A 72089-nucleotide genomic window follows, 5' to 3' on the forward strand; every position below is an offset into this window, starting at 1 on the left:
TGATTTACTTTCTTGTGTTGGCACCTCAGGCCTCACCTTAGTCACATACGAATAGATCACAGCAAGAGTGGAACAAAATCACAACAAGATTGAAGCAGCAAAAAAAGTCATTCTATACAATTGTTCGGGGAAAGAAACTGGAAAACAGAAGATACTTCCATCCATCCAATTTCTGTACAATCTTTTTCAGGGTCACAGCGATACAATGGGAGATGAAATCTGGGATTCCTTTGTACAACATGTGCATTTTGACAATCCCGTCTCTCTCTGCTAAACAGGCTTGAGAAATGTCAAAAACAGAACAGCTCAGTTTTAATTGATCGCTGCCGGTGAGGTTTTCCTTTAACATTTTGTTCATGTGTTTGTTATTTGGCCACATAGATGAGATTTTGCACAAAAAAAGAACCTATTTTAACAAACTTTGTCATAGGGTTGTCAATAGGGAAGATGTTTTATTGTCAGCTGCTGACTGAAGTCCCATTCTGTGAGTGTGAGAATGAAAAACGGAACGAGTCGATTTTTACATGCCAGACAACAACCAACAGTACAACAAACTGTTCATGCCTACAACAACCTATTTTTAAAACACCCTATCATCTTGTACGTGTCTGTGAAATTACCAACAACCAGTCTAATACGCCTATGGGAAGATTAACACGTCAACGGATTTGCAACAGTCACGAAAATAGAGGCCAATAAATTCAGTGTGTAATTACCTATCTGAGAGCATCCTGCTTCAAGCCTCGTCATGGCAAGTTACGGTTAATTGATCGTTTGGCGTCATCTTGGTCTCATGATGTCACAATGTGTACAGCGTGATGACCAGGACTGTTTGAATTTCAATTCTAATCCACCTGAGAAATGTACTGGTAAATTTATGGATCAAAAATGAAATTAATTCAGAGCATGTATTTTGCACGTATAGTATTACCACATATTTTATCCTTTTTTAAAATAGCATTTTTGTTATCTGGTTAGGAAGTATATGGTCCCATGTGGCCTGTGACCCCCCCCCCCCGCCAGTCGCTTTGATAAAAAAATGTGGCTAGATATTCGACAATGTTAGTGTGCTCTGCACTCATCCAAAGGATTGCCCTTGTGTTTCCAACATAAGAAAGCATTTAGCCTTTTGAAAAATAAACTTTAATACAGACATTTCCGATGAGTGTTTATAGTGTTAGGGCCCTTTAAAACAATCGTTCATTTCCTATTGGTGCACTGATTATGAATGCACCTCATGTATAATGTGGACGTGGGCCACTGCATCTTGAAGCACCCTGCTGAGAACAAAATATAGCGTGCTAACTGTCTTGTAAGTAGTTAGGTTTGCTTTATATGAAATAATCTCAAATCTGCATTTCCTCCTCCCCACAACCAACGCAATAATGTTGCTCTTATTTGTTTGTGTTTTGTTTTTTACCAATCATGGGGGAATTTATTGCACATATTTTTGATTTGTTTATTTATTTATTTTTTTTATGGACACCACACAAAGAACCAGATCACACATGCAGACATGCAGGGAGAGACGTCAGAGTGACAAGGGCGCACAAACAGTGCCGCACCTTTTGAGCTCAGTGAGATGCAGAGGTCCATCTCAACATTATGAAGAAACAAATTGGCATCTCTCCAACCACCAGTCACGCTTGTCTTTGCCCACTGTTTGTGAGCGGTATTCAGATCATAACTTTCCAATTCCAACGGCCTGAGTCCTCACAGATAAGCTTCTGCTGAAATGAAATTGTCATTCAAGCTATGAGAGGAACGGATTGCTTTAAGCAATTGATCATTTCACATTTAATACTCTTATTGAGTATGATTCCTATTCCAAAACTACCCTGTTAAAATAAATACTCATGTTATACATTTAGCTCGATTTTCCACAATATGCTGGTTTCCACCTCGTTTTTATTCCACACTTGCCAAAGACAGCTGAGTGTGGTTAGAAATAATTCATTTAAAAAACAGACACACCCACAGTAAGGTCATGCATGATGAGTTTTGACAGGCACAAGATAATTGGATGAAAAGGCGGCTCACTGGACAAAATATCTCCATCCTGCTGTCGAAAGAACTTTACAATCACCGTTAGCTATCCTCTTAAGACGATTGTAATTTATTTGTACATCATAGATGTGCAATTGATGACGATTCCAAGTTGAAGGTAATAACTGAACAGACACGTACAATCTCATTTGTCATATTATACGGGTGAAAATCATCCTCTAGAATTGTTAAGTCACAGTTGAGCTTCACGATGGTGTGTTCTAATAATCATGACAAACCAACGCAATGAATTTGTCACAGATGAACAAACACAAAGCTTGTCCTATAACTGACAGGTTGCAATTTCAAACACAAAGTCAGTACATAGCACACACCGTATGATTACTTTTAGAACACAGTGAACCATACACACCGATCGAGAAATATAAAACAGACATGCACCACAAAGGCAATAAAAACGACAACACTCAGTTACATTTACATCTGTGTATGTGTGTGTAGATGTGCGCCCGTGTGTGTCTTGCGATTGACCTGCGCTCATGTTGTTATTATTTCATCGCGTTTGGCCACGGCTATCACATAAACATCTTTTGTGTGAGATTAATGTAAACAATTGAAACATGCTACCATGGAGAGTTCATCATGAAATGACTATATGAGTACATAAATATTTACAGTATAGGGCCAATATGGAAAATAAAATTGGTACAACATCATTGACTGATAAGACACACAACAGCTCTAACAGCTAGTACACTTCTGGGAAAATGTTTTGTCCAATAATCTCGAAGAACATTTATGATGTCACTGGAAAAGAAGGCCTGGCTCTAATCTCTGTTCCCGCAATGCACAAAGGTGTTCGATTTTGACCACACCACTCTCATCCAAACAATATTTAGATCTTATTAGTCATGAGTTACTGATGCTTGCTGAATAAAGTAGGCTGAAGCAATACTTGGGTCTTTGGTAAGCAGTTTTCTGCTTGTTTAAAAGGAAGTTTCTGATTCCAATTAAGTAGCAGGCAAGCTTTTGTGTTGCCCTATTAACTCTGTTTGTGCAGTTATGGCAACTAAACTTGGTGTTAAATCGACTGTTATGAGCCAATAGCAGCTAACGTTAGCTAGCAAGGTAAGCCTTGGTCCAATGCGCAGTACAGTGTCGTCTTGTCATCACAGAGTCATTTGTTTTATTCAGAGGAAGTGGCAAACCCTGCAAAAGTTGGCATGCAGCTTATCTTGCTGACTTCTCTTGCAAAATTCAACCCTACTCCCTCACAAAATTGCTTATGGTTTTAGAATACATTAAAATTCGAGGGAAACTGATCTGACATCTTAGTAGTTAATTCATTGAAATGTGTGTCAAGCACTACTATTGGCCATATTGTGAAGCAAACTTTATTGTGTGGATTTTTGTGAACTTGTTGATCTAATTTTCACTGCATTGCGCATCTCAGCAGTCGAGGCAATTGGGACATCTCCCGTTGACCATCTGCGGTGCGGAGGAGAGTACTGCCCGTCACAAGTCAACACAGACCGAACAAAAACAAAAGTCTTCAAATCCAGATGGGGGTTTTGAACTTTTTGATGTGTTGATTTGACTGAAGAAACAGCATAGTAAAACAATGCTTCCTCCACAGGGTTTATCTCAGGGCAGGAAAAACAAAGGAAATACAGTAGATGAAAGGCTGAACTTTGGTATTTTAAAAGTACTGACTAGCCCTCAACTAAGAGATGTGGTGATTTTCCAGAAGTTTCTATACGCGTCGAGATACTGTATGAAAGTCTGTCAAGTTGATTAAAGTGCAAGTTGCATTTTGTGGAACACTACAAGTTGTGCAGGTGTGGTCAAGAGAACAACAAAGATAGCCACCAGCAGAAACAAACTCAAGGCAAGCAAGCTCATGTTTACAAGGTATCGAAGCTTTGAGCTTTTCTATCACGGGTTTTCTTTGCTACCAATATTTTGTGGAAGTTCACATCAAATTTTGAGCAATCTGTTTCAACGCACTTCAGCAGAAAGCTTCATTTGCTTTTGAAATTTTGTTTCCTCAGCGACTGCAGTGAAATATAAAAGGTTAGCCTTCGTATCTTGAACTCAACCTTGAAAACGACTACTGGTACAGTCCAAAGTTCCGGTATGGCAAAAGTTTATCATTTTTTTTTTTCCCAAGGAAATACTTGTTGGAGTCGATCTGTTGTTAGTCACTGCTACATGGGACACACTTTGTTCTCCGGGATAGGGAGTTGAGCAAAGGAGCCACAGTCAGTCGGAGAATCTTCAGACCTGGCCAATGATGCCCCACCAATGGGGATACGTGCCGCGATGGCAGCCATTTCTCCTGTTTGGCTGTCTGCAGTGGTTCCCGGTCGCTCTGACGTCTGGTTCATGTTGCTTTCTGGCATGGCCGCCATGCCGGTGAAGAGCTGGATGATGCACTTCCTGAACTGAATACAAATGAACAGTCATTCATGTGTTTGAGATTTGAACTAAACAACAATATCTTAAAATGATCCTATATTACACCGAATGTATCCTTAGGACTAGTTTAACATTCAGTGACTCTTGTGTGGAACTAAGACCTTGTCTTGTACACTATATTCTTTTTGAGGACTTCAACCGAACAGTCTGTTTGACAAAACCCTAAACGACCTCATTTGACTGTCCTTAATTTAATTTGACATAGCCTGTTTGCAATTGCTTCTAGATTCTATATATTTGAATGATATATGTTCAAGCGCTTGTTCTGTGGTGCGTGTTCTATGTTGGCACATTTCAAGTGGAAGCTGCTAATATAGTGAATTAAAAATGTAGCTTCATAGTTATTTCAATATCTACAAAATAGCCCAGTTTTTGTGTTACTGGTTCATGCACGCTATTGTTGTTTTGTTGTGTCTGTCGCGTTACAAGATTGACCATATTAAGGTAAATACACAGTGGATTTGCCTTTGTTGTTCTCGCGATTTATTAGTCAGCCAATGGCACCCAAAAAAAATACTATAAAATAAAAAATTTTAAAAAATGGCCGCCGGTCCGCAAATATGGGATTTGTATGAACCAGTCGGTGGTGGAAAAAAAAGTTGATGGTCACTGATCTTGTGGAAGAGCATTTGATTGTATTTTGGGTTGGCAAGAGAAATATCTAGAATCGAGATGTCCCTAATTTCTATACTTCTAATTTGGTTGCATTGTTGTACAATTTGAGTTCAGCTCAAAACAGAACCCCAAAAACAGTGAGTAAAATTATTTTAAAAAGTTAATTTCTTCTTTTAGACACATCTAAATGCATTTTTTAAATAAGGTTCAGAGTGAGGAATCAATCACTGATGCTGAGCGATTGTGAATAAGACATTGAACGTCAACTGAGTTCGCACTGTCATATCATTCCGAGCGGCCCTGTTTTAATCCAGTTATTTTATGATATGAAACACAAGAACGAAATAAATAACCCTGCACAACACTATAATATTGGACGTTAGTATCGTTAGATATAGTAGATGAGATAACATACCAATTTGAAATTTTTGCCAACAGCAAAAACTAAGGGCTGCGGTGAGGCTTCCATTTCACTAACACAACAACTTCAACACTGATTTGAACGCATTTAAGAAAGGCATTTTGACAATATTCAAAGGACGGATTAGGTGAAATGTGCATTATGCGGACTACAAAGTCTGTGCAATCAGATTTGGTTTATTAAATTTCACATCATTGAAAACAGAAATGGCGAGCTGAATGTTGGAGTTGGTCTTGTGATTTTTCCATAACCACTTGTCTTGCTTGCAGTTAAATAATCTCAAGACTTTTCTGTTTGAAACTAGAAAAATAATACTGAACAAGTCAACCAGCAAAAAGCAGAGAGCAGGACACACACCCAGAGTGTTAAGTTGAACACCCGAGTCCCACTTTGCGTTAAAGCCAATGAAGTATTTCTGGTGCCGACGTTGCGATGCATGCAGGGGCCTGAATACGCAAAGCCCCGACAACTGTCAACGTGCACTAAGCACACACACGCGCACACACAAGAAATGTTATTCATAAATATAGTCAGCTCTACTGTTAAGCCAGTGATTCACTAAGTTTTTGTAAAAGGCTCTCGCACCAATGTTAGATGAGCTCCATAAATATAATCTATTGAACAGCCAAGCTTGGTACCTTGCGATTTTTTTTCTCCCTGGGATTGTACCCATATCTGAGCGGACATCTTCCTTGGTTTCTGTTACGCAATAAACAAAGCTTTATAGCAGGGGTGTGCAAACTTTATTCTTTGAGAAAAACAGAATGAATCAGGGGCCATTTTGAAGGTTTTTTTTTTTCCATTTGAGCTTATGTAACACAGTAAAACCGTTCAATCAATCAAGCAATTACACTTCATTTTGGAAAATTACTACGTCAATGTTAAAATTTGTGGCGTGAGCCGTTCTTTATTGAAGTGCGCAACAATCAGCAACATACAGCAGCGCAAAAAAACGGAAGTAAACAAAGAGTCTTCTTCGCGATACACAAAGTCACAGCATTAAGCAACAGCACCACCCATTGACAAATTACCGTACTGCAACAGTCAAGGCTTCCTCTCAAAGGTGCTACGGCAAATAGTTTAGGATTTTTGAGAAGTTTTAGCCCTGCATCTCTTCAGAATAGATCCATACTTCCACTGAGCAGCACCAAACCAAGAGCAATCTGTCCTAAGATGACCATAGTAGAGGATCATCAATGTAATATGTTTATGAATCCTGCCTTGACATAAAACAGAAAGTGGCGGAAAACTAGAAAAAAAAATAGCCTGTTCACCTGTGAGATGTTCCAAATAGGTGTTTGATGAGCATTCATTTTTTGCCAGCTGTCCCAGCTTGTTCAGCCATAAAAGATAATGATTTGCTAATTAGAAGTTTATCAGATTGAACATTAAATATCTCATCCTTATAGAGCATTCAATTAAATGTCTTATAATGACTCTGAAAAAATATATATTTGTTTTCAGTGGGATATGTTGTTACAATAATGTTGCTTACACATTAACTCATTCACTACCAGTCGAGTAAAGAAATTGATTTTTGACGGATTTAGCCGTCAATGGCAGTCTATGAGTTAAATATGAATTGAACATGATTTGGAAGTTATTGCATTCTGTTTTGATTTACATTTTACACAACATCCCAACTCCATTAGAATTGGGGTTGTAAAATGTACTCTACAAAACTTACTGTGTGGCAGCACAGAATTATTTGTTATCCAGCCATGGTATCTGCGAGTGAAATATGGTCGCACTTTTCTAGCATTCTTTTTAGTTTGTGTTATTCGTTAGACTGTAAATACATTCTGCTAACCATGAGGACACTGTGCTCACATGATCCCTTTCCCGAGATAGGACCCATTCTCAGACCTGGACCAGGGCTTACGCCAAAGGTTCTTGCTTTATACGAGACTGTGTTTCTTCAAAGTAATTGCATTATTGTAAATCTTATTCCGAGCATGACGTAAAAGAAGTCAGTTGACTTCAAGTACTAGTTGCTTCGTTTAAGCGGTAGGAGTTCTGATTCAGTGTTCTTATTTACATCTACTTTTCATGTTGACAGAGGCTGACCCATTTAAAGAAGTAAGAAGTAGGACACTAGCATGGACATGCAGACGGCATGCAGTTCCCTGCAGGGGAGTCTGAGCTAATGGCTTTTTTTTCATGCAATTACACACTTAGTGGGCTGTGTGTTGCATATACATTTTCCATTTATAACATTTCGAGACATAATATTTGGAAAGCCTCCTGGTGTAACCAAAACTTCAACAGTTTCTGATCGAACGATTGAATGAGCAGTCATGTGCTTGCTGACTTCAAACAAACAAAATCTCGAGCCCAAAATGACAACAGCCAGCCGCGTGTTTCTTACGTCAGATTTCACATAATAAAATGACCTATAAATCATCCTTCACATGGTCATTACTCTGAATCGACATCTCGATCTAAAATGCTGTAAAAGGTCTACCAGCTTGTGACAGTAATATAAACAGCAATATAATAGAATAAAAAAACAATATAAAAACATAAAGATAAACAAAGAGAATTTTCCGTATTTTCCAGACTATTAGCCTCTACTTTTTTGCCACGTATTGAACGAGGCAGCTTTTCTGACGTGGGCTATTTATGAATTTTCACTGACGAGCTTCAAGCCGTCAATAGGCTCACTCAAAATCTCATCACCTCTAACCACTGCCCCGATTCCGCCCTGCTGCTGGTTATTCATCAACTATATGCAGTCGGAGTACGCATGAGTTCAATGACCATGGGGGACGAGTGCCATAAATACAGCAGTGCGACCCCGTGTCGAAATTAAAATTAAGTTGTATCTTGCTCAATTTTGAAATGATTTTCATGAGCTTTACTTTTTTGCCAATGCCAAAACATGTGCTATATAATAATATATGAAATACTAGATATTAGAAAAAAAAGGCAATTTTATTTTTTTTACCTGTGAAAGGTTATTCCCAAATTCATTGTCGCGATTTGTGTCAATCATATGCAGCGTAATGTGCCAGCATGCTTTTCTTTCATTTTTTTTTTTTTTTTGTTAAAACACATGTAACGTAATATATGACCCAAAAAATGGGAAACAGGTAATGGTAGGACATGCATCTTCAAGGCTGTCCAAACTTATTCCTCAGAAGGCCGCATAGAGAAAAATAGAAAACCACCAGGGCCACTTTGAAATTCTGCTATATAATGTAGTTATTTTGAAAAACTGCTATGTCAAGCTGTGTCCCACTGAGCGGCGAAGGTTTTGCGAGGGTAACCATTAAAGCAGTTGATGAACGTCTTTGCAAACGTCAATGAACCTTTGCTGCTCCGTGGGATATGGGATGCGTAAAAGGCAAATTAGAATCTTTTTTTCAGGTTTTGGGGTGGGCCGTTGTCCTGTATTCCACTCGAATAGATTTGCACCTCCACTGCAGAGCATCTGAATCCCATCTCCACATTAAGGAGCAAAACTACAGCAATCGGTAGTAAGTTGACAAAACTTGAAGACCGTTAATGTGATCTATTCACGAATCAGATGTTCACATGAAGTAGAAATTGGAGGAAAGCCATTTTTGTTTCTGAAACTGAATTGTCTTTGTTATCCACATTGTTGTGAAGAGAAATTCATTTATTAATTGAGCTGCAAATGGATTTGTCTTAGCATATCTCGAAAAGTTTAGTATTATTAGCAGTGGTAGTCCATTAGTCTGCCACTTTTTCAACACATTTCCTACATGTCTGACCCCGCCCACACCCACCATTTCTAAATGCCATTGCAGGCCCAGTCAAAATCTATTTCTGGTATGTGCCACAGGCCTCTAAAAAGTAGATGGCAGGCCATAGTTTGAATTAAGTGAACAGGGTACCCGGGAAGACGTTCTTAAATTATTATGATTTATTTATTTTACAAGAATATGTTCTATTCCCTCCCACTTGTCAAAACACAACGTTCTGGTTAATATTGCGTATGTGGATAGAAGTTAAGCCGAAAGATCCTGCATTTTTCTGCTCAACTCATATTACATAACCACAATATCAATCAGAATGCCATGTTTAGACGAGTGCAAAGGAGGTTGACTTCCCCTTTGAAGAAATGAGGCTTAATGGAATCATAAGGGGTAGCCGGCTGGTTTAATTTGGTGAACCGCATCCACTAAGGAGCGTTTAACACCGCTGAAAAAGTGACATGGACAGAGGGGTCAATTGTGGTGTCGGAAACGAGTGCCTAAGTTGTTGCAGCTATATCAACGATAAAGAGCAAGAATCTATCGCACATTTCAGGAGAAGTCGCAGTGCAAATAGGCTGAGGTGGGTCAAGAACAGTCAATATTTGCGAATAGAACACGTAGATTGTGATGGAAAGCCTGAAGAAGGGAAGAACATGTTTTGAGCAGTCTTAAAAATTGATAAGAAACCTACACCTTGCATTTCTTCCACCTACGTTCAGCTTTGCGGCACTCCCGTATAGCTGTGCAAGTTCTGTCATTAAATTCGGGCTTGTTTGACTTTTGACTGCTCACTTTTTTCATGAAGCCACCAAATGCAGAATATTACGGCAGCACGAACCAAGAGATGAGTTCCGCTGTATCGCATCGCATCGTATCGTATCGTATAGGCACCTCAGCAACGGCTTCATATATTAATCTCCCTGTCAGTTTGCGCCTTTACATAAACATTCCAGTGGTCAGTTATGTTGAGCCAAATACTGTCTCGATCTCACTAACAGCTCTAGGCAGTGCAGTGACTTGAATATTCTGAGGAGTAGCGATAGCCGACTTCACAAGCATTACATAGGTGGGTTATGCATTTTTCAACAGGGCCTCATATGGACAATTGTACCTAATGAATTGCACATTTTATTTATTGATATGACGTACATTATTTAGAAGCAACAATATCGACATCTTGGGATTGACTGCAATTGTTATCTGCTGTTCAACCGTAGCGATATAACTAAGCTTCAGTTATAAGAGGAAACGTTACCTGTCTGTTCATGAACACGTAGATGATTGGGTTATACACTGCAGCTGTCTTGGAGAAGAATGCCGGGATGGAAGCCAACCTTGCATCCAAATCAATGTTTGGATGAATTGTAACTAGTATAGCAAAGACAGCATATGGTGTCCATGCCACCATGAATGCTATAATCATGACTATGACCATCCGGGTCACCTGGCGCTCTGGCTTCTTGGCATTGGCCAGACGACCGTGGGACACCTAGAAGGGAAAACAGTTCTTGATTTTATTTGGATTTTAGCTGATATGGCTTCACACATCAAATTAAAATGTGCTTAAAATGAACTTTTTAAGTACACTTGTGCATGTATTGTGCTTGTATACTAAGGTCATCGTGTGACCTCGGGCAACATGCTTTTAAAGTTATCTAGAAGTCTCCGGCATACAAGTTCTAGTTAATTATAATGAAATAAAAGTATAATAATCAATATTATTATACTAGTCATCCATCCATTTTCTATGTCACTGACCCTGATGACGATTGTGGGTCAACAGGGGCCTATTGCAGCAGATTTTGGAACATGACATTCAAACGTGTCAATCTAAACCCAGTCTCCTTGTCTTTGCAAAAGAAAATATTTAAATATACAACAAGTTCATGTATTGGATCACAGGTGGACCTCGTGTGATTTAGGGTTCAGCATCATTTGTGTTTGGATGATTCTGGTTTAGATTCTAGTTCTTCGATCCGATTCGATTCTGGTTCCTAACGATTCTCGATCCCCATTCTTGGAAAAAAAAAAGGAACGAATGAACCAGAGAAATTTGGGAATACATTGAATGAAATTCACAGTTCTTTATTTCCCTGAAATTTTCACGGTCCGTGAGGTTTACATTGAGTCACTATAAGGGCTTTTTTTTTTCCTCATCCATCCATCGATTATCCATTCCGCTTATCTTCAATGGAGTCATGGTCATGCTGGCGCCTATGCAATCTGACTTTGGGTGGCAGGCGGGGCACCCTGAACTGGTTGCTAACCACTCACAGGGCACACATAGACAAACAAACCAGAAGAGGATCGACCAACTGGGACAGGCCCCAATTGAACTGTGCGTGTTAAGTGTGGTGATAGTTAAAAAACAAATGAAAAAAAAAAATCAAAGCTGTATGTGGTCTAAGTGGGCCATTCACTCCCCAGTCACATTCGAAGCCGCACTGACCTTCCGGAGCTTGCGCAGAAGCTTTCCATAGCAGAAGAAGATAAGTCCAAGAGGCAGAATGAAACAAGTTGAGAAGAAGGTAATGATGTAGCTGTGGTCAGTCATGTTGGATGAGTACCTGGTAGACACACAAGCTTTAAAACAGAATTCACTCCCAGGTATATTGAAAGAAAAGAAAGAAGATCAAAAAAGAACAAGACTGAGTCATGTGGCTCACCATTGTAGAATTTAAACATTCCAGGTATTGCATTATTTGGACACATTGTTTTTCCATTTTCTTGCTTTTCATACAACTAAATACCATTCCTCTTTTGACGTATTTGTTCTCTTTTTTTCATTCAATTAATTTCAAGTCAATGAAAACGCCCAAAACATCTTTATATATAGTGATCTATTTTTTACATCTTGAAATATCTAAGTCCTCCAATAACTAATTGTTTTTAATGCTTTATTGAGAACATAGAATTGTGTGGTTTCCTCTCTGACTCGAAGGGCTCTTTATTCCTAAATAACTTTGGTGCAATCGAGTGTAGAAAATGGCGCATGTTGATTTTCATTGAACTGCGCAATGCTGGGTGTTTTATTTTCTTTGACATGCCTGACAATTTGGTGGCTAAATGTCGACAAAACTTTACGCCTGCTAGAAGCAGACAAACGGTTTGTTAGGTGGTGTAAAGTGATTTTGGTGCGTTTGATCAGGTTGAAACGAAAACATGGAATTTACTTCCATTGCTATGCGGATGACATTCAGATCTATGTCCCACTAAGCAAAAAAGACACTTTCTCCTTGAGACCGCTTTTGTCTAGAGAAAATCAAAATCCGGATGTCTCTTAATTTCTTGAATTTGAACAAAAAGAAAACAGAAGTTAAGGTGTTCGGTAACAGTGGCCCTTCTACTTTCAACCATGTTGACCTTGGCCCCCTGGTATCTTATCTAAAGCCAACAATCTTGAATTTGGGTTTTAAATTGGACAGTGATTTTAAATTAGATCAGCAAATCAGTGCTGTTGTTCGATCCATCTTCTTTCATTTTCGGCCGCTGGCGAAAGTGAAGCCCTTTCTCTCCCAGCAGCACTTAGAAACAGTAATCCATGCCTTTGTTTCATCTCGGCTCGATTCCTCTAACGCACTTTACTTTGGAGCCAGCCAGTCGTCCCTCAAACGTCTTCAACTGGTGCAAAATGCTGCTGCCCGCCTTTTTACTCGAGCTCGGAATGCAGATCACATCACCCCAATCTTGGCCTTTCTTCACTGCCTGAGGTCTGTGGACCAAATGCTGGTATCTAATGTGTAAATGGGAAGCGCTTTGTTACAGCTCCAGCTGTTGTGAAATGTGCGATATAAATAAAGTTGTATTTTATTGTATATAGCCCTGAATCAAAGAAACAAGGATGAGTTTCAAGAAACCTTTGTGTTGGCTTTATTTTTCCAGATAACACGGCTGGCTTTAAAAAAAAATCATCATTTTCAATGACTTGATTTGTATGTATGTCTTCTAAGTAATGTGCAAGAATACTGGTGCCAATTTGAAAGCAAGCGGCTGAATACGGGCAGTTGTTTTGTTTCTTCTTGTTCTTACATCAATCTGCAAACCCCCTCTCATCTTTGAGGGCACATTTTTTTTATTTCGAAACACCAACACTCTATATTCAAATACACTTAGGGACATAAGGATGTGCCCTATGTCAGCTTTTTAAATGGATCCTCTTAATGTTGGCACATTCTTACATGTTTTCTCACAGCAACTCACATCCAGAGATGAATCGCGTTGGTACTCAGTGTCTGTGTACCCCAAAGACTTGAACTGAAATGTGATTTCCTCACAGTTTAAAACCCAATCCCGGATCTGCATGCCTCGATCCAAGCCTTACCCAGATGGCAGCCTTAAGGCCATGGTCAGTGCTCATTTCATCTTGACTTTTATCTTGAGACCCATTCATGCAGAGAGAGTTAATGACTCAAAGCTTTACGTCTTTTGGTTTTGTTTTGGCAAAACGGCATACCATAAACGGCATTATGCTAACTGTAATAGCTGTAAAATGCAGTGCATTCTTTTTAAATTCTGAAGTAGTCTGGAACCCGTAAATCCAATTTGACGGGTGGGATCCACTGAGAAAGAGATACCGTTTGTGTTTTAAACGGTGCCCGCTACTAGGATTGATTGCTGGCTCCAGAATTCAACTAAGTGCATAATAAATAGTTAATAGTTTAAATTTTAACCTTACAGACTAGGGCAAGTTGTCACCCACCATCAGATTTGTTGTCACTTCATTAGTATTCAACGTTTCCACGAGCTAAAATGGTAAATATTTCTTACAATGTCTTCTCCACCAAAGGAGCAAGAGACTCTCTTAAACCTACAATTAATGAAACACTCAAATATATTTATTTCCTGTTTTATTATGTCAAAATGACAACTGTGAAGAACTGTTATTGAAACAAAAAAAAATGCGACTTGTATAGTGTGCTGTGCATCTGTGCATTTTTATCCATCCAGTTCCTATGGCGCATGACCTCGTTAGGGTCGCCGGTGAGATGACGCCGATCTCATCTCCATACAGTATGCTCTAAATGAAACAAAGATGTTTCTCACCAGTCAGGCTCACAGGTTGTTCCAATCTTGCTGACAGTGTATCTGTTCCAGCCCAGCACCGGAGGGAAGGTCCATACGAAAGAAAAGATCCAGACGAAGAGCAGACCCATAACAGCATGTTTGGCTTGCAGTCGAATGTTGCCCAGAGGTCGGCAGATGACGAAGAATCGCTCAAAGGACAGAATGGCCAGAGACCACAGGGCAACAATTCCTGAGGCAAACAGCAGGTTAGTTACAGTGACATGAAAACAGAATCCAAAAGCTGGAAATGGTCATCCAGTTTGACTTTAGCGTTCAAACTCAAACGTTGAAACAACAGTCAAGATAAAGTATCAGAAGAAGAATCACAGACCCAGTCTCAAAAGTTTTGCTGTGCTCATGTCACCTCACATCGGGACGTCGAGGGAAGCTCTGTGTTGCTTACTTAGAAGCAGCTATCGAGCAACATCTTGGCCTGACTTCAAGAATGCCAAAACACACACAGTGGAATCACTCCAAAGTCAATAATCATCGTTTCTGCGGCAGCAAATAAGCGACATTTTTAAAAATTGTCGGTCTCTCTCTCTCTCTAAATATATATATAGATATATATATATGTGTGGGGGTGTGTGTGACTGGGCCTTGTCCTGGATGAACAGAACATCCCACAACCTCAAATCAAAGGTTTGCCAAAGGCCAAAAACATGACATCCATTAATCAGGTGACGCGTGTTTAGCAAATGACAGAACAATGTAGTCACTCTAAGAGTGCCCAAACTCTCCCTCATACAATATTGCGGAAGACCACACCATGCTCAGTTCATCAAAGTGCATCTTTAATATCTGTAATAATCGCCTCTCAGTGCTTCTCATTTGTTATCTAACACACTAATCCAATTCCAAACAAATTTTCCGTTATAATGTGTATTAAGTGTGTATGATTTTTGCATTTGCTAATATCTTTGAAATGACTTCCCTCTTCTAAGTGAAAATGTTATTATGTTAAATGATATTATGCTTAGGAGCATATGGAGCTGGGTTGGCCTGGTTCTAAGTTCCCCACAGTGCGACTATTTATTATTGTTTGACAACGGATCTCAATTTTGCAAAGCCAACGGCGTCTAAGTAAAGCTACTGATGCTAGAAATAGTTAAATGATCCAGGGTGGTTGAATTAGGCTGCTTCATGATGGACTAAAAAAAAAAGCTCTCTTTAATTATGGTAATAACTCACTTTCATCAAGCGAGTAATTACCTTTCTCTGCACAACCACAGACCCTGAGTGTCTGAGCTTAGTGTGGAGGACAAAAGAAAGTGGTGGAAACCAGGATGTTCAATTATGTTTCACACATTAAAACATGAACTAATACAAAGATCCACTAATGACACTTTTTGTGTCCTTTTTTTCTCGCCCACAATAAGTAGCGAAAATTGTGCTTTGATACAGAAAGTCTCACACACACACACACACGAACATCTATGTATTTTGTTACCACCACCTGTTAATCTTTCCGCAACTCACGTCAGGAGCAAAATTAAATGAGAAGACGTGTATCACGTTCATTTAATCAATTTATAATTTATCAACACATGCCAAACAGGTGGCCACAGTGTTCCACCTGCCGGACGCTAAAAGAAGACGAGACCAGACTTGTTTCTCCCTCCAGTCCAGTGCGATTAATTCCAAACACTCTGAGTTTATGTACTGTATTAGGGCTGTAACGATAATTTGATATCGATATGTATCGCGATAGTTGGGTGAGTGATATCAATAGGAAATGGTATCGATAAACTACCGATCAAAAGAAAAACAGAAACCAAAAAACAACAACGGAGCAGATTCGACTTATCACTGCCCAACTCGTTACAAACACCCTCCCATTGAGGAAATACAACCTGAGCACAAAATAAAATTGGAAGTGATGGACGTGTTACTCCAAGGCAAACGAGCACCGAGTTCCAGAGAGGTAAAGCCAGTAATGCACAAGACTTTCTTTTTTATAACTTCTGCTGAGTGCTCATTCAGACCAACATTTTGTTTGAAAACTTAAGACAGCACACCCAAGACAAATGCTCTGGAAAAGGGCAGCATACGAGATTTGTCGTGTTGCTTTTTGTTTATGACATTTTAAAAAATTCACACGAGCGGAAAAGATCCATTCTCCCCGTCACCTCTCATTTTGCCCCCTCGTCATAATTATACACAGCAGTGCCATTTGCAAAGGGGCCGGCCCTCGCCAATGTGGTGCCCGAGGCGCGATTTTATGTGGCGCCCATCCCTTCATTTTTGTCTTTACTTCGATTTACATTACAAGAAGGCCCATTTTTTCGGGATTGCCTTTAATTTTATGACTGTTTGTTTCTGTCAAACAAATCATGCGAGTGAATTGCTGCTGTGACATCAATTTTTATTGGATGAAACAAAATCATTTTAAATGTGAATGTCCATATTTTTGAAGTCCAACAGACCCTTTTTTCCATTGCATTATCATTTGTAGTGGCGCTGCCTGGGCAGCAACGCTGATTTCAAATATAGTCGCCCCGCTCCTGCTCACTCATTTAATTGTTTATATTGATTTCAATTGACTTCTCTTATTTTTTTACTTGAAATGAAGAGTTATTAATAATAATCCGTTCAAATTTAATTAGAAGCGGTGTCAGTACTGCGTCACTCAGTTGCTCAATCGGACACCTGCTGCATGTGACATCATTGCATTGCCGGCAATCTATATACATAATTCTTTAGTTTCATTTGTATTGCGTCTTATTTGTATTACCCTATTTTTTTTATCTAAGTTTAAAATATCTTTGAAATACAGTCAATAGATGTGAATGTAGCGATGTAATATGGTGCATGCCAGCGTTGCCATGTGCGCTGAGAGGGAGAGAGAGGCGCACAGGTGCTCAAGCGCACAGCTTAGAGAAAACATTGAAGATGAATTTTTGGCGCCCACTTGAGTTCATGGTGCCCCTAACACCTGCCCATCTCGTCTAATATGCGAGCCTGACTTTTAGAGATTGAAGATTCAAAATCAGACCTCAGAGTTCCTCTAAATTCACCAATTTGCATACAGTGACTCTTTCCAAAATGTGGAAAATGAACTGCGAGGACATGTCGTACATTTGGCATTTCGCCTGTGAGTGGATCAGCTTTCAAATCGCTTTTGCCTGAGCAATCACGTTTACGCCTCTTTTTGAATGCACAAATCTTTACTGAGTCACGCCAATTGTGTTTTCTGCCACCATTAAAGCTCGTCTTAGTGCATTTCTTTCAACATATCTTAATAATGCACTTGCTTAGTTGTCATATTTGTAAATCATCAAAAAAAAAACTATTTACATATATTCATATATACAAAGATCTTTTTTTTTTTATTCCCTAATGCGCAAAGATTAATTTGTACTTTTGGGCATATCATAACATTTATATGCTCAATACTTCAACCTTTCTGTAAATGGAAGTGAGCACAGAACAGTAAGCTACAATTTGATTTGGAGAGATTTAGCTAATAATACAGGAAATTTACTTTTCCGCAGTACACTTAAGAAATTGCATCACATTTTTAGTATCCTCTGCAGAGTAAACTTTTTTGTTGACCCTAACATTTCCAAGTTCTGCAACCGTCCTTTGACTACTTCGTTTCTAACTGCCAACCATTCATGTAACCCAGGCAAGATTTTTAACTTGATTATCAAATCAATGCCAGAATCAACTCTGACTTTATTCTGACCCCAGCAGACGGTCAGCACAGATCTTCAACCAATTCACTGACTGAGCTGAACTTAATCTGCGGTCTGTGTGCTGGTAACTCACTTATGATAAGGCGTGCACCGTGATAGATGACTAACATCTGCTGAGTGCAGGAAATTGGCCTTTTTGGGCACACAGACTTTGTTCCCGGTCAAGTGGTCAGTTTTAGGCATATCACATGAGAGGAGGGTAATTCGTTTAAAACTGCATGGGTCTGCTTTAACAACAAAACTTGAGTAATAGTACAGAAGTGAACTACGTAGTGACACAAATCATTTTTACACTGGCATCTAAATCATTCAAATAATATCATATTGATGTTGAATTGACATCAGATGCCCACTCATAAAATTTTATTCAGAAGATAATATGGGTTTTGGGAAATTCCTATCTTTAATTTCAGATGCTTTTTACTCAACAAGGCACACACTTACTTAGTAGCTACACCAAGTATCCTACGCTTGCACCATTTTAGCTCGTATTGAAAGCTGGCTGTGTTGTACAAGTCCCGGTGCGTAGTGCTCGCAGACTGCAATGATTATTTTATTTTCCATTTTTACTTGCTGTGTATGCTATACTGATTTGGCCCTAACTACGCCATCTGGATTGACTTTATATGTAATTGCATCATGAGAATAGCTCAACGCGCGTTAAGTACGTCCGCAGTATATCTCGTATTCTCCTTCAGCAAAAAATTAATGAGGCCCAGGTCAACAACGGAGATATTTTCTGTGTGGGTACAAACAAACAACACGTCGGTCTGCTGGTTGTATCCGTGATTGACTAAATGTGCAAGGCAGGACTTCAGCTGAGTGATGACTTTTTTTTTTTTTTAATTGATGAGATGTTAAAATTTAATACATAACATGCATACTGTAGCTATTTCTTTTTTATTACATAGATAAATGTTTTTCAGACTTTTTACCAGCCCCCCCCCACACACACACACACAAAAAAAATACAGGAACACTATTGCTTAGTGATTGGATAGTCGAGGTCGCGTAGGTATGCATATGACTGACTGCTGCATTAGATAACATGCAGATAAGTAAGATCTAATATAGTTTAACAAAAGTAAAACTACTTAATTTTGATGGACACTAGAGGTATGAATTCACCTCCATATAAACTATTATGGCAGTTGTATGTGGTGTATCTTAATTTGATTTTTCTTACGGGGTTAATTAAATATCTTAGTATAATCTATCCTTAGAGTTGTTGATATATGAGAGGGTCAGAATATTACAGTAACTCTCAATTTAAAAAAGTATTTTTGTAATCAAAACAAAACAAGAGCTGGATGTTATTAGATTGTTCAGCCAAGTGCATATTCATAAGTGAGTCTATTTTAATATTCTTCAGTGACTACTCTGAGTAAAAACTGTTATTGAGTCTAGTCCTTGATGAATATTTGGAATGTATGAACATTTACCAAATTTCCACACAAAATTCCTCTCTGTTGATCTTTTATGGCACAGAGGGTTGAAACAAATGTTGGAATCAGTCATGATGAAGACATGCAACTTTTGTGCCAGGCGGATAATTGACACTCCAAAAAAATTGTTAATCATCTGGGTGTTTGAAGTAGAAGAAATGTTCTAACACTGAGACATTCAGCTCTAAGGTGACGCAGAAACCGAGAAAGATCTAGTCACTAATGAGAAAATTTTAAATAAGTCTCAAGTCTTCAAGGAATTATCCTGCTGTGATGGCCCATTTTTCACTAACAAGCTCTGTTTAGATATTTTGTGATCAGGAACCTGAAATTAGTCATCATTTTCTTTTGGATCGATTCATTTTGGAGAAATTAAGAAATGCAAAGTGATGATTTGAAAAACTCCTACTTTTTATGAGGAATATGGCAACGCCGACAGCACGGTAGTCGACTGGTTAGTACGATGGCCTCACAGTTCAGAGGTCTTGGGTTCGATTGCGGCTCCGGCCTTCCTGTGTGGAGTTTGCATGTTCTCCCCGTGCCTCTGTGGGTTTTCTCCGAGTAGGCCGGCATCCTCCCACATTCCAAAGACATGCATGGTAGGTTGATTGAACACTCGAAATTGTCCCTAGGTATGAGAGTGAGTGCGGTTGGTTGGTTGTCTTTGTGTGCCCTGCTGGCAACCAATTCAGGGTGTACTCTGCCCGAAGGTAGCTGGGTTTGGCTCCAGCACCCCCCGAAGGGAGGGGAAAACGGCTTCGATAATGGATGGATGGATGGATATAGCCACGCCCCCCTCTTCTCACTTCATGTCTCGCTGGGAGTCACCAACGGGACCAATTACAAACTCTCCATTGGAAATCATTATACTTTCATTGTTTATAACGTCCAAACACGATGATCAATTGGCACCAAATTCATGTGGACTTCCCTACCTATGACTACTTCAACATATCAAAGGGATTAAGCTCTCCACGGCGGATTTATATGAGAATGAGGAAATGTGGAAGTTATCAGATTCATATATGTCGGCTGGGAGGACGCACACGCTGCTTCTTTGCTGATCACATTGAGGTCATGCGGGACAGAAAGTACCAGTTGGGATATTTTCAGAGACTAAAGTCGGAATGACGTGCACATTTATTTGGATGACGATTGACCCCAGTTTTTTCGACTGTTTGCAATGTATATATCTACAACACAGCGTCTACTTAGGATGGTAACTACTCTGACACTGCTCTAAATTGGAGATTTTATATTCTGAATCTTCTGATGACGAAGGAGGTCGGGGGTAGTCTTATATTACAATTTCAGCCATAAGTGTCAGCTTGACTTACTTTTTTCACCAGATTACGTATACACCACTCATCCGAAAATTATCCGTTCCAACGCGGTCACACTATGCTGTCAGCCTCCTCGCTGGAACTTTTGTGCTCTGAATTTTTCAAAGTCTGTCCATCCATTCATCCATTTCTGCACGATATATCCTCACTATGTTCATGCGCGTACAACTTTACAGTAAAGCACGACAAACTGTGTGGTTGTGAAGCTCGTGATCTAACATTGATGCTCCCGAAGCGCACCGCTCAAGAAGACCACCCTGGTGTTCGATGAGGTCTTTATCCGCAATCGACACCCACTCACTCTCACGTTGAAGCTGTCGGCTGCAAGCGGTGTCAGACATGAATGTACGCGATGAGAGGCAACTCCACGACATGAAGACGCAGGCTGGACAGTAAGGCGCTAATTGAGCTAACACCTTTAGCTTTAACGGCTTGAAGCTAATTGCTGTTATTTGCTGTGCCGTTCTGCTACTGTTATCAGCCTGTGTAAGTGGAGAATCGACCAGCACGGCCTTTTGAATTTTGTGGAGGTGATCACATGAGCTCACATTATCAATGAATCCAAACTATTCTGCAGAAAGTCTTTATCCTTTCACAGGTTGAAGTGGACAAGAGTAGTAATGTGCATTTGCATTTTGGTAGCAATCGGTCGTCGTTTTAGACAACAGAACTGACAGTTCAGCCACTATTACAATGCTTGTCTCTCTGGTGTGATGTAGACGCTGAAACCGGAAAAAATAAGACGAGCTCCAAAAGGGGGCATGCCAATTTGTGTATAAAAAATTGTGGAAAAAAAGCCCTTGAATCAGTACAGAGACTTTTAGGGGGGAGCATTTTAGTACTGATGTCATTTTTACATGGGAACCTTTAATATAAGTGCCAATGTTAACGTTACTCAAGCGTCCCTTAAAACCTTCGAGCGTGAACCAAGTCCAGTATGTCATTCAGTCTTGGACAGGTCAAGACACAAGTTATATCTCAAGTCAAGTCAAGCCACCTTAATAATGCAGTCTGACCTGGAGTTTCTGACTTTAATAAAGTCCAAAAGGAGCAAATGGTAATATTACTCTCCAATTCATCTCACCTGTATGAGCTGTACAGACTGTATGTAATTAATGCACTCCATTTCATAACCATTTCTTAAGACAACTTCAATCATCAATATATAGTTTTATATCTGAACGTCAGTCAAAACTAACTTTCTACTACAAACTTAAATGAAAAAATTGTCGTACATTGCAAACAGCCACAGAATGTTCTTTTTGCAAAATGTCCAAGGCAATTATGTCGCACAACCATGCAACTGATAAAGTAATTAAGACATCCACCTACCGAAAAATGTGACTGCAAAGCCCTCCACCACGCAAGCCCAACGGCCCAGGAAGAAATAACCTCTGGCATTTGTCAGGAAACTTATGAGTCCTCCCGTGAGGGAGACAAGAAAGTCAGCTATGGCCAAGTTGACTATGATGTAGTTCAGTGGCTGTCTGAGTTGTTTGAACTTGTATGTGGCAAACATGACGAGGAAGTTTTCGCTCAGAGAAAGAGAGGTGACCACAAACATGAGCAGCGCCAAAATGGTGAAGTTCCATGGCGCGATGTTCTGGATGGGTCCGGTGAACGGGTCATCGATCGGGCTCAGCTCAGCCACCACAGTGTAGGACACCGCGTTCACGGACAGACTGAGAGTCTCCATAGTCCATGACCACAGTGCAGACTACTTGCTCGATGTCTGTAACGCAGGGAAAATCCGCATTTGGGTCATATTGTCAACTTTATGCCAACGCGCTCGCTGCGGACATGTTGCGATATGCGCTCCGCAACTCTCTTCTTATGAAGTTTACGTCTTGACATCCATGCTGTCCAAAATGCATGACAGAGGTACGGAGAACGTGAAAACGACAAGAGAAGTGGAAGATGTTTCGGAAGTGCAAAAAAAACAAAAAAAAACGTGAGCGCTGAGCAGAAGCGAACGACGTGCGCGCTGGACTCCGCGCCTCACAAACTGCTTGCAGGGAGCAAGCGCAGTAGTGAGCTGCTGGTAGCGTGTTGGGCTCTCTTTTAAAGGCTGCTGCTGCTGCTGTTGCTGAAGATGATGATTATGATGATGATGATGCTCGTCTGCCCTCCCGCGCGGTGAGCGCACACAAACGGGGGTGGGGTGGAGGGGGTGCTGGAGTCCACCACAGCTGACTCAGTCCTTCCATCCATTTTCTGGATTGCATATCCTCAGTAGAGTCGTTCACTTTTTCAAAGTCCAACTTTGTGATTTCAGCAAGAAACGACAACCAGGTTGTCCTGAAGATGCTCCCGAAGCGGCCCGTAGCGCAGCGCTGCACTGCTACGTGGAAGGTTAAAAAAATACTTAAAAAAAAACTCTTTCAGGGCTTGTCGATGAGGTCTGTGTTCATCCGAAATTGACGCCCACTAACACAGCTACACTGTCGGCTGCTAGTAGTGGCGGACGTGAAGAGAACAGAGCCGCATGTCTGGCTGGGACGAACGTGAGAAACTGATTTTGTTCTACTAAGCTGCTTATTTAGCAGCCAAATGCGAATTGGCACCTTGAGCAGTGCTGCGTCTTTTAACACCACCACAGTGGCTACTAATAGCCATGGGGGGGAACATGCCGAGCTGCATCCTGAGACTTAAGAAAACTTTAGCGTTGCAAAATGTCTGATTACGACAACCAGTGGTGACCTGGAGTGTGCCAATTTGTCGTAAATTTCATCCCCAAAAGCCCTTAAATCACTACAGAATTTTTTAGGCGGGCTGAGTTTTATAAGTTTTACATGCATACCTGTTATATAAGTGCCAGTGTTCAGCCGGATCAGGTGCCCCTTTAATTCCTTCAGTGAGCAAATTCTTCACGGAATTTCCCCATGAAATGAATTGAAATGCCATTAATCCATTTCAGTTGCCAAAATGTTTTTGTTACAGTATATGTTTTTAAACGGTGTTGCAAAAATCTTCACAAGAACATAAAGGATATTGTAAGGAATTAAACTAGTCAGCGTGTTAGCCTATATATTTTATTTTTTATTTTACTACTTCTGTTTGTGTTTCTCAATAGCTTTATCTTTGCGAATAACTGTTTTTATTGAAAGCACTTGTGTTTAAGAAGTTTTAAACAAAGACAGTTAGTGTCAGCAGCTCTTCGATGCTCCTTGCGAATGTTTTCATTTGTGTTTGTGTATTTGACTGCCCCATTCAATAAAGGACTGACTGACTGTGTGAATCTTTTTTTAACTTCCCTCAAGTGTACTTAAAAACATACATTTTTTATTACCCATTTAAAGAAGCAAAATGTGTGCTTAGCTAACTGATTGTAATTCCCCAGTCCATAGTTTGTCATTTAAACAGACCAGCATTGCTATCGCAACCCATTTTGTTTTGTTCTAATGGGTAAATTATGATTGAACCGAAAGTGGCTTGAGAAAGTATTCATAGTTTCATACCACTTAAATTTCTCCTATAATTTCCAAGGAGTTAAGGGTTTTCAAGGATTTTTATTGTCAATTCTCTATGTGACGTACCTATAGATGAATCCACATGCCATTTCACTCACTCTAGTAACAAGTAATACTATCTAAGAATTAAAAATTAAAATCCGAATGAAATAGACAATATCCATGTTGGACAACTGTTTATCACATACAGATGCAATAAATGTTGTTCAATTGTTCAACTTTAATTAATAGCTGAGGTAGAATGCAACATGTACAACAACGCGGTCACAGGTAGCCGGAAATGGAGGTCGTGGACAGAGCTCAACATTCTTGCAACCAGATATTCACGATGTATTGCGGAATCCTCTGGCAGCAGGAAATGAAGCTTTCATAACATACAAACAGCAATGCAACCAATGCCGATGCTCTCGATGATGCCCTGTTAGAAGGAGCACATGATGCGGTATGGGACTCGTGCAGTTCTCAGTTTGCGGAGGAAGTAGAGGCTAATGTGAGCCTTCTTGGACAGCGATGTGGAGTTCTCTTTCCAGGCGAGGTCCCACGAGATGTGAACTCTGTCAGCCACTTGGTACTGCTCACCCTCTCCTCTGCAACAACATGAGGGGTCGCAGTTAATGTCCATGACATCTTGGGAAATCTACAAACTCATATAGAGGAAGAGATTGTTGTTTTTATACCACTGGACCAGTTGACTCACCTGCTTGTAGTTGGCCTCATCAGAAACTGCAATGAAGCCAACCACCAGCCAATTTGGTAAAAGAAAGTGGACTAGACCTTAGACCTGGTGAAACCAGGTCCAAGTTGTGGTGCAGGTAGTGTAACACGATTTGGTGAATTTGATCCAGACGCAGGCAGACACTTTCTGCACTTCACTGAGATGTGTGCTAGAGGTTATCATATTTCATTCATAAATATGACATGAATGTGCATTGAACATTCCTGAATCATTGAATCTCTTCCTAATTGGCTATTGTGTTCACATCACAATCACAGAGTCCATCACCTGACCCGACTCTGTGTGGACCACACATAAGGATTTGCAAGTTTAAATAGTGAACAGGTTTAACATTTAGGATTGACAGTCTGCACAGCTCAGAGTGCAATAATCACTCTTCAACATCCCACCCCAGGTGATAATCACGCAGTTTAATCTTTTAACAATGTTTGCCGACTTTGATTGCAGGGAGAAAAATGCTCCAATTTGGAGTGATTGATTCAGGTGGAATGAATAGTGTTGCATGACACACTTACCTTAAAAATACACAGTACTTGAAAAGCATTTATTTCCCTTCCTCTTCACAATTATCTGCCACTTTATGTTAGTCTATCACTATTTTACCTGTGTGCGTCGGCCACCCTCTGAAAAGGGATGACTGATGAATCACATGAAATCCTCCCAAAAAAATGACAAAATGAGCAAAAGTTCAAGTGCTATGCACACTTTTTGCAAAACATGACATTGCGAACTCTAACAAGCACACAAACAAAAAACAAACCCGCACAATTGTGCTAATCTATGTTGATGAGTACACGAGAAAAAATTACTTTTGTCAAATGAATTAATCAAATTTGTGAATGAATCACAAATGTTTTGCTCCTTTGCAAGAAATGTGAATGGCAAAAAAATAGCAAATTATTGTTGTTTCTCAGTATGGTCCCAACATAAGTCGTTGGTATCTTCACCCCCCGCCTCCCGTAAATAAATGGCTGACCTGCAAAATGGGTTATTGACTTCAGTAACCTGCTGGGTTTTAAAATGATGATACATAATGGCAACATATTCTGAATGTTTGCTAATCTTACAGTCATTTTCTTTTTCCGTTGTTCTCTCACATAAACTTAAAGGTCACAAAATTAAATAGATTTTTTTTTCTTTCAAAAGTGAATCAAAGTACTCCATTGTTGCTTGGTCCTTGATCTTGTTCCCTCTCGTGAAAGCCAACTTGTCTCACGTCAGTGACCACGTCCTAAATGAGGATTTATTGTCTATTTTGTCTCTCTAGACCTCTGTATGACTAACTTCGCTTGGCAGGTCTGGAAAGCACCACTGCCAAGTTCAACCTTGTGATTTGGTCAAGAAGAGTCAAAAGACCACATCCAATTAGTTGCACCAAACTTTTTCTTCTAGTAGGGCCGATTTTACATGGTGAAATCCAAATATGCTGCATGAAAGCCCAGTTTGAAACACTTAAGCGATTTCTATAAAATTTTTACAGTCGCTATAATGCAGTTATCTTCAACTGTGAACTATTGCCTAGTGAGCCTCTGTCTTTTTTTTTTTTAAACACCGTTTTTTTTAACACCGTTGATGTTTCAATTGTATCCTGCGAATAGTCAACACAATCCAATGTTATTGCTCACCGTGTTGCATGTTCCTGCACTACAATGAGGGCAGTGACCTGTGGAATTGGCTGGTCTTACGTTTGCAGGCTGGGATGGAGTACAAGACCATAGGAAGAAAAACATAATGCAAGCTGAAAGACTGTCCAGTGTGGATGTAGTTATATTTGGTATTGGCTTCCATCATGGTCAAAGCTCTCTCTCTCTCTCTCTCTCTATATATATATATATATATATATATATATATGTATATATATATATATATATATATATATATATAAATATATATATATATATATATATATATATATTGATGTGGCGAATAATTGAAGCGGTAGTTTTCTCTCATTGACATATTTGTGCAGAATTAAATATTTTTAATGTCTCAGTACACTGGCCGCGGAGAGGTATTACACTGACAAAATAAGCGTAAATTCTACTTTCAAAATGTATTAGTGAGAAAAGATTTATGACAAGCACGACATCCTATTAAGTGCAGTGCAATTTTATATTAACAACAGTGCCTCTGGATTTCGTTAGGTAATATTTTTTTTTCTGGAGTCTGCCTTCTCTACATTGCTCTTTATCACATCAATTAAGCATTTTTAAATTCTCTGTTCAGACTTTTCAATGTTTTATTTTAATGGTGAGTAGTTGAATAGACACTAAAAATTCTGTTTATTCTGTTCAAGGCCGACTGCACATAGCAAATTTTAGAAATTAGGACAATAAATTAAACCCACATTCGGAAAAATGAACATGCCTTGCTCCAGGGCAACTCAGCAATCAGCGCCTCAATTAAGAATGAAACTAATAATGATGTGTATAACACTGTAGAGGACGCTGGGAGTTAAACCTCAAATATAATTGTAGGACTGTTGATTCATCATTATATTATAATAATTATAATGCCCTCCATGATTATTGGCACCCTTGCTTAATAGGCGTTAAAAGCCTGAAAATGAATTATTTTTTTATTGAAGAAGCATCCTCTCATACTGATAAGTGTACAAATGGTTCACCAGACATTGAATCTCCTCCCATGGTCATCTCAGTCCCCAGACCTCAACCTAATTGAAAACCTGTGGAGTGCGCTAATGATGAGAGCGCAGAGGAGAGGATCCACACTGCTGGATTATTGAGAGATGTTGTGCAAAGAGTAATGGTCGAACATCCCTCTTTCTGTACTCTCCTGATAAATTCACGGAGAATATTATGAGCTGGTTTGTTGGTAAAAAGTGAATGTATAAAGTAATAACATCGATTGTGACACACATGATTTAATGTAAGATAATTATGTTCCAGCTGCAATGGTCCATTTTTTCAACAACAAGCTCAATTTATCTATTTTTTGATCAGAAAAACTCTATTATTTTGCATTTTTAATTTGAGCCATTTGTTTTGGAGAAATCCATACAAAATTTAAAAAAGTATATTAAAAACCTCGTGGTAGTGAACATTTTGACCACACCCCCCTCCCCTCCCTCCTCTTGGTCGAAGTCACGGAAGGGATCGATCACAATTTGTCCATTCAAAGTCACTGTAAACCCGACACTAATAAAGTCAAAATAACAGGACCAACTGGCCCCAAAATGTCAGATGCAACTCTACTACATCTACAAGGATGATTGATTAATTTTGTATAAATTATGAATTTTTACATTGCATCCTTCCCTCGAAATTCTTTCAATATCATCATTTTTATTTGCAGATTCATTTTGAGAAAACGCATGGTTGTTCTGCCTTGAAACAAGGTTCCAATTTTGACCACAAGCTAAATAGCCAAAATATGTTTTCTGCCACACTAAGGCTCAAATACCTCGAAACAAGCCACACGAGGCAAAGGCTGTTTCCTCTGGTTGTTACCTCACTCAGTGAAGGTTGGTTTACGTGACCCTTTTCCTCTCCTAACGGCCTGGTGGTCATTGTTTATGTCGTGTCCCATGCTCTGGAATATGAAAAGTGCAGCGAGACCTTGAAGCTCTCAAGCGTTACAGTCGGTGTTGCCACTGTGTGTGTTTGCGCGCACGTGTAGGTGTGTATGTGCATACGTGCACTAACATCCTTTGACTTAATTAGGTGAGGTTAGCTATTTCTGCTTTGCTGTTTATATAAAACAGACATTGCTTTGGATTCTACTGGTCATGCCTTCTAAAGCTACACTTGGATTCACTCACACCTCAGCCTGTTATTGTAGCAACAAGACAGGATGTTGCTTGTTTGCGAACATTTCTCGCCATCAGGGATGAATGACCTCTATGTTAGAAGATCCACACATAATCAGCATAACTAAATGTTACTCACTGAACAACTTCACACTTTCTGCAATATGGCACCCAACCTCCGTACTGGAGATGTAGCTAGAGTTGACCACCAGGTGACGTGACAGCAAAGAGCAAGGTGATGGAAAATTCCATTAAAGAACCTCCAGGCAGGCGAGGTTCCTTGTGCCAGAGAAACTAGGCTGTTAAAGGTCTCAAGAAGATCAAATCGCTATTATACCAGCTGTTCAGTGGGTAACGACTTGCTGCGCAACCTAAGGAACAGACAGGCTCACTGAACTGCATTTAGTATTTTTGTAATTTTGTAATATGTAGGTGAGAACGGGTATGGTTGTAACATTTTTTGGTTCAGCACTTTTAACTCACTCCATGTTTGAGTTTGGATTCTGAAATTCTAATCCAAAATACCCACATTTTTTAACAACTATAATGGCACCCATTCAAACCACTGTTAGAATACCACACTCCTCATGATGTGATGTCATATACATAACTTTGTTATAAATCACCCCACTAATGTTTGGAGCATCAAAGACGGCTGTTTGCCTCTAGCATTGACTGTACTTCACACTCGCCTGGGTGGGACTTAAACTATTGCTGTAATGTGCATCGAATTCAATTGAGGTTTGGAGTGGTGGAATGTTTGAATATTTTTCTGCCCTATTCCTCAATCAAATCATTATTTTCTGTACTGCTTTTCGTCATTGTGATTGCGGGTGAGCAACACGTAGAGCCTCTCTCTGCTGGCTGTGGCACAGTACACTCTGGACTGTCAAAAGTCAATCACAGGCGAGATGTCAAACGGCTTTCTCCCATAAATCACTGACTCAAAGGGGAAGTCAACACCCCAAAAAATGTTAACAAGAATATGTTCCATGCGCCATTAATAGTCTAAACATGGCATTCGGATGAATTTTGCGTTTGTAGAATCTGAGTTGAGTCGCACAATCCACCCGTTTTTAGCCGTGTCAAGGGGCGGCCATTTTGTCTCTTCTGTCGACTGAAAATTGCATCAGAGTTGCTCAGGACTCTGATAACAACCAAATAAGGCTCATCTTCAGAAACCAGGTGAGCCATTGATTGATGATTACCGGTGCCATGAGCCCCCTGGATTGGACATAAACAAGTGGATTTTACTGCTTAATTAATATTTTGCAAGCCCAATATTAATCAGAATGTCATGTCTAGACTCATGGGGCTGCATAGAACATATTCTTGTAATAAGAAATTTGGGATTGACTCCCGCTTTAAAAAAAAAACAAAAACATGTATTCTATGATTCTTTTGCCTCTTTTATTTTAAAGCATTTGTTTTTATAAATGTACTTTTTGCAATTTGATATATTATAAATATACCATATTTAGTTTTCTTTCACAAATACTACTTTGGGGATGTTTAAAATGAAATGGAAATTTAGCTTTATATTATTTACTTTCTTCAATTTTGCGCTTAACATTCAGGAACACTGGACTTTTTGGATAAACACGCGCCAGGCTATGTTGATGAATGCCAGCCTTCTAGAAAGGCTGTGGAGTTGTACTTTTCCATGAATGTGAGTGTATGCTCTTATGAATCCAAGTGAGCCTTTTGTGCATGTATTCACTGACAATAAACTTTATTTGCACTTCATTTGTACTCCATCTATCCATTTGTAACGTGACTGACCTTACAAGTGTGCTGACACATACTTGACTTTGCTCACAGATGCAAAACTTTACGTCAAAAGTACCTTGGCTTCAATGTTGTTGCCGTGTTTTGAATATTCAGCCAGCATCTCTTTGGTGAGATGGAGAGATGATGTACGGTGTCAGAGTGAGCGTTTGTGAGTTCATGAAAGGACATTATCATATGAAAACGCGGCATGAAAGGGACTAATGTTTGGAGATCATACATATGCGCAAAGAGATGCAAGAAGTACACGAGTGTGTTGCGGAAATGGGAATGCAAGGTTGCTGATGTGACGTTATAATAAAAGAAAGCAATTTGACAGCTTTCAACTTTATTCTGATTTGGAACATCTGCATTTGGCACTTAGGGATTTCATACTTTCATACATACAGATGGATTATATTTTTAAGGGCCAGGAACGTAAAAAAAAAGCTTGTGCAATGCATTTATTCTCTGTGAAGTGGCTTGCTTTATTCGAAATAAAATAATAATAATAAATAAAAAATAAAAATAAAATAATATATATATATATATATATATATATATATAAATCAATTCTAACATATAATTGCTCCATGTTTTTCTTTCGTTTTTTTTTGTTTTTTTTACTTGAAATAAGTTTCCTGAGATTCAATTCCCAGACCAGGGATAGTCTCTCCTGCATGTCTCGGGTATTTCCTCATGGCCTTCAAGTCGGATGTGACCAGCACACCTTAGCGGAGAGGCGTTCAGGATGTATCCTGACCAGATGCTCACGCCATATACAGTGCACACAATGTTGATGACACACCACTTGCCTCTCTTGACCCATCGGTTGGGGGACCAAAACCGTTCAAAGTTCCCCATGGCCTTTCCAAACTCACACCTGACTTTTTGGCTGAATTGCTTATGAATAAATTGTTTTGTCAAAAGTCACTCGGGATCAAAATTAAATTTTCACAGAATTTGATGCTGAACATTAACAAATAATTTACATACATAGTAGAAGAACCTCTTGAACCTGACTGAACGTCCTCCTCCTGCAGTTGGACAACAAACATCTGAACTTCTTGTTCAAGAAAATTCGAGAGTTCCTGCTCCAATGGACATCATGTGTTCAATGCCAGAGTCCTCGGGAGTCACTATCTAGCTTGTTTTATTTTATTTGATTATTTAATTTATAAATTAAAAAAAGTGTTTGAATTTCTAATTCTTTGAGCAAAGTAACTGGACAACCTTGCAGCATCTTAGGCAGATGTAACCAACCTTTATGAATGCTGCATCCTCCTGATGTTGACACGTGTACTCCTGACTTCATACTGTTTGAGATAAATGACACAATTTGAAAATTACTTGAAAAATGAGCTTCTGACCCAAATGTTGTGGTTGTCTTACTCTTAGATGTTGGTGGCCAAGGAAAAGCAAAGGGTTGTTTTAAAAATCCTAGTTTCATTCTCCTCTACCATTTTGTCATAATTTTGAAAATCGGGCATGCCCAGACCACATAACTTGAAATTGTGATACCCGGGAGATAAAACTTAGTTGAGCCGTGGCCTACACGGTGACTTTGCATTAGGAAATGACCTTTTAAGAACATGTCACTAACTGCATTTGGGTGAATGCTTCATAGAACGGAACTGACATTGCACAAGGTTGGTCTCTCATATTTTCTGCATCTGAGAATAACGTTCCAGAAAGGTCAAGTGAAAGATGCATTTTCTTCTGGGATGGACACATCAGTACTCGAGCGAGTACTGTTCTTCAGTTCACTGATTCAAGGTAGGGGTAGGCCCCTTTTCTCCCTCTCAATATTTTCTCTCTTCAGAGGGACCGATCAGCTCGTATTAGGCTAATGAGTATGATCCCCCTTTAATTAGAACACGCCCACCAGTCTCCCTTCTTAAAACGTTGGACAATGTCCCCGTCTGTCAATCCAGAGGCACTGTCCCTGATGTCTACGTGTTGTTGCGGAGATGTGCCCACCAGGACAAACCCACAACATTCAGAGCCTTGAGGAACTCCAGATGGATAACATCCACCCCCACATGGCCCTGCCACTGAGAAGCTTTTTATCCATCTTAGCGATAGGAGAGTCCACCACAGAGATCCCAGACTTTGCTGCCAAGTGGGAAGGTGTGTTGTGAGAATTGAGAATGTCTTTGTCGTGTTTTCACCACCAATTCAACACAAATCGAGGTCAGCACATTCCATTGTCACGATACACGGTGTTGATGGTGCACTGATTCCCCCTCCTGAGACGTCGGATAGTGAACCAGAATTTCGTCATAGCTTCAAAGAAATCCTCCTTCACCCGTGTTTTTCCTGCAAGGGCCATAAAATGTGTCCCACTTTGCCAGCTGTTATCCATCAGCTCCCTCTGGAGTCCCACAGGCCAAAAAAAACCCTTCAGCTTGATGGCCTCCCTTTGCACTGGAATTGACGCCTCCGCAGGCATCGACCACCATACAACCACAACTCCGGTTGGCTGCCTCAACGTTGGAGGTGTGGAATATGGTCAAGTCTGACTCAATTTCCCTCACCTCCTCCAGGACTTGGGCGAAGTTCTGCCAGAGGGTGGAGTTTGAACTCCCTTTCAATAATACTTCTGTTAAAATTCAGGATCCAACTGTTTAAAAACTATTTATGATGGCTGAGATAGAGACATGACGAGTTTTAAGCCAAAACAAGATGAAAGAAATGTTAACACCTTGCATACACAGTCACAACCAATCAAAATCTTCTGATTAAGTCCGTATAAATTATCCATACTTCATCACTAGGGTCGGAGGAATGCGGGAGTCTGTTCCTGCCGTCTTTGGCTAGTAGGCAGGGTACACTCTGGAATGGTTGCCAGCCAATCGCAGGGCACACAAAGAACAACAACCAGTCATGCTAACAATTCAAATCTAGGCCAATTTAGAGTGTTCAATCAACCTACCATGCATGTCTCCTGATATTCCTAACTTAACTATAAACCATTTATTTGAAAAAGAAAGAAAGAACCTGCATCTCTTTGCCAGACCTTTCTAGCAGATCCTCACAATATGTTTTGTTCTGCCTGGTTGGACAAGCATCTTCCCCCAACATCGGAACCAACACACAATCAGGTGGTGATCTTTTGACACTTCCACCCATCGCTTCACCTGAGTGTCTAAGACATGAGACATAAAGCCCAGACAACTTACTGTAGCTCCAAAAATCATTGAAACACATAAATGCCTCCACCACGATAAGGAGGCACATGTAGGGGTCATTTAATTCATATGAATGGTATGGAAGAATTTGAAAATCTCAATTCAACCCCACTTTAGGGAGAAACTTTGAAAAGCTGTAAACATCTTTAGAAAGTATTCCCTGAGGAGTGCAAGCTATGAAAAGGAAACCCAATCCATATTTTCTTCCATTTTCAGTTGAATGCAATCCAGAAACAAAAGGCTGCCATTAAGAATGAGAGTGATCACATGTGGATAAAAAATGGAACATATTAGTCGGTCTTACCTCTTGGATGTGGATGTGTTTTCAGTTATATCGCTGTCACAAAGAGATCACACTAATTCATTATTTGCGACATAACAATCAAGCAGATCAATAATCCCCAGCAGCTACTGCAACGCAACAGGATGACCTCTGCTATTCTGGCAGCTTTCTGCCTTTCCAAGAACGCAGCTGTAAAACAAGTTTTCAGCAATGACTTAGTTAAAGCTGCTGCCTTGATTACTCTTGAGGCTCCGCTGTATGGTTCACTCAGTGAACGCTCGGGAATTGCATTACCCGCTCATTGAATGCACAGAAATCTTGAGGCAATCTCTCCAGGGTTACGATTATTCTTGGTGGTCATTTAGTGTTTAAAGTAGCATAATCTGGAAAAGGGATTACGTGTGTCATCAACGCTATATCATCATGTAATAGATCATTCATGTTTACCCTGGAAAGCAATGAAACTCGTAAAAAGTTTACTGCTGATATCAGTCGATAGGATCTGTGAAATTGCACGTCGCCTACAGCGATTGAAATGCGCGCAAATTATAAAAGATCCGCAGCAATGTTTTATGCTTGCCTTGCCAGTTGCTTTTGTGGTATTATTAAAACAATATATGTATGCAGTCACCATGTTAATCATCAAAGAAAAATGCTTTCTTGAGTAGCGGTGAGAAAATAAAAATTATTTTCCACGGAAGTATCACTCATCCACCCATCGATTTTCTGTAGCGCTTGTCCTCATAAGAGGATCATATCCCAGCTGTCTTTGGGCGAGGGGTGGGACACAACAAACAATTTATACTCCCATCGTACAGTTTGGAGTCTTCAATGAATCTAGCATGCGTTTTTCCTGAACGTGGGAGGAAGCTGAAGTGCGAGGGGAAACTCACGCAAGCGCGCTAAGAAGATGCAAACGCTGCACAGAAGTGTCTGAGATTCAAACTCCCTACTCGACTGAAACTCCATTCATGAAAAAAAATATCTTCTCTTTTTAATTCCAGGTACCACTAAAGACAATAAAATACAACTTTATTTGTATAGCGCAACTCACAACAGCTGGAGCTATAACAGAACTGAATTACGTGACAGACGTTTTTGGCAACTTATGTGAGTTTGGTTATGATGAAAAAAAAATCATGGAAATATTCGCTCTAAAATGAACTCTGGGCAATTTCTGTCATCGTTGCATGTATCCAAACCGGTGTATCTTTGGGTATTACAGGCATTCAAAATGAACAACAAACTGACGAAACAACAATGTAAGAATTTTTCCCATGCCTGTATTTAGAACTTTCAAATTCAAATCAACCTCTGCCAAACATTACAGAATACCTCACCATGTCCAAATACAGCACACCGCTGATTTGTGTATCCCTCTCTGGCCTTCTGTTTTAATAATTTTTCCAAAATAAATACTTTATATCTGACAGTCTACCACTACCACACAATACATAAAACCACACATATGATATGATTAATGGTGCACATTTAAAGGGTACCAAAGGTGAGAAAACTGTTCAACGCGGCAACTGTGACATGAGTAATGTTTGTTTTATTTTGACCTCATCGATCACAAAAGCAGAAAGACTCAGCAAACGGTACGTGAATTTATCCTCACTGTCTTCAGTAAAGAATCGTCCATTGGATTTCTTTGAGCCGTGTGTGTTCTCCTTATTCGTCACTACCTCTGAAGACAATGAGGGCGCTGAGCTTGTCCTCTGCGTGTTTTCTTACGATCATTTTGGAGCCTGACCAATATTCACACAAAGCGCACATTGTATACTTCAAACAGTTGAACATCTTCAGCTCATTGTTTTGATTTAATGATCCAAATAGTTATGTCTTTGTTTTGGGTATTCATTCTCCTTATGTTTAATAATAAGCATATGTTTTATTGTTTACTACATTATGTAGTGTAATTAAGAAGTTACTATGTCTTGCAATTACATGGAGCATTTTCCTAGAAACAAGAAGAGTGGATGTTGAAAATCAGAGTTACTTCCTTTCTGAATCATGTTGTCAATGTCATAAATGCAATGTTTGCAGCAGTTTGTTGTGCATCCCAGGTCATGAACATGCAGCAGATTTTCCATGCAATTATTATAAATGTGAAATTACACTAATTTAACATAAAAGAAAATGTGTCCCTTTGTTTGGGTAGGACCTGGATCCCAGTGTCTGCTAATCCCAAAGGTTTTAATGGATGTTAGGTCATGGATCCCAAGTGCTTCCTCTGCAAATTCTTCCAACCACAACAATTTATGTACCATAATTTGAATGTTGTGGCACAGTGAGGTTGCAACAAAAAAGGGTGTTACTCAAACAAAAAATAAAAATGGACTCTTTTATTTTGGAAAAACAAAAAAGTATTGCAAATGTGACCACTATAAAAATAAATAAATAAATAAATATTTCAAAACAGAAATGCTTACTGCTGGGATGGATACGCTCACCGGTGATGTCACAACAACTAATATAAAAAGCACATGGGGAGGTTGGTTTGTTACTTCAAAAAGAGAGCAAGGCCATGTTGAAAACATTATCAACGAACAAACAACAGCAATGGAGGATAAAGACTGTCTCTAGTATTCATTGAGACTGCGGGCAGCAAGAAAAGAAGGGATCACTGCAAATCTGCTGGCGTTAATTCAAAACACTTATGAGTGTTTAGATCAACATTAATAAAGATGGCCTTTCCCACACTTGCATCCCACAATGTATACACGTGTTAGGAAACACTCCTGTGGTCTGAACATCGAACAGAGAGGTCTTTCCACGGAACAAAGGGGAAACAAATAAAAATGCTGCAAAGATAAAAAAATACTGCAATGATAATATATATATATATATATATATATATATATATATATATATGGAACTGGTCAATACAAATACAACATTGAATAAAAGTACAGTAGCGGGGTGAGTTGAGTATTGCAAATATAGTAACTGATCATGCCAATACTATAACGGTGTGGGAAAAATCTCCAATGTCCTTCTATTTTAAATAGAGGTTAAACGAGGTTTTAATCTTTTATTAAATCATTTCACACAGGTCGTATAAAACAGGAGGAGGGCACAATGCATTTTCACGTGGAAATTGCCCATCATGGTGCAAATAATAAAGCCAGGTCAGACACAACAATAACGATGAAGAACAAACACTGCTCAAGTGCATTCAGGCATATATATATATATATATATATTCAAATGCATGCGGGCACACACACATTGATACAAATATTCCATTCTGGCATTCACTTCCATAATCATTTAGGAGGTAGTGGCCACACGAGACATTACATTTGCCAAGACCAGGTCTGGCTAGTGTAGCATCTCGTCACTTTGACAACTGACTGGTTGGCCAAACATTTCAGGACGGACACGTTTTAAACAACTGATGGCTGTTCAGATGTTTAGTGGTCTTGCAGAGTGTTTGAGCCACCTTCAAAATTACATGGGGGCAAAACATGCGGCAGAATTTGAACACAAAACAATGTAGATTACGTGCTCAAGTCCTTTTCATGTAGCCCTGCATGGTCGTATGGCAAAACTGTTTTGTTTTTTTGTTTGTTTTTTGGTAACATAGTACTCACATTACTAGCTGGTGAGGCCTTGTCTTCCAAAGTGGAAGAAGGACCCTTGTCAAGCACTTGTCATTAGACTGAATGGAGTCAGCTGAGCGACTCACCAGACCACACTCAGCTCGTTAGCATGTTTGGGAGCGGTAAAGGGCTCCTACAACTTGTTCACACATACACCGGATTTACTGCAAACCGTAATTCAAGCAGTGAAAAGAAAAAAAACACAGGATTAAGTTAATAAACGTGCTGATTGTCAGTCCAGCTGCCTACGCCTGCTTGAACCAAAACATGTTAAATCCTGCGTTCTTGAGCCTGATCATCTGTTTAGCCCACGTGAGTATGTGATGTCAGAAAATACAACTATGATTTGCCAGGTGGCCCACGTGTCCGACACACTTTTAAGTACTGTAAAAATGTAAACACGATATGGAATTTTAATTATCGGCTAGTTATTGTTATCTGTTTTAAACAATATGTAACCATATGTGATTCCATCTGCCAAGCAAGGAGGCAAATGATGCCAAAAGAAATCGTTAACCAGTGAATTAAAAATTATTTCATGAGGGCATGGTTTTAATTTCAATTTAACAACAATTAGGGCTCAATCCAGCAGGTGACCGACAATTATAACAACGTATCAGTGTTAGATCTTAGGCCACACAGGCAATTTTATGACTGAGTGGTGTTAATGCAACTGTTTGAACACTGTCCGAAACTTTTAACAATGGCCGATTTGATGTTGATGTTGATGAGCATTTGATGTTAAGCAGAAGCATTATTGAACACTACTCTGTTCATCCAAAAATTAAAACCTCAATGCAGTTATACTTGCCTATTTTGCCGGTCCCTCCTCCATCCGTGACACGGGCAAGCGTCATCGTTCCGCCATCCTTATTCATAAAATAATCATTTCGTTCCATTTCACCAATCCGTCCCCCCTGCCCCTCCCATCACAAAAAGTGTCCGTGCATTACGAGAGGCTAACGGCAGAGGTTTCATAATTCATAAACGGCTTTTAAAAGGTCATTAATTGGCTAATTTCCTATTCATATCCATTTAAGGTAATTCCCGGACTGCAAAACACACTTGTTTAAAAGCTATAAAAGCCGCTTCAGACAATTAGTTGCAGGTCTCCACGTTATTAAATGTGGTCATATTTATATTATAAACACCGGTAGACACTATTCTTCCCAAAACTATGCCAAACTCAGCTATTGTTACACAGCAAAGCGGAACCTTTCTCAGGCGCTTGTTGATACTCGGGACAAATTCACAGATGAAGTCAGTCCGAGGTCGCACTGAATTTATTTATGCTGTATTTATTGGTCTTCGTCGCTTTGCTCAAATTAAACGTAATTTAAGATACTTATTTTGGCTCTCAATTGTTTCTTCACACAACCACGCGTTTCGCTTCCATGTTTTTGCCTACTTCAGTTCTCTCTCTCTCTCTCGCTCTCGCTCTCGCTCTCTCTCTCTCTCTCTCTCTCTCAGTTGAACTCTCAGTTAAAAGGCCAATACATGCAACAGCATTACAAGATTTCATTCTACTCTTCAGTGCAAATATTTGACTTCTCTACACACGGTAATTGCTTCCTTGTTTTTTAGAAAAAAACTTCTCATCTTCCATCCTCTGTCCCCATACTGGACCCTTCCGACCCTGGGACGAAATGCCCGTCTCCAGCGAAGAAACGTGTCAGTCTGTCTTAAAAGTTTCAACAGAGTGAGCGGGAACTTTGTCATGAGTCATTAGCGAGTCAGCCAAAATGTTGCTTGATCTTTAGTACTTTGTTTGATACTTCCGCCTTTGAACAAGCAGCGGTTATGTTTGTTGGCCACAGGCATGTGAAGCTGAGATGAGCGATGAGAAAATGTCACTATCATTTCTATTCCTCCAACCTCAGCTAATTTATTTGCATTCGGGTCTTTGCGAGATCAAACAGCTGTAGTTTTGACTGCGCATCTAACTGAGGTAATTTATGCTGTGGGTTGTTTAGATGACACTCACTCTGGGACCTTTCTCCATATGCCAGTCGTTCCTGTGACATTACACTTTGCTCTCTGCCAGTTCATTTGCTTTCCCTCTTATCTGCCACATGAGAGGACCAGACACCCCCTCCCATCGGGAGACAAATGAGAAGTGTCAATGTTCTTTTTTTTTTTTTTCCAGGAAGATGCAAGCACGGGAAATGGATTGGCATTTATCGCCCATCAGTTGATTGGTCAAGCTGAAATGCTGCAAGCAAGTCTTTGGACAGAGCTGAAAACAATCTGATTTTGCCACTCGCACAGGCACCCAGCCTCAATATATTTAGATGTGCAAACGTAACCTCTTCATATATCTCACGACTAAATGACAAATTGAGAAATTATACAGTCTATTCTTTTCATTCAGACGTAATAATGTCAGATCTGCCGGCTTGGACTTTGATTTATAGTTTGTAATGGACTGTGGCTCTAGTACAGATAACACAATTCTGTCATTGTCATGTTAGTCAGATCCTGTATGTAGTTATCTTAATAACCTATGTAAATAATAATTAAGCTTTTGTAACCAACAGGCTCACTGCATGTACTGTCATGGTCCGTTCTTGTCATGCCTTGTGTTTGTTGTTGTCTGCTCAGCTGACGTGGGGGCGTTCGCTCCAGCACCTGTTCCTGTCTTGTCGTCACGGCTGGAGAGACGCGCCCACCTGTCACGCACCTGTTGCCCATTGACTTCAGTGATTACTACGCTACTTAAACGCGCCGCGCTGACGTCTCAGCGTCGGATTATTCCTTTGCTCACGTTCATGACCCAAGTGTTGATTCTCGATTCCTCGTTGTTTGCCTCACGTATTTCTCTATCTCATTTCTGGTTAATGACTCCGCTCTCAGCCTTTGTCCTTCTCGGTCGCGTCCGTTCCTCGATTGGCTTCCCTTATCCTTTGGTGGTAAGCGATTTTCGTTCCGTTCTGTTCCTTGCCTTTTGCAAGCGATTTTGGTTTCGTCGTTATTTTCCTGGTGCGGTTTTCCACCAGCGTTTTGTGTTGCACTTTTCGGTATCGCGTGATTGTAGTTATAGTTATAGTGTACATAAGAATTTTTGTTGTAATAATAAATACCTTTCATTAAGAACCCCACTTCTCTGTGCCTGCGTTTGTGGAGTCCCTAAATTGCTTTTCCAGCGGCTCTGGAAAAGCAAACCCCAACATGTACAATGCATTAATATTCCATCATGATCAAATCGTATAAATAAATGACTACAGTGTTAAACAGTTAATTTTAGCGTCTTACTGCTGTGGTGGATTGAACGAGTCATTGTCATGTTGTTCTCCTCTTTTGTGACCTCCATCCATCCATTATCTGTACTGCTTCTCCTCACAAGGGTTGCAGGGGGTGCTGGAGCCTATCCCAGCTACCTTTGGGCAGTAAGCAGGATATACCCGTAACTGGTTGCCAGCATATCGCAGGGCACTTATAGAGAAACAACCATGTGCGCTCACACCCATACATAGGGACAATTTAGAGTGATTTGACCTACCAGACATGTTTTTGGAATGTGGGAGTAAACCGGAGTACCCGGAGGAAACCCACGCAGGCACGGGGAGAACATGCTAACTCCACACAGGAAGGCCGGATCGAACCCACGACAGCTGCTGTCTCTCACAATGAGGCCATCGTGCTAACCAGTCGGGCCACCGTGCCCTTCATATTTAATATGCTTGTCTATTATAATTGTCTTTCTAATGCCCTTAGCTCACTATGTTGAGTGTAGTTAGACATTACTAACAAGTTACCAAACAGCATGGTTATTACTTTTCAGCCTTTAAGAAAGATGACTGCGGCCAAGTTTGAAAACACCTGCAATGCTAATTGGAGTTCATTCCTTGGTTGAACATGTCCCTCTTTTCCAGGTCTGGCTTCATTTATTTTAAATGCCGTTGAAGCACATTATTATTTTATTGTTATGATTTCATAAATGGAAGGCTGCCAACAATTTTGTCCACGTGTGTACATGTGCTACCGTTCACATGGCCAAAGGCCCGTGTCATCCTCCCTCAACCCAAAAGAGTACTTATTTCTGCAGAAGTGACAACAATGCCACTGACCTCTCAGCAACTCAACATGTTGGTGCTTCTGCAGAACAAAGTGGGCAAGCACCAATGGGGACTTTAGCTGCGTCTTTAGCCGGCAGACCGGAGCATTCAGGTGTCCAGTACTCGGGGATTCAGACGTATTTTCCCACATTGTAAACATCACGGCCAAAGTGAGGAATCAGGCAATGTCACTGAGGGCACTTCGCCGTCAATTTCTGGCGACATCAATTGGCAGTATAATGTCCAAATGGTTGCTCAATTTGATGAATGAAACTGGTGGTTTAATCTGATTACTTGTTTTCCCACAAATGCAATACTTAATCAGAATACAGTGTTTAGATTAGTGGGGGAATGTAGAGAAAAGAAACATTTTGACTTGGAAAAAGTAAAAATGATCAAAAGAGGGCTGACTGAGTTGTCACTAGCAATTTGTTGGTATAGAACCTTCCCTGATACCACACATGAGTGAGAGGCTATTGGGAAAAGAGTGTGATTACAGTGACGTTGGCGTCCAGTGTAGCTGTGTTGCTAAATGAGCGTCGCCCGAGGTGAAGATGATTTGGAGCAGCTGGCCGCCTGTTGAGACCTTCAGCAAAACCTAGTCTGGATGCCCTTGATGCATGTCTCAGGCCGCAGACACGTCCAGAAAGTCACACAGATTTAATCCCCGCCCACGCCCTCCTGCTGGATGCACATCTGTGGGTGTGCGCGTGTGTGTGTGTGAGTGTGTGATGGGGTCTGTTTGTGCTTGTTCATGCTTCAAGTAACAGTACATGTGAATTTAATGTATAAGCATATGGTGTACCTTGAAGTAATGCTGACATTTCTGTATGTAAACGTCAACATTCGTTCATTCATCACTGGTTTTGGTAAAAACATGTTTAAAGTTTTGTCTTTTAACAGATCCATAGCAATTTAGGAAAAACATATTGACCCCAAGCGTTCAGGAAGTGTTCAAAGACCACTTGTAAGTGAATTCCAAGAGCAAGGAAGGATATCACGTGAGATTTTAACCTTTTAAAATCTGAGTTTGACATCTCAACGGATGAAATACGGCAAAAATGGTGTTTTGGCCTCGACACTAAAACAACTTAAAGATCCCATTAAGCTTACAATGCATTTACTGAGACATCATCTGCCAAGGTTTGCTTGCTTTATTGATGCTACTTGTGTGATTTATTTATATATTTATTACCTCAATTGGAAATTTAAGAATCAAAATTTCTGCGTGTGTGTGTGTGTGTGTATATATACACTAACTAATTCCAATAAATTGGAATTAATGTCACCAAACTAACTTAATTCAAGGTCTGTTCTAATAGCTTTCTTTGATCCTTGAACACGATCTAAACAGACTGTGACACTTTATTTGAAGTTTGTTCATAAGACTGTCATATGACAGTCATAATCATGACATGACGCCTGTCATGAACATGACTGGATCCTCATGACAGATGTCATTAAGTGTCATTCCATAACCCTAACCCGAACCCAGTTTTGCATCAAAAGTGTCATAATTTACCAAATGACACTTAATGACATCTGTCATAATCAAATAAAATCTTACCAAACAGACTCCTATTTACAAGTATTTTTCTTAGAAACAATTCCTCAAAGTTATACAGTATATTTAGTTTAGCCCACAAGCACCAGACTCCAGCAGTGTTGGTTTGCAAGGCCCAGTGGTAACTGTTTTGTTCTAAGAGATGAACAGTTAATATGGTACTGTATTTGAATTTGGCTTTGCAAAGTATGCAATTTTTTTAAGTAAATAAAACGGAGTTCACTGAGTTAAAATATTTAACTGCGTTAAAAAAAATGTACCTTAATCTCTACAGTTAACGCTTTAATTTTGACATCCCTAATATGGATAGATGGATAGATAGGGTTTGTCACTTTATTTTTCATTACCTTCAAAGAATGCCTTGAATGCGTATCAGACAACTCCATTATTAACATGAGATGGTATGTAAATTGTAATTGCAAGGTCAGAAGTTTCTCCATTAATCCTTTAATGAGGCAAGTTATAGATTTGAGATCAAACATAAATCATGTAGAGATGGCCACTTGAAAAGTGGGGTAGGAAAAGTGGGGGCTCAGACAGCCCGGCCAAGCGCAGCTGTTTGCCGGAAGACGCGACAAGGCGGGGGGAGACATTCTGCCAGCATACTGTGTCACCTCCAACACACAAGCACCCAACACCCCTCCCACAGCGCCCACATGGGGACTGGACACACATGAGGTTTCTGACTATGTCAATAATTACACAATATGACCCACTTTGATTCGTTCATGTTGGATATGTGCATCGTATACATTAGATCGACTGTAATGTAATTTGAGAACATGTATTATGCAGAAAAGTGCGTAGGTGACGTGCAACTTCGCAAAGCTACTTGGGAAAGTCTCCGCTGTTCTGAAAAATTTTGAAAATGTGATTCTCAGTTTTGTGATTGTCCTCAATTTATGGACGAGTTCCATTCCTGGCGATGTAACCTGAATTTCCATCTAAATTGGAATTAACTCTTTAATACTCCACAAGTCTCTAAATAAATATCCAAATACATGTTTTATACTATATATTAATTAAAATAAAATTAATTGTAATTAACAAAAAGATACTGACTGTACTTAGCAACATTGGTGAGAAGTGGTGAGACCATGTGATTTCTTTTTTTTGTGTGTGTAACCGTTCACATTACATTACAAATCCTTGTATATGCATCCCGCGACTACATCAACTCATGACGTAGCGTTTAAGGAAGTAAATGTGTTCCAGTATGTCGAGGCATTTCTACAGAGGGCCGATGCGATAGGAGGTAGAATTACAGAATTTGGTGCTAGGCTTTTCGATTTCATTTCATGGAGACGTCACATCATCATAAAAAAATTGTGGCAGAATTTTTACTATCACCATAAATGTCCACTTTATGCTTCAAGTGGGATTAAATTCAAGTTAAATATATAGTCAATACTGTTATTTAAGTTTAGTGGTTTTTTTTTATTTAGTTTCATGTTTTTTTTCCTTGTGTTCCTTTTGTGTGTCTAGCTCAGCATGCTTATTGTGTCCACCTGTGCTCGTTTCGCCAAGGCCTTGTGTTGACCAATCAGCCCCCCCCAAACCTTTGTGTCTTATCCAGGTGTTCCTTGTTGTTTCATCAATTTGTTTGTATTTAGTTCATCGGTTCATTGTCTGCTGTGATTTGACAGTCTCGTGGCCTTTGGCCATGCCACGTCCAAGTCTTTTTCCAAGTCTTTGATTGTTTATTACATTGATCCTTGTTGTATTGCACTTTGATATTTTTGTTCATTCCAAATAACTTGTTTGCCTTTTCATTTTCTTTACATGAAATACTCCTTTAAGTTACTCCTGCCTCGCTTCCCTGCATTTGGCTCCTGCTCCACCTCAGCCTAAAGGCCGACAGTCCCAGCTGCCAGCACTCTCCCTGCGCCCATGCAGAGTGCATTTTGGGGTCCGGATGACGTCAACGGCTGTGGTTACATTCCAAATTATCCCATACGTATTCAACCCTGGAATAATTATGAAAGTGGCCCAAGTCAGATTTGAATAAAATGTAATTGAGCCATTCAGAGTGTTAAAAAAATACATACAGGCAATCTATGGCCCAAAAAATCCGATCTAGGTTACATTCACCTGCTGCGTGAAACTTAAATGTCGGACGCGGCACGGCTGTTGAAACAGCACCGGTGGAGTGGATTGTAAGTTTAGGACTTCCTGTGTGTGCACGTGCGAGTGCGTGTGGATATATATATATATATATATATATATATATATATATAAATATATATATTAGTGCTGCCAAGTCATTACATTGTTTTAAATAATTAATCGCAAAGATAATGTAATTAATTGTATTTAAGTTCATTTTCAACCTGTTTGTACAACGTGACCCATCACTACAGAGCCCCACTTATTACGGCCCTAACAAGGTTGTATTCAGCAATTTCCCGAGCAAAATATGGACAAACCATTAGAGTTGGTCCCTCTGGACAGGTTGACATTTGTTTTCATTTTTCCCTTTGATGTTGACATAATGTGTTATGTATGAATCAGGAGCCAACTTAGAGGATGAATGGGAGAGTGAGCAGGTTAGTGAGTTGAAGAGAGCAGCTTGAAGGCTGATGAGGCAATCAAGTGGATATCCTCCATAACAGGGATCACCTACCTTTTTGGAACTGAAAAGCTACAGTACTTCTTGGGTGGTGATTAATGTGAAGGGCTACCAGTTCACTTCTGAAATAATGAATTTGCTCAACTTACATATAATCATGTTATTACAGTTGTCCTGGTCCGCTCAAGTCTTTTTGAGCTGATTAGTATTGGGTGAAAATTATCGGATTGTTTTATTTCCTTATTTTTTAAATGGCACAAGGTGGCAAAATAATCTTGAGGTACAACAACTATTGCCAAATGGAACATCAAAAGCAAGTTATATATAATGTAACATTTCAGGTGAGTAAAAAGAGAAGCATCTACACACAACTGTTGGGGTTCCACAAAAGTGTTTGTAGTTTATGCAAGTTACAATTTATTAACCCTGGTTTTATAGTATATATTTGTACATATAGAGTATTAACAGCAAAAAAAAGGAGACCACATGTTCCCTTTTGTTATGGGATGAGTTAATTGACAAAAAAAAAAAAAAATGAATGGTGGTGCATGAACAAAAGTGCTTAGCAATGAGATTTCTGTAATTCATTTTAAAACTGCACGACCGGTACAGCAGACCAGTTTTGCTATTTTTCCTCCTACCTGGAAATTAAATTGTATTTGTTTTGCTTTGTGACGGAATGTGAAGCCACTTCATAAAAGTGGAGTTTTTACGCCTACAATGTTGGGCTGTGTGAAATCTATAAATTGACCATTTTGGATCTTTATTTCGTTTGTGGCTTATGTGGAATTTTCCACATTTTATTTATTAAATTTTATTTGTTTGGTGTTTTTTTTTGTAAACTGTTTTCAGCGGATCAGATCTGAGAGCTGAGAGAATTTCATAAGCCTTGTTAACAGCATTATTCTCAGTGGTGAGTCAAATTTATATGTATATTTTTTTTTATTTTCTCGTTAATTTCATTTCAATTGTGTTATGTACAGATTGCTACAGATGTGTTTTGCTTGTCCAATTTAGTTTATACCTCAACCTGCACTACTGATTCTGAAGGCCCTGGGCAGATTAGATTGTCATGGCAACACAAGGCTGAATTCTGATTGGACGAAAGAGTAACTATCATCCACATACTGCACTAAGAGCAGTGCAGCCAAGAGGAATTCTATAGAATTAAGAAAATTGACTGTTTGAAGTAAATAAAACTTAATAAGTTAATAAACCAAACATTAGAAATCTGGGTGTTGATCTAATCCTGCAAAAGCCAGAGGCCTTGCTGACCCAGAACAAGGCCATTGATTCATTGAAGGTGGCCGGGACGCCTACGCATCACGAAATACAGAATTTGATTGTTGACAGCTGATGAGTAAACACATGAACCGTGGGGATGCGAACAATCCGTAGTTCCTTCTGTTTTATTCTGTGCACTCAGCAGAGGTTACAACTTGTTCCGGAGCGGACACAGGAAGTGAACCAATTTCTTTTTGACTCACACGAAGTCACTTAAGATGTGCTGCACTTGTATGAGCAAAGTGGCCTTTATGCACAGAAATGCATGAACAGACATCAGTGACGTTTTGTTTCTGCTCAAGTCGATTTGAATAACGATCTTGTCATCCATAATAACACTATTGTTTTTTGTTTTGTTTTTTTTTTGCAAGTTTTAGGCTATAATGCGCATTGTTTGAATAGTGTGTAGGCAAACTCCTCAAGTGGCTGTTTATCTGTTGTTTCCCAAGCAGGGACATCCACCCCATCCTCATGTGAATTCATGAGCCCAGAGGGAGTATTACTGACTCTTTCCTCTTGGTTACAGCTCTCCTGGAGTGAATCACTAAATGGGCCGCAAGCAGCCGCCCCCAAGAGAGCGCTTACAGTCAGAATGCTGCAACACACTCACGCGAAGTGGGTCACCTGCATGACATTGTAATTACATCCTAGTGGACACAAGGTAACGTCAAAGAGGCCTCCGGAAGACAGAAATCAATAAAACTATTTTTTATAGGTGTGTGGTTAGAAATGAATACAGTCCAATATCGGAAGTAATGAAACAACACTTTTTTATGCAGTGATAAACCAAACAAACTTCATAACTTTTATTGTTTTTGTATTTAGGAGGTTAGAACTACTGCTCTAGAAGAAGACATTTTTGTAATAATAACACAAATAATCCTGATCTGTTTTTTTTTTCTTTTTTTATCTCTCTTTTCTGATTTATCTGTTGATTTTAACGCAAAAACCTTATTTTTGCCACAGACTGACTTTAACATTTACCACCTGAAGGATTGAAGATCGGAGTTGGCTTTCAGCCTTGTTGCTACATTTGGAGATTTCTCCAGATTATTATTTACATTTAACTCCACTGTCCCAATTTAATTGAAATTTTAGTCTATTAGTTGTAAATATCTGAAATGTCCCAACAAGGTAAAACTAAATTACAGATATCTATAGTACATATCCCGTCAAACTGTTTTTAAATAAATTGTAATAGGGCTTGCCATTTTTCGTGTGTGACAGTCATTTGTCAAGACTTCAGCAATGATTTAACATTCTCCTGCTTTGATTTACACTATCAAAAAAAAAAAACTAATTGATTGTGCAGATTTACTTTGTATCGGTAGAGGAATTGAATATTCAGTGTCTTTGATTAGACCAGGCGTGGGCAAACTACAACGCGTGGGCCACATGCAGCCCGTTAAACGTTTTAATCCGGCCTGCCGAACTAGAAAAAATTAAAATGAATAAACCTTGTTAATGTTTTATTTTCTAAATACTGTGGTTTTTCAAAGAGATATATATTGTTGTAATGCTTTTGTTCACTTTCATTTAATTTTTTCTTTTTTTTTCTCCGATTAGGTGAGGTTACCGAAACACTCCATCTGCCCCTCTGTCAAATTTTAGAACCAATTGTGGCCCGCCAATCAAAATGCTTGCCCATCCCTGGATTAGACTAATGGGAGCTCGTTCTGTTGAAGTCTGCAAAATATGAGATTTTCTAAGCGATGAGTCGTATTTAACAGAACTGCTGTTATTTAGTAAGGCTAACTAACTAACCCTAACCCTCCCCGTCAGGATTCCAACTGAGGGGGCATCGTTAGAACTTTTCATTTACCAGTCAAAACCATAGCATAAGATAAGAGCAAAACTACCTACTCTTTGGTTCAATTACAGCGCATATTTCATAACTCGGGTTCAACTTTATCCTGGCTGATACTTTGACATAAGGTCAAGGTATGTGTCCCAACAAAATATACAGGAAGTGCACTATATGAACTAGTAATACCATTGTTTTTCTTGCAAATCTCTTGATACCTGGATTTTCAGAAAGTTGGCTGTTGCGTGAGTCGACGTTTTCATAACATTGAGGTAGCTGACTCATCATGTGTTTCACTCTACTGTATGTGATTGTGATTTATTCCTGCAGCTTGACTCACCCCCTTATTGTAGATTCCATTATTATTAAAGAACATGCCTAAAAAAACGGTTTTATTGCAATGTATTCCCCTCATTTTAGTGTTAAAAGTATTGTTGATTGTTAGTGCTAGTAGTTAATCACAGAAATGGGTATTTCAACCCAGGAACGGAACGGTTCATCCATCTCACAGGAACACCCATTTTGAGGACAGAGGGGGAGAAGTTTGGGTAAGCAAAGACAGAAGTGGGTTTTTGTTCTTCCCTTTAATCCTCCCCAAACTTGGCATGGACCGCGAGTATACAATTTGAATATTTGCACTCAAAGAATAATGTATTCTTGTAATGTTGTTGCGTGAACTGTCCTTTTAACTGAGAGTTCAAATGAGAGTGAGCCAGCAAACGAGACTTTTAACTGGGCAAAAACGAGAAAGCCATATGCGCAAATGTGTGAAGAAGCAAACCATAATAAGCAACTTAAGTTGCGTAAAATTTGAGCAAAGGGATGAAGTGCAATAAAAGGAGCCCTCTCTCCAGAGTGAGCTTCTTCTTTATGAATGAGGACGAAAGGAAAATGATGCGGGCGGCACAGTGGCCGACTGGTTAGCACGATGGCCTCACAGTGAGAGACAGCATCCGGCATGGGTTTGATCCCGGCTCCGGCCATCCTGTGTGGAGTTTGCATGTTCTCCCCGTGCTTGCGTGGGTTTCCTCCGAGTATTCCGGTTTCCTCCCACATTCCAAAAAGGTTGATTGGACACAATTGAACACTCGAAATTGCCTCTAGGTATGAGGGTGAGCGCGGATGATTGTTCGTCTCTGTGTGCCCTGCGATTGGCTGGCAACCAGTTCAGGGTGTCCCCAGCCTACTGCCCGAAGATAACTGGGATAGGCTCCAACACCCCCCGCGACCCTAGTGAGGAGAAGCGGTACAGAAGATGGATGGATGGATGGATGGAAAATGATGCAAGGGTGCCCAGGCCGTGGATGGAGGACGGACTGGCAAAATAGGGGAAAGTTCCCATCTGTAGTTAATTGTGTCCATTGTAGGGAAAATGGAAAATAATGGCAGATATGATATTAAAAATGAAAGATGTTTGTTTTGAAATTAATACGGGCCAACGTCAGCCACCACTCGGAGCCACTTCAGCCCGCGTCCCCGGGCAATTATGTGGGTTGCCTGCGCTGTTGTGGCATCTCCGTCTCCAGTTATGGGCCAGTGTGTTCCACTGTGAATTGGGGCAGAAACCTTGGTTCCACCACCACTTTATCTTGCTCACAGGGCTGGCCATGAGCTTTTTTGTTATTTGCTTGTGATTGTAGGTGCCAAACAGAATGAGCATTTTGCAACTTTGTGCTCACAATTTTCTTTGGTTGCTTCTATTTTTATTTGTGTTTTTGACTAAATAAAATGGGAAATTTATCAGATTCCATGGCAATACTCGTGATTTACGATTTGTATCTGTAATAGTAATAATTTGTTTAATTATTTCCCATTGGGTACAAAAGATTTTGAGGGTTTGAATTTATTTTCTTGTGAAGATGAATCAAAATTGCGGGTTTGACATTTTTTTCTTCTGAGCACAAATCAAAAACCTTTGAGCGCATTGTCTTGTCAATACATCTCACTTGCACGACTCTGAATCTTCCCTACGCACGAATAGCCAACTGAGCATACGAATCACATTTATGAATTGTCTCTGGGGAGGACGACTCACGATATGCAAATTATAATGACGTCATGCAGGTTCCAAGTGGAACAAAGACAAAACAAAAACAAAGATGGTTCACGGCAATGGCTCGGATGGAGCTTTTTTTATATTAATGTTAAGTATTCACAAAAATACTATGCTGGTCGGCAGTAGTACTTATAAATTACTTGGTTGTTGTAACGTTACTTTGTGATGCGTGCTTATGAGTGTTTACAAGCCGAGACATGAGTAAGCAAAGAAAAACGAAGGCCAGACTTAACAATGGCCAATGTGCTAAATGTATAAATTGATTAACTTTTTGTGTCAAATTTGATCACTTTTTTCATGCCAGTGCTAGCTAGCAGTAGCTACGTACTAATGCTAACAGTAACGTACATCATTGAATTGGATACATTACTTTTTGAGTTTTACTCGCAAGAAATACAATTCAAAAATTCAAATCTTCACACGGAAATAATTCAAAAAAATATGACTATTACAGCTACAAATGGTATTTTTGACAGCTGTCTTACTCCATATTTTACCTCAGCTTCTTTCAGGCCGGCTTTAACAGTCAGCAACATTGATGTGTGAAAGTTCATTACATTCTAAAGAAAAGTATTTAGTGCACTTAGTGTTTTGTGCGGTTTATCCACTTGTGTGCTATGCATGCTTCCATAGCACCTTGACCTTTAGCCACATTGCTTGGCTGGAGATGGACAAATACATGGTACATGGGTTTCTAGTTTATTCTCACCCTTTCAGAGATTAATTTATCTTCATTTTGAAGACAGTGGCTGCTTTGTAAACAGCCACTCAATACAGGTCCGGTATATTTTACTGCAATGTTGTGGTGGATTCAATAAATTGTGGTGGCGATGGTTCGCCTCTTACAATAAGGAAGCAGTATTCACGTCCTAATGGCCAAGGAACTTTCTCCCTCTCCTCTTTTACTGAAGGGTTTTGACAAAGAAAATTGCTTTTAGGTAGACCATTATGTTTTTCTATATGGACAAACTGTTTTGAGAATTTCACTTCCCGTTATGTACATTTCTATTCTCATTTGAGAAATGTCGTGTTCTGTATTTGTTGATTTTGGTTTAGTATTTAGTTTCATGTGTTGGCCTTATGTTCCCGTGTCTTCTGTGTCGTCAAGTCTATCGCGTCCACCTGTGTTCGTTTACCCAAGCCCTTGTGTAAAACAATCAGGTCCTTCCAACCCTCTGTGTCTTGTCCAGGTGCTCCTCATTGTCTCGTTACTTTGTTTGTATTTAGTTCCCTGGTTGCTTTCACTTCTTGTTGGTCCATTGTCGCTGTCGTTGTTGTCTGATGTTTATGTCCCGGTTTTCATACCTGTCTCGCAGTCAAGTTTAGTTTTGTCAAGTCGTTGTGTTTTGTTCTTGTCTGTTGTTTTGCACTTTTTGATATTTTAGTTTTTCCAAGTTCCTTCTTTGCCTTTTGTTTTTGTGTAGTAAATGCCCTTTTAGTTACCCAATCCTCACTTCCCTGCGTTTGGGTCCTCCTCAACCTCCTCGTCACCACGTAACGTGACAAGAAATGTACCAAAGCCACTGGGATAAACTGTAAAAGAGCGGATTTGCAAGGTGGTTGCGCAAATGTGCTTAATAAGGATTACTGTAATAACAGGAGTGATCCATTGCTCATTCGATATCCTAATAGTAAATGCTGAGTTAGTAACAACAAGTGCAGAAAACAAGGCCGCCCTCCAATTTGTCTTCATCCAGATTACCTCCTTTGTCCTTCAGCTGACTTCAATACTCTCACTTCTTCCCTTGCCTCCCTCGACAGCGGACATCAACGGCGTCCCTGACAAATGCTGTTCAGACCCAAAAAATGGCAAAATATTTACAAGAAAATGGAGGCAATTCAAATGGCGGTACCCTATGGGACCTTCGCGCTGCGTCAGAGGCTGCCGTGCCCTGGCGATGATGACCTTTGCGTGTCAAAGCAATCAATCAGCCCGACCCTGTGGGTGCTCCGACTCTCCCAAACACCCAGTCGGTACCCTTGATGTCAGCCTAACACGAGGCATTACATTAATCTCCGTGCTGACACTCATTACACAAGTGCCACATGCACTACGTAGACGTTCCAACTTTCAAAATGCTTAATTTTCATATTATTTCAACTAAGTAACAGTTTTTAAGCTGCCCTTGCCAATAAGTATTATTTCATCTTTAACACAGCCTAACAATGTTTAGGTCCATGAAATAATTCCAGCAATCAAGCGTTTGCAGCTCCACGCAGGAATTGTTGAAACACCGTGACTCATCAAAAGGACACAGACATCATTTGTTCGAAATCGTTGACAAATGAACTTTCAGAATACTCTCCACCATGATTTTTTCCCCGAGGCATTAGCATTTTAGGAAAAGGTTAATGTTTCATGATTGACACATACTGGATTTGATCCCATCCTTCCATTTTCTATCCTGCTTGGGGTCGTGGGTGAACTGGCGCCACTCACTCGACTACACTCTAGACTGGTCCACACGAAGGGTTGAACCAACTAGTCGACTAGACTAGTCGACATCAACCCCTCAACAATGACAGTTTGAAGTTGATGAATTGCCAATCAGGTGTTTTGGCAAATATGGAGTGATGTCCCATGCGTGCAGGAATATTTGACTAAAAATTAGACTGATAGCATGAAACTGATAGCAAAACATGCAAGTCTATCTTCAACTATAAAAAACGCACAATTGTCATGCACACCTATCAGATGAGACATCTGCAAGAGCTTGATGATGAGCAGCCTTAAATCTTCACACCGGCCATCAGCAGGTTGTCACCCCCCCCCCCCAAAAAAAAAGATTCAACTCTCATTTCTTTGATCTGCCAATCTTTAGCACACAGACAGTAGACCACAGACGTAAAAATAAGCGGAACTCACAATGGCTGACAACTTCTGTTGGTCTTTCACTGAAATCATCAGGATCCCTTGTATGGAATAATGAGAGCCTCGAAATGAGCACACTTCACTGGTTGTATCGACCATTCCGAGAATATCGAGAATATAGTATCGTGAATGGTGACTTGCAAAGGTGAGGTTTACATTTTGCGGCGACAGTCTCCTATTATTGATGTGCAAATAGAATCAATTAGATTTTTTTTTCTGAAGGCCTTTGCTTGCATTTCAAGGCTCATGGTCATTCTGACAAACTCTTTGCATAACACTCGGAGATGTACTTTGTGAGCTCCTTTACCTGCTGGCTGAGGAGAAGGAAATGTGGCTCTAGACAAACTTTGGCAGGGTTTTTAATTTGTGGACCTGGATTTGACGTTTCTGAGAACCACACACTGCGGCCTTTTCACCATGGTGACAGAAAATAACATGAAAATGTTGCAGAGAAATGAATTTATATTCAGGTTAGGCATGCTTAGCGAGTGGCAATACAAGATGGCCACCGCTGACTCCCGTCCACGTTATTTTTAGGCCGTGGCTTTTCCAAATTCAAATGCTGTGTCCTCCAAATGAACTTAAAATGTGCTATAACGTTTATAGGGAAATTTATTTTGACCTAAATGAGCGTGTCCAACTGCAAAGTATTTCAGTACTTTTGTGAAAACATTTATGATCTTTAAAAAAACAATGAATGACAAAATTCACAACGGGTGTTTAGACATTTCCAAAGGCAGCTACATTTCTCTGCATGCCTTTCAGTGACTCTCCCAATCTCTCTATTGCAGCCTGCAAAAGATACTCTAACCTTTGAGGCCACTTTTCTTTCAGTACATGAAGTTTGAAACCACGCAATTACACAAAATTATCATCACCGCCTTTCGTTGGCTCTCTTGAAGCCTAAATCTTGGCCCAGATTCAGATGAGCTCACCTTGAAAAAGGCTGTGTCTGGGTTGTCCACAAAGGTCAGAGTGCAATTTGGGTTTGTCCTGAAATTGATCCCACGGGCTGTAGATAAATTGAAGCCTACTGCCCGGTCAGTTTTGTTTGGATAAATTTAATCTTTTGTTGTTGTTTTTTTTTGCTGTTGTTCTTTTTCTCTCATCAGATATGTGATACTTGCTAAACCTGTTGATATTTTATTGAGAAATAAAATATTGTTTAAAAAAAAATAATAATAAATGATAATCATACTAACAATACTAATACTATAAATTGCTCCTGTATGCTCTAATGAGATCCAATATCAAGACAATAAAAAATGTGGTCTTTGCAAAGTTGTTATCAGTCAGTTTTAATGAACACAAACACTACAAAAAGTGTATGTAGTATATTTTTTTATATTTTGTACTTACTCTATTATCTGCAAAATGTGGCTATGTTACGCATATGGACAACAATAAAACTCACTGGCCAGCCCTTATATGTTAAGTAACAAAGCTGTTTTCATTCATGCAGCAAAAGAAGTCGTGGCTCCATGTGAGTATTCCAACATGTGTTCCATTAAACAGGAATAAATGGCACATTGAGTCAGTAAATTTGCGAGTCAACTGAGATGAGATCATTATTTCAATATTGGCTATTTATTTTAGGATTTTAGTGAGGCTTTCCTTGTTTAAAATGAGCACCGTGACTTCTTATAGGTTGGGAAACACTGCGAGCCTGCAGATTGGCTCTTAAATGAATGCACGTCGCCACCTAGTGGCTGAAAATGAAACCTGAATTCATTTGGCGAATGGTGAATCCTGATCATTTTAGGTACAGATTCAAAAACCTTTATTAATCAGCATTCATATTTGTACCAAAAATTATACATACCCACCCACGCATCAATGTATACTACTTGTTCTGAAAGCTCCAAAATATAATTTATTAGCACTAATAATGACAGATCTAGAGTTTTTGTCCATTTTGTGGGTATTTCTAGTGAACAAATTAATAAACAGGACATGATGGTAGGCCTATAAGTAGTCATAACGTTCATGTTTTTATGTACAGTACCAGTATTGACCTGCATGGGAAATATTCCAATTACAAAATGATGCTGAGTTCTGGTTGACGATGCGAAAGCGGTGTTTATTTCACAATATGATTTTTTATTATTAGGATTAGTCTGCACCAAGAATATTCAAAACAGCTGTTAATGCAGATCTAGCCATTGTGCAGCCCGAATATAAAAGTTGTGTACATCAAGGAAACAAGGGGTTATTCCATTTTCCATCCGTCTATTTTTTTTATTTTTTTTTATTGTGTTTGTTCCCATGATGATTGCCGGTGAGCTGGATTTCATCCCATACTGATTTGCGTGAGAGCTGAATTCCACCCTATACTATGTCTAGACGAGACCCTAAACTAGTGAATGCACACTACCACTGTGAGTTCACAACTGCACACACCTGTTTTTCCCTCAGTACGTATGGATTCTGTCACATTTTAAAATATCACCTGCTTTTGTTTCAAAAAGTATTTTTGGCTTTATTATTCGCTCTTTCTCATTTTTTTACTTTAAATAATTATAAACGAATGTTGAGTAAAGTGTTTACTGCTCTCACAGGACTATTGAAAGCCATGTTTGAGTTCATTTGTTTTACTTGATATCAAGTATGAAGTCCATATACTAGTATGCGATCTGCTCTCGCCAGTTCTACAATTAAACAGTAAAATGACTAGATGCACAAGTACAGGGGGCACCAATCTTTTTTGGAACTGAGAGAGATACTTATTGGGTACTGCTTATTGTGAATGGCCGCCAATTTGCTAGACATGTTTGAAACATTTTTTGCTCAAAATGAACATGGTTGTGTGTTATTATAAATAAGGATATTCATATCTCATTATGTTTCATATCATCTGTAATCCTGTGGAATGCACTTTATTTTGGAGTCAGCCAATCCTCCATCGAGCGTCTCCAGTTGTTCCAAAATGTTGCTGCTCGCTTCTTGACTAGTACTCATAAGATGGAACACATAACTCCTACTCTGACATCGCTTCACTGGCTCAGTGTACATTTTAGAGTTATTGTTAAGCGTCTATTATTTGTTTTAAAATCTTTAAATGCTCAGGCCCATACCTTACGTCTCTGAGCTCCTCCACCCTTATACACCAACCCGATGCTTCCGGTCTGCTGACCAGACACTATGAGAGGTTCAGAGGACTAAGAGAAGGATCAGAGAGGATCGAGGCCGGTCCCCATCTTTGGAACGACCTCTCGTGTTAGGAAAGCTCCATCGCTTCCCATCTTTAAAATTTTCTTAAAACTAATTTTTATTCTTTGGCTTTTGACTCAGCATGAGATTTACTTACGTACTTACTGTTTTGTGTGTTTTAATGTTTTCCTTATTAATTTGTTTTGTGTGATTTACTTTTGCTCTGTGTACAGCATTTCACATCTGGAGGTGGTTGTCTTAAAGTGTTTTATAAATACAATTGATTTGAACTGAGAGTTGATATATGTGAAGACACTGATCTTGTTAATCATTTCTCACAGTAAGTTGGTGACATATCAAAATCAATATGCACCATTTGATTCCTGTAAATCTCTGCGAGAGTGCGCATTTTCAAATGATCACTTGAACATTTCTAGAAAATACCAATCTGACGTCAGTAGTGAGCTTTTTTTAGAAGCAAACATTTCTGTACATTAGGGAAACGTTTGCATGTCAGATTTAGCTATAACTAATGTAAAATTGCATATGAAACATGAAATGAGGCAGACAAGTATTTTTCCTCCACACTGTGGCAGGCAACCTCCTTCAATGTGACTGCAGCAGCCACATTGAATGGGGGTGCACTAGAGGACACAGGTTCACGTTACAAGGTCCCGCATGAACTGTGGCCTGGTGGCACTGAGACTTTACGTCCTTTAATGTGTCAGGCCATCACATACCGTAGAGAGTCTAACTTAATTGGGTCAGTACAAATTTCATGAATAAACATGATTAAATCAACACAGCCAGAAAACATAAATGTTCCGTTAAGGTAAAACAGAGGATGTGGTTCTTTTCAGAGTTTCTGACTATGCCCGGCGTGCTATATATATACATACATCGCTTCCGTGCATTTTGGAAACAGACTGCATCTTTCACTATGTCATCTGTATGAATACATGACAAATCATTAATATACCTGCACTGAGGCTCAGATTCTGGTTTAATGTGGACTTCATACAGAGACGCATATCCACATATAGCATAAATGGTTGTATGATATGTGACTATGTGACTTGATCTTCCAATTCCCTTTTGCATTTCCCACCAAACGCTATTGCAATGGCAGCACTGTAGTCTTTTTTTTACTTGGTTGCAATTTGTAAAAGTAAATGCAGCAGGAGTAATGCACCAGAGAATCCAAGAACCTTGTCCCACAGTAGACCCAAGGCAACAGATGAGAAGGCACCCCAAATCAACACTGAGGGTAGATTTGGGCATAAAGGGGCATTTGTGTGCCATTGTAGGATGGAATGTAGTCTTTCCCGGCCCACCCTCACGCCATCTCTCATTTGCATTCAAATCAGGGCCGTTGAAGCGTACGCAGTGCTTGACGTTGTCATATATAGTGTTATATTTTTTTGAATGAAGTTTCCACAGTGATGATTTGGGGTGCCATGTCATGTGCTGGTGTTGGTCCATTCTGTTTTCTGAAGTCCACAGTCTATGCAGCCACTTTAATCACCTCATACTTCCTTCTTGTGTCAAGGCTCAGAGGTAGAGTGGTGAAGTCTCAACCCAGAAGTTGTGGATTGATCCCGCCCCTTGTGACCATGTCCCAGTGCCCCTGAGCAAGATAATCAACCCCAAGTTACTCCTGATACTGTGTCATCAGTAGGTGAGAGTGAATACAGGGTGAAGCGCTTTGAGGGTTTTAATAGCTGGAAAAACTAACTTACACAGTGCTGCAGGCTGATCACCTGCCTACCATGGCACATTCATAGAAATAATCATATTCTGGGGACATTTGTGCTTTAAACATTTTTTTTATTGGGCTTGTGTGATATTCAAATTTTCTGAAACACTGAACGCATTGAAAAAAATCCTTTGGTACAATTGAAATTACTTAACGATGTACGTTGGTTAAAATATGTTAAACTAATGCACATCATTGGAAATTCGAGCAAATTACCTCAATCGACCAGATTTTATCATGTGCAAACGCTAGTTCAGAACTTTTTTTCCCCTGTGTATTAAGCTTTCACTAGCAAGAGGAATAAAAACTTGACCAATTTCGCCCTGTGTGTTAATTTATCTATGTAAAATAACTATCTAACTTATTAAACTATTTTTAACTGATAACCATAAATGCTCAAACAGCTTTTCTCGCAACCATCTTTGATTGAGCTGTCAAAATGGACATGCAGAACAGTAGCATACTGGTCAAGCAGACTTAACTGTGACAATTTATATTTTACCACTGGGTGGCGCTACCTACCTGTTTTGCAACCGCATTCACTTTATTTTGGCCGCCATCAATTACACCAATTAACATTATTTTCATAGCTTTTCGGGATCTGTAATACGTTGACATATCCCGTTGTCCCCCGAAAAATGTGAACCACATAGAAGGTTTATGTGTGCATTTTTATACACACACCGTCCAGTGTATCATTTCTAATGAGGTGTGAGGCATTGAAAAGATTGAGAAGAAATCGCAGGCTGAAGATAGCCGACCTGGTGTCTTTTTTGTGTGCAAACATCTGCTTATCTTCCCCCGAGAGCTTTCTCGTTACCATCTGTGCCCAGATTACAGCACGATAATCTTATCTTCTCCATCTTTATTAACCCTTTCGCATACGATGGATAGACAAAGACCTCTGGCGGAGCCATTATTACAAATAACAATAGAGTTTTAACGGCATAAATCAGCCCCTCATATTTATCCACTCGGTGACTCCGGTGCCCGAGCAACAGGTTCGAATAGTTATTTCATTAGGCTCATAAAATGTTTATCCAGCCATTATTCGAACAGTATGTTGATAGCATCGCCATTTTTCATCAAGTAATTATTAAACAAAATTGTGCTTGTACACCGTATATATGTGCAATTGATAGAGATAGTGTTTTATTTTACTAACAATTTTATAGTTTTTAATTCGTCAAAATTAACGTGTGTGTTTGTGTTTATATACTGTATATATGCATGCATTGAAAATATTTTATTTAGCGAACAAATTATATTTAATTCATAAAAAATATAAGTACAGTATCTATCTATCTATCTATGCATGTGTTTGTTGAGTTTCCAAATAGGCCGTTAATGTATCTTTTAATCCTGCGTTTTGTGAGGCCATTTTCATTTATTTTTAGGGATGGTTAAAAAAAGTGGTGAATACAAGTCAATTATTATTATTAAGTTGAAAGTGCCAGTTAGTTTTATTGTGACGGCCTGGGTTGGCAGAGCGTCTGGCTACAGATGAACAGGAAAATGAAAAAGTGCCCAATTTTTTTGTCATTGATCTCTCACTGACTGCTTGATGTTTCATTGAGATGGAGCCTGGGATTTATTGTTTTTTTTTCCCAAGCTGATCCTATAGCGATTATTCAAATATAAAAAAAGCACCCGATTAAATAACATAATGAGCCATGGGTGATATGCGAAGTGAAAACCTTCGCAATGTATATATATGTTGCCTTTCAACTTTGAAGACATACTGTCACAATTGTGAATCACCTCGCGTTGAAAACCTTTTAAAAAATCACAATCTTTTCCTCGGTGAGAAAATGAGAAGCAAGGCGCATTTGGTGCCTTTCAAATGACAACATGGTCATATTTCACTCTTACAACCCCACATCTCCATAAAATATTACAGCACTCACAGTGATGACTGGAGCCCGACGGCCCCCTCCCCCGACCCCCCCCTCCTCCTTGTGTAATAACACTGTTTGTCTCCAAAACAAGCATTATTTAACTCTTGTAAAACTTTGTCCTTTACACTCTAATGTTCAGATAACTGATGTGTGTAAGTGTGTGTGTTTTAAAAGTGGAGGTATTTTTTTTTTTTTTTAAAACGCCAGGTGTTATAGTCATCTGTAAATTATTCTAAAAGAATCTTTAGTGCAAATATTTTTTTCGGTTTTTTTCTTTTGAAACACAAGAGGATGAATAATACAATATTTAACGGAAGCAGGAATTTCAGATATATCACATGCAAGATTCAACATTGCTATATTATATTATATTATATTATATTATATTATATTATATTATATTTTGCTTCTTAAAAATGAACATAAAATGCAATTTACACCCCCCCCCCCCAAAAAAAATCACATTGGCCTCGAGTAACAGCTTTTAACAGTTTAATTGTATGTATTGAAAATATCAATCAAACGGTCATTTCTACGAGATGCGCCAATAAAAAGAAGCAAACATGATGATGAACTGCAGCTTCTGCCTGTCCAAGTAAACGTTTTGGGAATACACAACTTGTACATGTTTTCTTAAAAAATATTGGTTTTTCATAATTTGCACATTTCGCAATTTCAGAGCGAAAAAAAGTTTCCATCTGTGACGTTGAGTGCAATCGTTCTTAAAGTACCTCGACGTCTTTTTGCTTGAATGAGAAGCAACACTAATAAAGACGACTTGTAGCTCAGAATGATAATGACATATACGAGCCTACTTTTTAATGTGATGGCCCGCAGTGAAACGTCTCTAATAAATCCATTGAGTCCTCTTAAGTGAGGAGTCTTGCGGTCCGTGTCAACTGAAGTTCCCTTTTTGGACAGCACACCGCAGCAGCAGCAGCCCGCCGGCGCTGAGCCGCGGACTTAAGTACTCCATCCAATCGGAGCACAGAAGCCCTCTGGTCTCGTCCAATCAGCGCACGGCGGTCCACCGACTCGTCCAATGAGAGATCCGCGCGTGCAGGTGCTGCGCTGTTATCAGAGGCTCCCTGTTCGCTGGCAACACACGGTCAAGAGTCCATCAAAAGCGGCCAGAACATCACAAGAACGTCCGACTTCCTTTCACTTGGCCCGGAGCCCACACAAGCCGTCCCGCCGCTGACTCTACGAGGACATCCGGGGGGGAAAAGAGCAGCGTGTTCCCGCACCGGGACAGTCGCGGGAGCGTGCTCGGTCGGAAGAGTCCATAACTTTCATCGGTGACTTCCTTTCGATTTCATGTTGACAAATGTTAGCCGTGGGGCAGATGGAGGCTAACCGGCAGAGTGCTTTCGTCTTGGGCAGCACCCCGCTGGCGGCGTTGCACAACATGACCGAGATGAAGACGTCCCTGTTTCCTTACGCGCTGCAGCATAGCCCCACCGCGGCGGCTGCAGCTGCTGCGGCGGCGGCAGGGTTCAAGGCGCCTTCGCTGTCCAGCCTCAACTCACAGCTGAACACCGGGGCCACCCCGCACGGAATAAGCGACATCCTGGGGAGACCCATCACCACCGCCGGCCAGCTGCTCTCCGCCGGCTTCCCCAGGATCAACGGCATCAACGGGCTGGCTAGCACCGCCGCCGCGGCAGCCGCAGCCGGGATGTACTTCGGCCCCGCCGTGTCCCGCTACCCCAAGCCGCTGGCCGAGCTCCCCGGGAGGGCGCCCATCTTCTGGCCCGGCGTCATGCAGGGCTCCCCGTGGAGGGACCCGCGTGTGCCCTGTCCATGTAAGTACCTGTCAACACTTGTATGATATTTGTGCGCGATAAATGTCATTTTGAGAGCACTTTTGAAGAGAGGACTCGCAAAGTGCTTCAAGTCATCTTTAACGAATGCTTAAAAGAAAATCTGCAAATGACCTCTTTATACTAAACGAACAAATCTTCATTGAACTGTTGTGAAATTGAAGGCTTTGTCATTTTATGGAATCGTATAGAGGTGTCACACTTATTGTTGTTGAGGTTTTTCTTCAAAAACTAAATTTATCTTAACGTGTCGCTCCTGAATTTGGTCGGTATCAGACTGTGGCGATATTTTTATTTGAAAGGAGACATCATGGTAAATTGTGGCAAGCAAATATTTAGTATATTATCCATTTATATCGTAGAAGACATTTACTCGGAGTAAATTGCTATGACGGCTTATTGTGAAGACAAAAAAACATTTTGTGTGCATGTTTTCTGATAAATAAAACGAATTATTTATTTTTGCAATAAATATGAAGTAAACACTTAATTTGCTTTAGTGGGCCACATAAAACGAGCAGACAATCACGCCGGATGAGAAGAGCCCTACACACACTTGGATGTTTTAGTCTGTTAAAGTAAGACAGCGCATCCGATTTACAATTAGCGTTTTTTTCTCATAATTCAATATTCATGCATACAGCTAGATAGCGCTACAAAATTGTATAGTTTAAGCCAAGCCAACAAATGATTAAATTATTATTGGGATGCCCACAAGTGTTTCCTTTCTGTTATTGTATTTTAATTATATCCAATCAGAGCTGAATAATAAATACAGAAGCACGTTTTAAAGTTCAAATCAAATCCAATTTAAAAAAATGCAAGGTCTGCCTACATCTTACTAGTAACTGCTTTGTAGTAAATAACGTTATTATTATGGCAACTTTAAAATGTCTTGACTAAAAGGCCGTTTTAGATTTAATCTTGATTTGTTTTTCAAGTCATAAAACAATAATCCATCATCCGAAGAAAAATTAAATCAAATATATTTATTTCTTTGCGTAGATAACATGAAGACCAAGTTTGCAGGCGTTTTTTGTCTCCCTCCAGCTCAGTCAAGCTTGATGATGGACAAGGACGGCAAGAAGAAGCACTCCAGGCCCACTTTTTCTGGCCAGCAGATTTTTGCACTGGAAAAAACCTTCGAGCAGACCAAGTACCTGGCAGGCCCGGAGAGAGCTCGTCTGGCCTACTCGTTGGGGATGACCGAAAGCCAAGTCAAAGTAAGGACGCCGTAACGAAACATGTGTCATAAATGTCTATGAATTTTAGGTTTCAATATAGGTTTTCTTTGTTTTATTTTTTTGGGGGGAGAGAACCTGTTGAACATTGTTGCGGCCTTGTGTCCATTCACAGGTGTGGTTCCAGAACAGAAGGACCAAGTGGAGGAAGAGGCACGCGGCCGAGATGGCCTCCGCCAAGAAGAAGCACGACTCGGAGACGGAGAGGATGAAGGAGAGCTCGGACAACGACGACGATGACGAGTACAACAAGCCGCTTGACCCCAACTCGGACGACGAGAAGATCACGAGACTGTTGAAAAAGCACAAAAGCGGCGGTGGCGCAGGCGGCAATTTGGCCCTCATCAGCCCCTGTAGTAACAGCTCGGACACCTTGTGATGACCCCCCCACCACAAGACCAAGCGTGAGGGTGGTCCAGAAGAGACTCTTTCGGAGCCCATTTACACCTGACATTTTGGAGAGAAGACACTTAAGGACACGTATGGGACAACTGGAGTTACATACAAAAAAAATGTACACACAATCTGGATTGCGACACTAATCCAAAAGTAAACCCACGTGGTTGTTTGGATCCACAAAAGTAATATTAATTTTATCCCGCATATAATTTGGACGAATTAACGGGAATTGTGTGAATGAGTGTGAACGCTTATTTGTCTTTATGTGCCCTGCGATTGGCTGGCAACCAGTCCACGGTTTACCCCAGCTGGGATAGACGCCAGCTCACTGTTGACCCTGCGGACAAACGAGAAAGAGAAAATGGATGGATGGATGTTTTTTGGACTCGCAATTCAAATATAATTTTTTCTGATCCGGATTCAGCAGCAAGTTTCACATGTCAGGTGTGAACGGGTTCTGACGCTTTCAAAGCTCAGTTTAAGCAGGGTATCCACTGTCCTAAAAGGCTCAAAGAGAACGAAAACGGATTGTTAAGGGGATGCTCGTCGCAGCCCAGACACGACAAAATATTCATGAGATTGTATTGTATATATTTTTTACAGAATAACTTATGTTGTTTGAAGCAGTGGGGAAGGGAAAAAAGACTTTTTTTTCTGTCCTTCACGCAGCCCTTGACGCGCTTATTTCCTCGCAAACAGGGCCACTGCTTCGTTTTGACTTCTTTTTAAGTCGCACACTGTAAATAGGCCGTGCAAAAAATGTAATTGACACATTTTTGTTCTGAAATCATCATACATCGCGATTGAAAACTGGAGCATTTTTTGTGTTGCTTTTAAAGAGTATTATTATTGCAGCTTCCGGGGAGGTTATATAGAAAGGAAAAACACTTTGTATTATGAATAAATTATTTAACAAGCATTTGTTTTATGTTTTGTTTTTCTTAATGTATGGGGTTGACATAAATTAAATCCCTGAAATTACTGAATGTCATTTTTGTTAATAGGACGTTTAAATAAATAAACGGAATAATTTGGAATGTAGGAAAAAAAGATACTTATATTTAATAACTGACTTTTATTATATGGATATGGAACTGATTATTCATGACATTTACATTTATATATATGAACTTCGAGGCTAAAAGCAACAAGTTATGAGCTTGAAAAAGAAAATACCACCACACAATTTTAGGAAAAGGGAAAGGAAACAATTATATCCACTTTAGACCGTTTTGATGTTTCGTAGGCCTACATAAATGAAGCAAAAATATAAACTAACAATTTAACCCTACAAAAATATTGATAACTGCATTACATTCATTGGAATTATTTGTCAATATTATAACTTTATTCGGCATAAATAATACCTGAACTATTTGAAACTATTTTTTTCGTTTTAATGTTTAAATTACTTAAATAACAGAGCTCAACAAAATAAAAGGATCAATTTCATGATCAATTTAATTGTGGGAAAAAACAACAATGAATCGTTAATAAGGACAAGGAGGCATTGGGTGAGCGCTAATGTTGTTTATTGCTTGACAACTGCATCACCTGCAGGCCATGAGCCGCTCCACAGGGGCTGGAATAAAATCTCTATTTGCTTTGATACTGTAAAATGGAGTGAAGGAAAACTGCGGCTTGATATTCCTACAGAAAACTCACAAGGAGCAGCAGGAACAAAAACAAGCAGGAGTTTGCTTTTTTTTTCTCTCTCTTATACTTGTTTGCCTAACAATCCAAATCACACAGAAGGTAAACACAAATTCTGCAGCAGGCACAAAATTATTTTCCACTTGCAGTGATTTAAATGAGAACAAAAATCAGAGAGGATCAATCCAATGACTTAACACGTGTAGTGTAATAAATTCAAACCATAAAAACAAAACAGCCTTTCCCAGTCACATACAAATGCTCATTTCCTTTTTTTTTTTTTTTTTTGCACTGAAGACTGTTGCAGGCTACAAGGGACACAAATGAAGCAAATTGTTTTACTTGGTCTTTTCTTGCAATTAGAGTTACTCTTTTTTTTTTCTTGAAACATATCCTTATCATTTTACACATCATTTTTGTGTACTTGGCACCATAACAGCAGTAACAAAATTGACAAAAAGACACCCACGCCTACCTAAAATATTACATTCAGAATCATATTATTCTTAAGTAGAAATAAATTAGAGTAAGAATGATAATAATGCAATAACGTGAGTGTGCTATATACGAAATCTTATACACTTTGCATGGTCTATGGCACTGCTTTAAAACATTCTTGGAGAGGAATAAATCACTGTGGCTGGACACTTTCTCATCATTACTCAAAGGTCATCGTGGCTGCAAGGATCTCCCAAACACAAGAATTATAAATTAGCTCTCTTTTAAAAAGTACAGTATATAAAACAAGACTCAAATGATGTGGTCAGGTATGGCAGCAGAAAAAAAAAAAGAACACTCACACACACACGCACACCCACACACGTTATATTTATATATAGACGGCTGAAATAAACGGAAAAATTATTTCAAAACAAAGAGCACTAAAACCAGCAATAAGTCTAATGTTATACTGTCCAACGTACAAATTAACCTATTCAAATAGATATAACGCTTTTGCATTGCACTTTTTTTTCTTAAAAACATCTTACATACTGTGTAGACAAAAAGAAAAAAAAAAGGCAAATATGTGTAGCACGACTGATTTTTTTTTCGATTAGAGTTTTGGCAACAATTAGGCCCGTCCCATCCGTCCATCCTCTTCTCTTTCTTTTTCGAGGGGTGCACGACGGGGGGGGGGGGGGGGGGGGGGGGGGGTTGCATGGCAACGGTGAGGTCAGCGATGTGTGTCCTGTCTGGAGCCGGGCCCTCACACCCTCGGGTGCTGGTCCACGTTTTCAACAAGTGTTTTATGGAGAGGGAGAACGACGTGCTTTCAACTGAATGAGCTGTGAGGACGGCTGATCAGCACTGCTGGAAAAAAAAAGTTTGGATAGCTTCTTCTTCAGTGTACGCTTGTGCAAAGTGTACGTGCGTGGAGGTGTTTGCATGTGTCTGTGTTCAAATGTGTGTGTACGTGTGTGCCTCTCCTTGTGTTCTCACAGAGGCGCTTCACAGAATATATTCTCCCTCCTTTGGCAACAATTTCCTGCGGGGTGAAAGACAGGATACGTTTTTAAGCACAACACTCAAAGCAGAAATGTAATGGCGACATTTTGAATTCACACTGAAGCTCAAGTTTGTGATTAAATGTCTTAAAATGACTGCAGCATTTTAAGCAATTAGCAAACGTGATGTGTGAGCTCGTGTACTCTTTGGACAAAAGTTTTAGAACACATCGCTTGATGAAGTCATCGAGTCTTCATTTTATCAAGACATTGTGAGGTCTTTGCTTTCAAATTTTTGGAATTGGCTTTGGAATGATCACAACAGCAAAGTTGGATGAGTTTGATGTAGAAGGATGTGAGAAACCCGACCTCAACCGCTGCAAACACCTTGGGATGAATTACAACACACATTGTGCCTCCCTTGTCCCTTATGGTTGTTCTCTGACCTCACACATGCTCTTAAACGGGCAAAATTGGAACCATCCAAGTCCATCCACCCATTTTCTATAGCGCTTGACCTCATTAGAGTCCAGGCCGGGCGGGAGCTGGATCTCATCTATTGGCCAAGAGACTCGCGACACCCTGTTACTGGTCACCACCAATCTTCTCCCTCCTCACGAAAATATAGAATGCATTGCAGTTATACATCCCACTTGATAAACATTTAGGTAAAAATTAATTCCATTTGGGTAAAAAAGCGTTGTTCATTTTAAAATGACCCGCTTTTTTTTTTTTAAATTGACCAAAGTGGTGGATCGGTCCAATTTTGACCCAAATTGTGTGGTGAGGCAAGACAAGGCATATTAAATTATCAAGCGCATTTCATACACGAGGCAACTCGGTAGCTTCACACAATGCCTAAAACAATTTAGAAAGACTTGGGGCTGACATTTTGCATTTGCATGCAGCATAACAGCTAACTGCTGCTTCACCATGTTTAAGATGACAAAGACTTGACTCCACTAATTGACTCGAGTTTGCAGACCTCACAGCCCTAATGGCTTTATATGCCGTTGGCATTTCCTTTGATTGGCTGGCGACTAGTCCAGGGTGTGCCCGCCTCTTGTTCAAAGTCAGCTGGGTTAGGTTTCAACTCGCCTGTGACCCGAATGAGGAGAATCGCTATAGAACATGGATGCATTGCCAGAACAGCGTACATAACCTAATATTTCAGGACATGAATCAAACTTCTCTTTGTCACCAAGTTGTGTGGCATCTTGACAAATCGATAGCATGCTCTGAATTGATGAAAACCAAGACCCCAAAGTCTTCATCGCTCACAATTCCAACAGCTTGTGTCTTAACACTTTTGTCCACAGTACGTACTAAAAAAAGACTCTTCAACGTTGATCAGTGGTCATTATGTGCAAAGGGATTCAGAAATCAAATCAAACAATGATGAGTAAATGTAAGAAAGAAAAAAAGAATATTTACCACGACATCACTGCACCACACAACACTTGTGCTTATTTGCATTACGTTTACCTGCCCCCGCTGTTATTCGGAAGGACAGGAAGACAGGCTGGTAGGAGGGAGAGACAAATGGCAGTTAGATGAGGAAACTACCGTATGTAAAAAAGCAACATTCAGCTGGCACCAGAAGAAAGCAGTTCCTGAAGACTTGATTATTAATGTCCTGCTTGACAAGTGGAAGCTCTCGTAGCCTCTGTGTGACACGGAAGGTTAAACTCACATACCAGGGCCGTGTGTTTTGGAGCCTTTGCGCTAACAACATGGGACATTTTTTTCAACATAGCCAGCTGTGATTTTAGCACCAGTGTGCGGCTACGAGGTGAGGGCCCGCCGCAGTATGCGCCGGCGGGCTCGGGTCACCTCGCACACAAACGTCAGCGCCGATGTCACGGCCAGTAACCATCAAAGACCTGACTTAAGGCGCCTCTCATTCAGAGCGAGCGCCGCTGTCTGACGCGGCACACACTGAAGCCGCACTGTTTGACACCGGGGGCCCTCTTGTCTTCTGCCGCGCTCCTCTGCAATACATTTGTTAGCACGTCATTCATATATCGCAAAATCAACTAGTGAAGGTACTTGAAAGGAGTCATGGTGAAAATGTCGGTGCAACTTAAAGTCCTGGGCTATTAAAGGAAACACAAGCGTCATCATGTGCACTTTCACGCAAATATGGCAGCTAAGACCACGTTCGGTAGCGATGATCTCATTTCAACACTACGGAAAGTGTGTCACTAGTTCACGTGGATTACAGGATCAGCAAAAAATTAAATGGTAATCATTCATCACTCGGGAGTTTCTTGTTGGTTGTCCATTCAGTATATTATTAATATAAAGGTACAGTATTTTTGTGAATGTGTCTGCTGTGACAACTCAATTTCCCTCACAGGAATAATAAAATACCAAGTAACCTGCTTAACGATAAAAAAACCCAAAACAAAACAGTTTAAAAGTAAAATTAAATGGTTCCTATGCAGCTTTCAAAAGTAATATTTTTCTTGAAGATGAAAAGAGCCAAAAGATACTAAAATCTTGAATATATACAGTAAATATATTAATACTAAATTAAAAAATTGCTAAATTCAAGTTTTGGAAAGCGTGTGTATTACAGGACGCATCCTGATGTACGAGTGTAAGTGAAGCTGGTTGAGAATTTTCTACTTTCACCGAGCTTTATATTCCGAACCGGGAATATTAGGCCAGAATATTTTGCAGATACAATTTAATTAAACATTTGGATTTTAGTGTGTAGAGCTGAATTCAATGAATTAATTTAATGATATCTTAATATTTTGTTACATTATTGAGTTACATAAGAAAGTAATATTTGAAAAAAAAAAAAGTATAGTACCCGGATTAATAAAGGTTAAATGAACACCTAGTTGAAATGTACGCAAACGCAAATAAATCTTCAAAAACACAGATAATGATGTGACACTGAGCATCAAACTCCAACATGTAAATGCGTTACCTTGTGGTCCCCCATGCAGACATTGGCCCCGATGTTATCATAGACTAGAGACTTCTCCTCATTTTCTGGCTGCAAACAAACAAACAAAAAATTAGAAGACGGCTACAGCAATGAACACGATCACATGTGCTTGCATGAATCGTCAGCAAATGCATTTGATTGAATTCATTTGGAGCACGGCTGGCTGGAAAAGAAAATGCTGAGGAAGTTCTGTAACAGCAAACTTCCCATTTGTACTTTTTTTTGCTTGAAACTCTAGGATGTCAAACGTTAATACAAAGTGACTTTTATTTAAAAAAAAAAACGAAAAACAAAACAAAGCAAAAGTTTTTGCAACCTGATATAGTTTTTGCCATAACTTACAAAGCAACCTCTCTAATAGTTCCATTCACTGAGCCGAAAACACCTTTTGAAATCCTCCGCCAAACTTGTGCCCGGTGCAGTGAAGCGAAATGAAACACAGCAGTCATTTATAAAGTGTGTGTTTTGATTCTAAAACTCGATGCACTGCCGCTGTAATCTCGAGCCTATCTGAGGGAATCGTGTTTCAATTTCACTTTGAGCACACAAAGAAGCTGTTACCCATGCAGACCTGTATCTGCAGACTGGAGAATAAATCACACTGGTCTGGTTGAACTAAAGAGTTTTTAAATAGCCATTACCCCCCCAACACCAACGCACGTTGACACACTCGCACTCACACACACACACACACACACGTGAGTATGCACACACTCATTGTGTCATGGTGAGGTGCACCGGCGGTTCAGAAGAAAGAGACAGGGAGCTCGAGAATGAACCATAAAGCAAAATCCAAATTAACTTCGGCCCAATCCGGCGGTGGAACGGGGTCAGCACGCACAGCGGCGCCACCTCACGCTACCTTTTTCTCGCGGGCCACGCACTGGCACCTCTCTATATGTCTGCTTGCCGGCCGCCAGCCGCTGCCTCGCGAAGCCCGCGCAGACATTCATCAAAGGCGCACTTGATCATTTACAAAGGCGGCATCAAATTGTGGATTTTCAGGCTGCGTAATCTTTAGACAGATAAACAAATTACCCGGGGCCCTCCGGCGGAGGAGGAGCGCTCGCTCGGCTAAACATTCATTACCGGTGCTCCTGGAGCTGGTGCTGCGCCGCGCAGCCGGCAGGCAACCTTTGGCGTGTTAGGGCTCGGCAAGCAGAAAATAACATGATGGCGAGTTAACCGACCGTGCCATGATAGATGACGCCACGCGCTGGCCTGTTTACAGGCCTGTGTCTCAACAATCTGTAATGCTCAGAGCCGGGCGGCGTGTGCTCAGTGAATCATCAGCCAATCTGTGGACACACTAACCGTCCTCGGCATTACACGCAATTAGCTTTGGCTCCACGGAAACACGGCAAACGGCCGTCCAGGTGCACGTATGCGAATGTTCTTTACCGTCACTGTTTTTCTCCAACTTGCTGTTTTGCGGTTATTGTTTTAGTGTTGCTCCAGTCAGCAAAGAAGAAAGGTCAGGAAGGAATTTCTCATTTGTTGGGAACAAAAGAAAGTCAAACTTCCTGAGCGGCTCCCCGTTGGGGGGGCTGTCGGCTGTACAATACACTGCTGCATCTCTTTTCACAGCTGAATGCCGCAATGTTTGGCTCTCCGCACTCAAATGTGTGCTCAGAATCCAACCGGAAGGATCTAAAATGCTTAGGTTGGTTCGTTGGTTAGACAAGCTTTTCTTTGTTTTGTTTTTTTCTTTTACTCTTTTTATCGAAATGATCCTGTGAGGAAAGCACAGCAATTCGTCGCCGGTTTAATAAATCACATTGTAAATGCTAAAGCTATCTATTAGCGTATACTCATTCCACAAGGCGCAAAAGAAACTTTGCAACAATTGAGCATGTTTGTCAGACATAATCCAGGTTGCACCCTCTTAGGAGATCAGCTTCCACGTGTGTTTGGGTACGCAATCAGGAAGTGACGCCGGTT

General features: G+C 39.9%; 3 protein-coding genes across 5 annotated transcripts in view; 1 reads left to right on the forward strand and 2 right to left on the reverse strand.

The window, feature by feature from the left end:
* Positions 1-273: 273 nt before the first annotated feature.
* valopa (vertebrate ancient long opsin a) lies at positions 274-22800 on the reverse strand. The gene is made up of 5 exons (XM_088304261.1): positions 22126-22800; positions 14287-14497; positions 11693-11810; positions 10499-10732; positions 274-4451 (listed from the first exon to the last, which is right to left on the reverse strand). Exons 1-5 carry the CDS (start codon positions 22487-22489, stop codon positions 4215-4217), a joined length of 1164 nt encoding a protein of 387 aa, XP_088160387.1. The 5' UTR covers positions 22490-22800; the 3' UTR covers positions 274-4214.
* Positions 22801-61729: 38929 nt separating this feature from the next.
* Positions 61730-65001, forward strand: nkx6-2 (NK6 homeobox 2). 2 transcript variants are annotated; one of them, XM_088304921.1, is made up of 3 exons: positions 61730-62430; positions 63454-63671; positions 63805-65001. In XM_088304921.1, the coding sequence occupies exons 1-3, from the start codon at positions 61953-61955 to the stop codon at positions 64066-64068; spliced, it is 960 nt and encodes a 319-aa protein (XP_088161047.1). In that variant the 5' UTR covers positions 61730-61952; the 3' UTR covers positions 64069-65001. The 2 variants fall into 2 exon arrangements, with proteins under 2 accessions (XP_088161047.1, XP_088161049.1); XM_088304923.1 differs by having other exon boundaries at positions 63499-63671.
* A 602-nt stretch (positions 65002-65603) lies between these two features.
* The window catches only part of inpp5a (inositol polyphosphate-5-phosphatase A), a 146361-nt gene continuing 139875 nt past the window's right edge, over positions 65604-72089 (reverse strand). The window contains exons 14-16 of one of the 2 annotated variants that reach the window (XM_088305189.1): positions 70128-70196; positions 68672-68708; positions 65604-67227 (exon numbers count right to left, since the gene is read on the reverse strand). In XM_088305189.1, coding sequence (XP_088161315.1) covers positions 67178-67227; positions 68672-68708; positions 70128-70196 — 156 coding nt within the window. In that variant the 3' untranslated portion in view covers positions 65604-67177. Of the gene's footprint in view, positions 67228-68620; positions 68709-70127; positions 70197-72089 lie in introns of both variants that reach the window. The other variant, XM_088305190.1, reaches the window with a different exon arrangement.

This window comes from Idiotropiscis lumnitzeri, chromosome 9 (assembly GCF_059441095.1).
Source record: "Idiotropiscis lumnitzeri isolate Australia: NSW breed Sydney's pygmy pipehorse chromosome 9, RoL_Ilum_1.0, whole genome shotgun sequence".
Taxonomy (NCBI): Eukaryota; Metazoa; Chordata; class Actinopteri; order Syngnathiformes; family Syngnathidae; genus Idiotropiscis; species Idiotropiscis lumnitzeri.

Coding starts and splice junctions, on each gene's coding strand:
- valopa (XM_088304261.1), bottom strand. CDS start 22,489: ATGGAGACTCTCAGTCTGTCCGTGAACGCGGTGTCCTACACTGTGGTG. Junction 14,498..22,125: donor CTTTGCAGTCACATTTTTCG/GTAGGTGGATGT, acceptor TGTTTGCCTCAG/GAATTGTTGCCCTGTGGTCT. Junction 10,733..11,692: donor TTCTGCGCAAGCTCCGGAAG/GTCAGTGCGGCT, acceptor TTTCCCTTCTAG/GTGTCCCACGGTCGTCTGGC.
- nkx6-2 (XM_088304921.1), top strand. CDS start 61,953: ATGTTAGCCGTGGGGCAGATGGAGGCTAACCGGCAGAGTGCTTTCGTC. Junction 62,431..63,453: donor CCCGCGTGTGCCCTGTCCAT/GTAAGTACCTGT, acceptor TTCTTTGCGTAG/ATAACATGAAGACCAAGTTT. Junction 63,672..63,804: donor TGACCGAAAGCCAAGTCAAA/GTAAGGACGCCG, acceptor GTCCATTCACAG/GTGTGGTTCCAGAACAGAAG.